Source organism: Accipiter gentilis, chromosome 30 (assembly GCF_929443795.1).
Source record: "Accipiter gentilis chromosome 30, bAccGen1.1, whole genome shotgun sequence".
Classification (NCBI taxonomy): Eukaryota; Metazoa; Chordata; class Aves; order Accipitriformes; family Accipitridae; genus Astur; species Astur gentilis.
This window is the reverse complement of record NC_064909.1, coordinates 12,805,488-12,877,576: the sequence shown is the minus strand read 5'-3', so window position 1 is coordinate 12,877,576 and position 72,089 is coordinate 12,805,488. Positions and strand designations below refer to the sequence as shown.

At 39.8% G+C, this 72,089-nt stretch overlaps 1 protein-coding gene across 1 annotated transcript; it reads right to left on the bottom strand.

The window, feature by feature from the left end:
* Positions 1 to 13,491: 13,491 nt before the first annotated feature.
* On the bottom strand, positions 13,492 to 47,248 carry LYPLAL1 (lysophospholipase like 1). Its single transcript, XM_049833834.1, has 5 exons — positions 47,091 to 47,248; positions 42,708 to 42,807; positions 26,004 to 26,173; positions 14,379 to 14,494; positions 13,492 to 13,749 (listed from the first exon to the last, which is right to left on the bottom strand). The coding sequence occupies exons 1-5, from the start codon at positions 47,173 to 47,175 to the stop codon at positions 13,510 to 13,512; spliced, it is 711 nt and encodes a 236-aa protein (XP_049689791.1). The 5' UTR covers positions 47,176 to 47,248; the 3' UTR covers positions 13,492 to 13,509.
* Positions 47,249 to 72,089: the final 24,841 nt, after the last annotated feature.

The window sequence follows — 72,089 nt, the reverse complement described above, 5'->3', positions numbered from 1 at the left end:
CTGAAGTAGCTAAACAGATCATTTGCACTGAAGTAATTTAGAAAATGGCTATAAATAACCCACATGTTGATCTTTGGCTTCCTGCAGCCTGCGCCAGTATGAGAAATGACTCCAGGAATAATTCCAGAAGAAAGCCCTGTCCACTTGCTGACTTCCATTCTGCCTTTTGCTTTCACATACACTCTCAGATAAAATTGCTCCTGTTGGAAAACCCTAGCATACTGCAGGGCTATGAAGAATCACATTGCTGCTGTATTTCTCCAGCCTTGGGAAAAGAAAACAATCTTTATATTCTCTTCTTAGAGTGCCTTTGCATCCTCTTTGTCAATGGGTTTGGATGGAGTCTGGAAGAACATTTCTATTCTGCAGAAGAACATTGTAGGGACCCTTATCATTTCACATGTTTTGCGAGTCCCATAACACTCATTCCAGCCCCATTTGCTGCAAATTTCTTCCATAAATCTGCACTGTAACTTTCCTCAAGCCAGCATTGCATTTTCTAGCACCCTCTGCCCCAGTAAACAACACTTTGTTTGAGTATCTCCATTGGTAAATCTACTGATTGAATGAAACGAACTGCCTAGTCAATAGGAAAAAGTCCAATGGCAACACAGGAAGTCAGGAAACACTGGACAGATCCAGCAGAAATTACTGGGGGGAAAATCAAATGCTTGTACGGAAAGTGTTGTAATTTAGTTTTATTCCAGGTCTAAAAGTGGAAAAACTTAAAGCTTCATACTACTTTACAGCGGCGCCGTTCAGGGTCTGCCAATGTTTCCATTATGAACTGCAATTTTCAGGGGTTTATAACTCAGCCATAAAAATTTGCTTTGGGATGAAACTAGAAATAAAAGCTCTCCACCCAAAAACTAATTCTCCCCCCCCCCCCCCTTTTTTTTTTTAGAAGGAGAGAGTTAAATTTAATTTGCTTACTTTTAAGTCAGGTCAGCTAAAATAAAGATAATTTTTTGTCGCTTTTTGTACTATTACAAAATATAGATTAACTTAGAAGGATTTGGGGTTGTAGTGGATGACAAACCAAATAAATGTCAATATCATTTGGCTGCAAGAGGGCAAAGCTCTTTTTGGTTTGCGTTAAAAATGTGAACACCGTTCCTAAGAGACAGGCAGTAGTTATTCTGTGCAACTTTGCAATGGCAAGGTCTTGTCTAGAGTACTCTACCCAATTTGAGCATCACGTGTTAAAAGAGAGTAAAACATAGAAGAACAATAAAAATTATACAGACCTACAAAACATGACATAAGGAAAGACTGGAGAACTTAGATTTCATCTAGGAACAGAATATCAAGGAATAAGTGGCAACAGTTTCCCAATACTAAAGAAAAAAAAAATTGCAACGAGGATAGCGATCAGATGCTTTCCAGGTTCACTTCATAAAGAGTAAGAAAAAAAATAAGTTTATCTGCAAGAATGAAGTTTCAAGTTACAGGTCTGTAAATTCACATGGCAGTGAAGTCATGCAGTGGAATCACCCTCATCTTGACCTGGTCATATTACTTAGCAAATATTTCTCTTGAGGCTGGATAATCATTTTGAAGTTGGTGGTGAAACATAGCACTCAAATACGGTTTACTCAAATACAGCACTCAGATATATACCCTGAAGTTGTATGACCAGCTTAAATGACCCCCCTCCTCATCTTTTTTACTAAAGATCATTTGGAAGGTTTTTTTGCCTTTGCTTTGTATTTCCACAGTTTTTAGAGCATATTTTCAGTTTCCCTGTAATTCAGACTAAACATTTCATAAGCTCATAAGCAAAAATTCTCACATAATCATGAGTCTATATAAGCTACAGCTTTATGAAATACATCAAAAAATCATGAGATTTGCAACAAAATGACAAGACTTTTTAGCTCTGCATTTATTCCATTATGCAGTTGGTTTACTGTCCACATTTTATTTGAGACAGAGAAACTAGAGTGCGCAGTTTCTCTTTTTTACAGTGTGACTTTTGTTTCATTTTGCTAAATTAACAGAATTTCAAGTGCCTTTTAACTAGCAGTCTTCTAACCTTTACCTAAAGAGTCATTCCCTATATAACCAAAGCACCAGTTATTGACACCAGCTTGAACAGAATTTGGGAATCAACTTTTTCAGCCTTTTGGGAAAGAATTAGGAGTTTTTTTCTGAGATTATTAGCAAGAAATATTTGCTGGCTTCTAGTCCTTTCTGTGGTAGCTTATCACAAAGGCTGGGAGTTTATGGTAGTTTCAATACAGTGTAAAAACATTGATTTATATTTTAAAAGATTAGGAAGCTTTTGAAAAGCTTTTGACTATGTTTTACATTTGGCTGAGGGATCAGCTGACACAGCATTTTATTTTATGCACATCACATAAATTTTAAATATTGCTGATTCGTTCCTAAAGAGAAACTTATCTCCAAGTGGTGGCTGGGGAACAGAACATAACCTTCTGCCTCTCTCAAAGGCTTCTGACATTTTCTACTCCCCCTTTGGCCCCTGTAAGTCTTCTCTGAACTGAGGTTATGGCTCCCAGGGTCTTTCCTCTGAAGGTTATTCACCATCTCAGCTGTCCTCCCTCAACCTCTCCAACCACGTCTCATTGGACTGCATCATCTTGTACCTCGGATATCTGCTTCCCAAGTATTGACTGTCAACTTCAAACACTATCCTGGCTCACCATATTATACATTGCTTTTGATCCTAAAAAACCCCAACCCAACCCACCTCCCCCCAAAACCCAAACAAAACGGTAGTGCACATCAGTTTTCTTCCTAGCAGGTCAAAGCCTCCGGGACCGTGTTTCTCATCCACGCGTGCTGCTATAACAGCACCTCACTCGCTACACCTCAGGTTGCAACACCATGTCCGAACACACGCACTGAAGACCTAGATGTCTTTTCTCTGCATCTGACTTGTGCAAGTAAAGCCCAGCTTACTCTAACTTAACGGGCAAGATGGTAACCTACTCGCAGCCAACAAACCTAACAGCATGTTGAGAGGCTCACGTTACTCTGATGCTGACCGGACACGATACCCTCATCACCCATATGCCAAGCACGCCCCTGCAGGCTGAGAAACTTCTTGAGCATCTGGCTCCTGCCCCTTCTACAGTTCTACTGTGAGTCCAAACCACCGCTCGCACCAAGCGGACGTGGAGAGAGCTGGGCTCCGGTCTGAAAACACCTTGGGAAGGGATGAGATATCTCTTCCCAGATAAAACCAAACAGAACACAGGGTGAGCACCTCAAAACTATTTCAGGGCAAAGGCAACCAAGCCAGCTTAAGCGATCTGTGACGGTACAGGCTACGCTGAAGGTTTGGGTTTGCCTTGAAACAGTTCGGGAGTCGACTGCCACTAGAGACGCCCTGAGACTCAAGCCAGTTTTCTTGCAGAAACATAGGCCTAAGCGTAGGTTGCACACAGACTTGATGCACTCACCCGGTAAAAAAAGTACACAAGGTCTGTGTGTCAGCAGACGTGTGATGACTGAGCCGGGACTGACACGGTGAAGTCACAGAACTGCGCAGATTCCCCTGTTCTTGGTCCTGCTCTGGATGGTGCCCCCCAGAGCACACTGCTCCCATGCACACGCTGCTCCACGCTGCACCGCGGGAGGACAACTCGCAAGGCTCAGTCCCCCCAGACCGCTTCCCCTCCTGCCAAGATTTTAACAAAATAGACAGCAGATCGTATTAGCTGCACAGAACTCTCATTTTTCAGTCTGGCACTTGAGGTTCCCTAGACCACATCTCACCTTCAGCTAAGAAATTTTCAAGAGGAATAACAACATGAAGCAATACTATTATAAGCAGTCCTTGGGTGGGTTACAAGTCAAGCTGCTGATGACTGAGTAAGTTTAATCACCTACAGAGCCCTGTAACCTCCCTGAAATAGCCCCAAATGTTATGAAATGGAATTTGTACGCAGAAAGCAAGGAAAATAGACCTTTTAATTTACTGGACTTACAACTATGATTATGACAATAATGGTGGGTCAGAATGTTCCCATTACATCAGTGGATCTATAATTAGCCCCTAACTTTGTTTTTGAGGGAGTAAGAACACCTTTCAGCTTGCCCCTGGCTGCTATATTAATTGCAACACAAGTGACCCCTCTCCAGCTGTCAGCATCGTGCCACCATTTCACCTACATTTTCTCGAGACTTAAAAAAAAATAAAAAAAAATATAAAGAAATCGTACTGCTGAACTGCCCCCTCGACATCCTCTTCTCCTTGATGTACTATCCAGGAGAAGCAGCTCCTCAGCTGGCACAAGGTCAAACCCCCAGTAACTCCACTCATGTCAGGTCCTCCGCTGATGTATATTGGCATGGTTTGACTGGTCCCAAAGGACTACACCAATTTACAGAAGGAACTGGCACAGACAACTCCGCTCTACTCCGGATAGCATTAACAGGTCCTCCTAATTATTTATTGAAAGAACATTTTATTTTCCTGCTGCTCTTTAAAGCCAAGTCCCTCCAAGGTGGTCTCAATCCAGTGCCTGGAGCTGGATTTTAAGCTATTTTTGAATGCCTGCAAGTTTTGTGTGCCACCGTCAGGTAACCTTACCAGGTTTGGCCAGTCAGCCAGAAGCTAAATGCATTCAGAGCTCCAAGCATGATGCCGGGCACAAATCTGGGAACCCAGTTTGTGCCATTTAATTGTCTCGGTAAGCCAAAACACAATTTTGACTACAAGAGACATCAGCACACGCAGATATTATACATGTAAATCATTATAGCACACTCACTCGTGGTTATAGCACTGGAGGGAATTTGACAAAGTAAAACGAGGCCCATCCTTCTTAGCACCACTTCAGCATTTGATTAAGTACAAAGGGAAGGTTTTAAAGAAATTGCAGTGAGTTAAATTTAAATGACTTGAGGTAATTACAGTACAGGCATTTTTAAAGCCCACCTTAAGGCACTGACAGCTATGGAGGAACACTGTATTAAACTTTCTGACACTGGTGTATGTTTCACTGCAAGAAGGGAATGACACCAATTTCAAATACTACTACACGCAGCAATCAATGTTAAGTATGCGCAGAAGCGTTTGGTAGACAAGGATCTATTCTATTACTTCTGCTGCAAGTGGAATGTAACCTATTGTGTCAGCCCATTGAAGTTCTGTGGTTAAAAATGTGATGGCTGAAGTAGCTTTCCCAATACTGCTTCCACAGTCTGCAAACACAGATTGTCACCAAAAAAAAAAAAATAGGCAGTGTTTTCTGAAAAACTATTTTTTCAGAAATATATATTCCTATAGTAATAATTTTAATATTGTAAAATGGCAAGGACAAAATTATTTACCTGTATTTCCCTGTCTTGCATTTATCTCCTCTTTTCCCCTTTTGTCAATTTCCCCTGGTAAAAAGGAAAGAAGTAGAAAAGAAGAGGAAAGAAAAATCCTCAAATGAACATTTATGGCTTTTGAAGATAAACCAAAACTCTTTTCCAGGCTGAATGGAGGGGGGTGGGGTGGGGGGTGGGGTGGAGGGGAGGTGTGTGAAAGTAGAAAAGCTTAAGTCAAGCAAAATTTTTTTTAAAAATAACTAACAAAACAGGAATTGTTGCACTGTATCCTCCCCCCCCCCAATACTATTTGTTGCATTTCAAAACCTCGTACAATAAGGGCAGCCAGCCTGCAAGTCTGGAAGGGAATTCAGCACGTGTTATTGGTGGATGATTTCAACATAGCCACAGGGGGAATGCATTTAAAGATCCGTATGTTTGGTTGGCACCAAATCAAGTTCCATTAAATAACACTGTATTCAGCTACACAACAAATTTACTTACCATACATTTCACATGAGAACTAATTTGTTTGATAGGAATATTGCTGATGTTTATACTGGTTTACTGTAATGAAAACAGTATTTTCCAAACTATGAACAAATGCATACCAGTAGTTTTACAGTGGCTTAACCAAAGTACTGGTAGTGCTTCAAGAAGGGAATTTATACAATACGTATGTTTCTCGGTGCTGCTCACGCCAAACATAGTAAGGGGGTTCTGCTATGAAGACGGAACTTGCTTGCAACACGGGGAGAGCAGACCCAAGTCTCCACACGGGCCATGGGGAGAGCTGCTGAGGCCAGCAGCACTACCGGCAATTCCAGGCTTGACAGCTTGCTGTGTCCGAAAATGCCTCCAGGAAAACCAAGCATGTATGTCCAGTTCTGGTGGAGTGGAGCACAACACGAGGCTTTCTCATGACACTCTACAGAAATTATGAAGGCAATAACTTACCCACTGTTTTAACTGAACGTCAAACCCCTGAATTTTAGATGTGAAACCAAGGGCCTTTATATAAAATGCAAAATTCACATACCATTGCCTATCTGGTCAACAAAGCTGCCAAATATTTTCACATACAGAAAAACACTGGCAACTGAGTTGTGCTATAAAAACAATAGAACATCTTGAGGATCTCACTTGTAATTCCATGTGGTCTGGCATTAATCAAGTGGACATCTTCAGAAAAAATGTATTTCCTTAGTGGGAAAAAACCAGTTCTTCCAAGAAAGTCACCTTCAGTGTTTCACATGTTTATATTTTTGCTTAGAGAAGCATCGTTTTAAAAAAACAATTGAGAAGAAGCCAAGGATGATTTAACGATGCACTTACTGAAACCTCTGCAAATTGTCTTTTTTGTCAGCTTTCGATATACAAAATCTGCCTTGGCACTTGTAATCTTAATATCCATTCTCTTCTTTTCACCAGGACAGTTCTGACTTCTGGTTATGAGTCATGCTAAATTATAAATACAAACGGAAGCATGGGCCACACTGTTTCCAAAAAATATGTCAACATATTATTAAAAATACTGGCAGCACCATCCTTCATTTTTGTTCCAGTTCATTACCAAGGAAATTATTTTAGATTAGCACATGGCACTCCACATCACCTTTGTACGTGCTGCAGGTGTCCACAGTACAAAAAAAATCAATTCCTGTAAAGACAAACCTGCGTGGTTCTAAGCGTAAATCTAATGCGATGTGTCATGAGATCAAACATTTCTGCACAGGCTGATTGCCAAACAGCAGAGGAAATCTACTTCTAAATGAGCATCCTCTCCCTTTCCAAACCAGTGGGGAAGGAAAGGTGGCAGTCAGACAGGCACCTGTAAGTCCTAACTGGAAAATACTCTAATGCATACCAAAGAAAGGGTTCATCCCATTTCCAAACCCTGAGCTCCTCACTGGGCATTTATTTAGCAGATTTAGACTGTAACCTGTTCAGTGGAACACTGAAAAACATTCATTTCTCTGAAAGGTGTAGGATCGAGGCTTAAGTCAAGATGGGTCTACGGATAAACTTGATTTAAGTTATTGCATCTTTGGAAAAATCCTATTGATGGTAATGCAATGGTTCTCGCCCAGAAGGTCATCAATCAGCCATTACTATTTCTGCAGTGCAAAGAGAACGAAGGGAAGCTCCATTTTAAGTATAAATGAACTCTCCTGCCAGAATGATGTATCACATTAACCTGCAAATTATTCTAACTTACACTTCATAAAAAAGTAAACCCCAAAGAGAGACCTCCCTCAGATACAAGCACACCTTAACAGGGCGAGAGATTAGCAATTAAAAATCACAGCCATGGAAGGGAAGGACGGTTGAGCATTCAACCATTCTTACTACTCTGGAAGTACTAAATCACTGCCTTTGCATTTTTGGCATACTACTGTGACTAAGGTTCATAATTATTTTGGCTGCCCCCGACAAGACCTTGGCTACATTAAGAACTTCGCCCCAAACCCTCCAAACTCAAACAAAACAAACTCCATCTTTGAAGCCAGACTTTCTATATAGATCCATCAGTGGGAACCATAGGCTCTAAGGTAGCAGAGGTTGTTCACATGCTTGAATATCAGTATTTGGCTGAAACATGCTCCAGAAAGGATTTTTTACAGCAAGATCAACTATGACAGCAGGTAAGTCTTGCAGTCCAATTTAGTTCTGCATATTTTAAAGGCCAAGAAGCAGCAGAAGTCATATTTTTATAAATTCTCTACCATATACATGACAGTAACATATCTTGATGGCTTTTTTAATCCAAACTACGATCTGATGTGCTTGACATCTACCAGTATACATTCTGACAAACACCTTTAATTACACCAAGAGAGCACAAGCAACTAATTAATTCTTCTACGGTTTTATTCTAAGCTTCAGAGTATTAGATTATTACTCCTTCACGTTGCACTTAATTTAAAACAATAAGCACTTCAAAGAACCCTGAGCAACATATCCGCCAACCACAAAAATACCGGCCCTGGGAAGTAGTAGAAAAGTTGTAAGTATACTCTCTAGTCTATTTTGACTGTCTTCAGTATGTTTTAAGGCCCAGGTTACAAAGTCTCATTGGCTTTATTCTCAGCAATCTAACTTCCTTGTCACTAGCAATTAATGATCCAAGAATAATGTTTAACACTCATTACACAGCTGTTTTTGAGAACTTAATAAGGAGCGACCAACTTTTGCTTGCATTTTCAAAGGAGCCTATAGATCTACACAATGAACCCACAAAAGATCTCAGGTGCCTCCTCACCAAATCAGTGTCTACAGCCCTCCCATGCTTAACAAAAGCGTGGAATGTCTGTACTGCAAATCCCACTCACAAAGCCTATCTCGATGACAGCAGGTTAGCTAAGATAGTTGGGCTCACCACTGTGCCCTGGGGAATAAGGGACCTTACTAGATCTACGTCGCTGGCTCTTCTAATTTTTTTTTTTTTTTTAATCTAGCTGTTCAGTAAACACAGTGCTCACCCAGGACAGAGGCAACAATCTCATTTCTCACTTCTGCCTGAGAGGGTCAGGTCGGTATCCCACACTCACAGGAAATTACTCAAACCAGTGATGAGGAGACTGATGCAGGATGTTCTCTCTTCTCAACTGCAACAGTTCATCTCTCTCTTAAGGAGCGTCTGAGAACAAGCATAACTCTTTTGCAGGTACTCACCTAAGCAAAGGAGAATGTAGAATACCTTCTCTTTTCTAGTGAATGATGATGCAGTCTATACTGAAAAGATATTAGATAAATTGACTAATAGGTAATGTTTTAAGGCCTGGCACACAGGTGAATATGCTCAGAGGAATTAAATCCAGGTGTCTCACATCTTTAGCTAACACTAGCCACTGAAGTACAGAATAGGGGTGGAGAAACCATGGCCTTTTCCTTCTAGCTCTCTTTGTAGAGACAAATATTCTCTCTCTCTCTCAGCTCTGTACAGGAATAGCACTTGTCTCCCACATGGTGGGCGAGTGCTGCTGATCAGTTGGTAACTAAGACACGAATGGGATGCTCTATACCCATTGCAGGGTATAGAGAAACATTTGAGCAGACCATCTGATATTGAAAATAGAATTGCCAGCTGCTGTTTCTTCTGAGGAGCAATATCAGATTCCCACAATGGAAGGAGGGTTGGAAAACAAACCAAGTAGAAAACTACATTAATTCATAATTGCGTTATTTCCCTTCTCTAGAGCACCTTTAACCAGCCGCATCACAAATGAAGGTTGACTCAAGTTGGAAAACTCACAAAATAGGTTTTTCTTCTAAGATCTCCCAGACAACCTTCTCAGCGGTCCTAGAACGTGTCTCTAACTGGAAAGTAAACTCCTATTGCTTTCCTCCATCTATGTCTTAACAAATTTCATTCTAACATCATCTGCTAGGTTCCCATTTCCGTGTTTTGCCATCTGGATCTCATCTTTATAAATACAACTTACATTCACCCACTTGGCTCACTTAATCTGTAGAGACTTGTTAAATGGCTTTAAAGATGATTTACTAAAAAAGCTAGAGTTAAAGATTTAACATGAGAAGAGATTAATTTAAGTAGAGAACTTCTCACTTTAATGTCAAAATTATGTTACCAATGACTTCTGGCTTCCCACATTGATCAGCTGATTCCTGCCTTATTCACATTTGTTCTCTGGCTCTGTATGGCTGTACTAGCACATTAATTACTCAGAAGTCACCCAAGTTCATAGCAATGATCTAGTCACTAATTTCAAACATCTGAAATAAAAATGTGTAATGTCAGAAAATTAGAAAGAAAAAGAGTCCAAACACTAGTGCTTTGTTTCTGAAGCAGTATGGAACACTAACCAAGCCCAAGAGAGTTAAAGTTTAAATTAAACTAGTTTTCTTTTGCTTACTGAATTGTGCTTTTCACCAAAACAGTACCAAGCTCCAAAAAAGTAACATCAATCTGAATGGAGTTTGTACTTAAATGCCAAAGTCTCTTCTACGTTTGAAAAAGAAAAAAAAAAAAAAGAAAAAAAAAAAAAAAAAAAAAAGAGAGACCTTGAAAGAGTTACAGTAGGGACACGAACAGCATGCCAACTAATTGCTCCTGCCTGCTCTGGATCAGCACAGCACAGAGCCACCTTCTTTGTAGTTTATGTTCTCATATCTTCAGTAGCTCAAGTGATACAGATCCATGGTTGGCACAGAAATTTTGCAATTTATTCCTCAAAATGCTGTACAGGACTGTATCTTTAGACATGTTTTTCTCCTACAATCTGTAAGAGAGATGGGAGAAAGCCCATGTACAAGGGGGAAAAAAAAAGAAGAAAAAGAAGAGACAGAGCCCTGAGTTTGCTCCTCCTAGGAGTACCTGGAATCTACCTCCTTAACATCTTCATATGATATGTAAACACTCCTAAAGATATCAAGAGCGAAAGATTAGGGATGAATGAAAACAGTTGCATTCTTTCCCATTCCCTTCATCTAAATCTAGATACAACTGATAAGACATACCAGCTCAGGGCTCTGTATGCCCTGGCACCTGCTAGTGTAACTATCGCAACAACACACGACCATTTAGTCAAAAGGGAACTCTTCTTGATCCTTGAAGATTCTATGAAGTACTTCAAACTCCACCCAGCAACCAACAGGTAGATCCTAGAACTGTAGTGCCATAAGCATTATTGAGATGCCCTTTCAGCAAATGAACCCCTGCCCTGTGCTCCAGTATCAATCTGAAAATTAATTTAAATGTAGTAGGAAGCGGCCAGTCAGTCAAAAACCTATCTGGATTACTTCTGAAACATGCTGTCAAGCAACTGGGCTAATTTTGACTATTAAAGTTTTCATTTGACTAGAGATCTAACAGCAGGCTCACTGTCTTCAAGGACTAATATTGCCTCTGGCTGCTTCTCAATACCAACGAGCAGTCCAGCTTTTTCTGCGCTAAACTTCACTGTCCAACCTGAGCTAGGCACCATCTGGGATATAGAGCCACACCATCCTCAGCAAAGGAGCTAGGTGAGTCACACTGTCCTCACTGTAGCTACCTGCAGACTGAAGGAAAACTCTATTGAGAAGTTCTCTAACATCCTAAAAGTGACCTTAAAATTCTGAGATTTGGGAGCCCTTTACAGCATATACCTGACAGATTTCCATTCTTAAGTCACAACGCATCTCCTGATTAGCTGGCATTTCACTCACGAGCTGAGAAAGATGGAAGAAAACAGATGCAAACTGGGGACTTCACTGTTTTCTAAGAAAGTCATGAAATGCAGACCTTTGTAATTGCTTTTCAGCCTGTATCAGGGGAACAAAACCAAACTCTGTATTCACTGTATTTGCAATTATTGAGACTGCAAAAACAATCCGAAGAACTGGGTTTGGCTTAGTAATAATTTCTATTCCCTCCATGATCTTATTTCAACTGTTTACGTTATTCTCTGACCTTGTTAAAAGCCACCTTGCCAGCAGCCCGCCACTTTCCCATCTGACTGCACTTGTCATCAAAAGGAGTTACCACCTTGCATTAGCGGTTCAAATAGCCTCCTGATAGGAGCTGCAGGAAGAAAAAGCAGTGCAAAACTCAAAATGATGCATTATCCCTAAAATGCTACAACTCCACTTGTCAAGGATTGTAATTAGAGTTGGGCCAAGGCAATGTTAGCTCAGCTGCCTCTGAACACACCTGTTTCAATTTAATTTGTAGTAATTAGGAAGCCTAGGGCACCAGGAAAAAATGCTGTTCAGTTACTGTTTCAAATAGCTGAGTTTTCATGTGCCATTTAAAATCCTGTTTTTCAGAACAGACTGCTGACTTGCTAATGCTAGCAAAATGAAATAAAGCAAAATATTTTTAGCAGCAGGAAGTTGTTACTTGCTACTGCCAATTACATGCCTTGTACTTGAACAGTGACATTTTTTCCCCTTTGCTTATTCTTCAAGATAGGTAAAAACTGGCTTAGGTCTCAGTGCATGAGGATTCGAACAAAACTCTTAGTCCCTGGAGTTGGCCGACACTTCTGGAGTCATAGCCAATACTGGCAGCAATCTGCTGTGACAGAGCAAACAACAGTGTCCTAGATCCACTCTTCAGAAAAGGGGGAAGGAGAAGATTAAGCAAGAGACTTGGATCTATTGGCTTTGGCAAAAGGCCGAATACCTTGTCATGCTAATAAAATTACTGAATTTGGGGAGGAAACAAAGGAGTGGGGGTGGGGGGGGTGGGGATAAAAAAAAGCATTAAAATTACATAAGAATAGATATTTATACTCCGAGTTAATTTATCAAACTGACAGAGAGATGAATCATCCACCATTAAAATAACGGGATACAAGTTTTCTTTATATCACAATCATTATTTACAACTCTTAAATATTCACGGAGGAGTCAAGTATCCTGATCTTTTAATTTAAAATGTGCTCTTGCAGGCCAAAATAAAACTGTTGGCAAAAATAAGTTTCTGCAGGAACACTGCCCAAAGAATGATTTCTTCAAAAACAGGATAGATCTTAACAATGATAGCACTTTTAAATTTTTTTAAACCTACACTATAAACAACACAGGGCTCAAGCAACTCACATAAAGCTAGATCTCCAAGTAACAAATCAATGAGAATGGGTAATAACAAGAGCCTGTGGTGTAGCTAGCTAGACACAGCTACTTATGACTTTAAAAAATATAACACAAACCTCAGTTATTTTTTTGAGGTGACATACAACTCTGATTTGATGCAGGTTCATTCCTACATGCTGAAAATCCAACTGAAGCCAATATGGTTCCCCTCAGTGAACTAACTTGAATATATGCATGTATTTCCACAAGTAAAAGTCCATTATTTTAATAACTGGCCTTTTTCTGCTGTAATGCCATTAGAAAGACAACCATACCACTGTATGTTTTTCCATCTTAGAACACACACACACAGAAAAAAAGTATCTGGGAAATTCAGAGCAACGCTTCCTGAATACTGTTTTGATTATTTAGGAATGGTTTTAATATTATCATTCATTATTTTCCTTAGACTGACATGGATGTGTATTTAAAAACTGGACAAGAAAACAGAAAAAGAAACCCATATGATAAAACGAGTGTTAACAGTCAGCACCATCATTTCACCACTTAAGTGAATTTTATGGAATATAACAGTGTCTATGTGAAGCTTGCTTGTATAACGTATATGGGACACCCATATACATGCCATGCATGATCTTAAAATCACAAAAATCAGAAAGCATATGAAAGCTGCATCTTCTTTTATTCGTTTGTCTTTGCTGCTTCAACAGGTAATTTCTTTACAATCCAGGTTTTTAGTTTTTCTATTTCAGTTCTGCTTAACTCATGATTAAGGTTTGGAAAAGTATGAAGTGATGCTGATACTCCCAGTGACTTTAACATCTTGTTGGTCTCTTCACCCCATGAGTAGAGAACTAGTTCATCAGCAGTTCCATGACACTGGAATAATTCTGGAAGAACACTTTGATTTCTTTTCAAAGCCTGGATGGAGAAGGAACACTGTCAGACACATCACTACAAATTTTAGAAGAATAGTTACAATTACATGGTGACAGTTTACATAGCATTTCATTTATTAACCTGCGTTTTAGTGGTCATATTGTACTATCTCTGCAAAAGGAAACAAGGAAATATTGGAAAAAAAACCCCCTGCACTTCAGATTCCAATGTGCTAACTTGACAAATGATAGGGTTTACTTTAAGGTCTATATCCCTCTCCAAATAAGAGAAATAGAAAAAATTCATGACAGCAGATGGAGCCCATGAGTATTGTAATTCATCACAAATTTTCAAAGAATAGTTACAGTTACATGGAGTTCAAACAACTAAGGACAACATGCAAAGCATTTAATATGTTAATCTGCCTTCTAATCTGACTTACTTTGAATAAAATAATTGTACTGCCTGTGCAAAAAAGCAACAAAATATAATGTAAAGACAGCTTTAAAGTCTCACTTCCCTAATAGTCTGCTTACCTATTTCCAGGAAACGTCATAAGTTTAGAATATTAATCAATTGCCTCAGATGAATAAACGTGCTATACTCAATTTTAATTATCATGTTTTTCTTTTAGCTAACAAGTTTTTCTGTAAAGTCTACCACACACTCACCTGGTAAACAGAAGAGTCTTTATTGAGAAAACTAGACAAAGCAAAGACTCCTGCCAGATCTTGATGAAACCTGTATGCTAAATGCATTGCCATTCCACCTCCCATCGAAAAGCCTCCTAGGATGCAACAAAAGAAACAAAGACTGGATTTTGCTATATGTCTTTGTAACCGAGCATGCAATTTATTTTTATCTTCAGACTTGTTTCTTTTATACACAATGCAATCAAAAAACATCTTGAGTAACATAAAGGTTACAATCACCTTAAATCAAAGCATGATTCAATTAAGAAGTTGGATAGCTAAAGTACTGCTGAAGATTCATTAATGACAGAGAAGAAAAAAAAAAATCAGCCAAAATGCCATTACTTTAGAAGCCATTCATGCATGGTCCCTACCAGGTAGTTGAACACTGTGGCCATATATTCTCTGACATTAACAAAGCAAAACTCTATGAACAGATAATTCTTACTGCTTTTTTATTCAACTTATTTTCCTCCTAGGCTAGTAGCATTCACACATGAAAGATCTGTATCACAACTGCACATAATCAATGCACATTCACCACATTAGACTAGTACATAGAGGTTGAGGGGTTTTTTTTTTGTTGTTTCACCTTAGGATATAAAATAAGTAGGGTACGATTGCAATGTACACTACCTGAGCTCTAACAGGATCTCTGAATTAATGGCCTTCTGTATTCCGTATGTCTCTTCAGCTACACTAATTCCTTACGCGAGATAATTCCTCAGTGATGATTTTTACATGACAAATGTTTATTCATTAGGAAAGAAATCCAGACTACTGCATTACTTCACAAGGACACAGTACGCAGGCTATTATATTGACTGTATCCAGATAACGACTAGGGTGAAGAATGACTTGCTGCTGAAATCTCTTCTAGCACAGATGGCAACCAGCAGAAAGGTTATGACTGCAGCTCTACTTAGAGCAACATTTGTATCCAGGGTACTGGTGATACAATTGGTTTGTGCCAGATGTTAATTGGTGTTAATTAACTGGTGTTAATTAGTTGCAAAATTCTGAGCCCAGACCTTTTCACACACAAGAGATGAATTAGGGATTGAAGAAGAAATGCAAAAATAGTAGACAAAATACCAAACCATTTCAGCATGTTATCTTTTTGAAGCTATTACAATAAGACTCCAGAACGGGAATGGCTCTTTTGCAAGGGCTACGTAAGCCCTCTGGGGTTGACTTCTGTGCTATGCAGAAGTTTGACATGGGTGCTGAACAAAACCCAGCCAGGAAGCAGTGTCAGTGCAGCACCAAAACTGAGCCTAGTGACACCCTGCAACTTTGGTACTTGACAGGATCCTTGGACCACACAGGAAATCTCTGGTGCGCACAAGCTCAGAAGCAGAAAACACTGCACTTTGTAAATATTAGTTGGGTCATGGACTGACTGTTCCTAATGGGGAATCCTCTTCCAGCATGTTTATCTGCAAGTCCCAGCAGGGCCGAGGCCCTTCTAGCTCACGCTCCGTCCCATGTTATGACTGGAAGATTTGGCTGGATTTGTGTAGGAGATTTTCCTGAAAACACTAGAATAATCCAGATATGAAGTGTTTTCTTTCACATACACAACATTATTTTTTTATTTCTGATGAATTTCTGATCAGAATTTCTGATGAATTTCTGATTCTTCTTTCTACTTACTGTCACTTTGTAGTCTTAAGAGACGATTATGGCCAAAAGCAGTAACTGCAGGTTCCTGACTTACAGAACTTGAATCTTAGGGAGAAGGAGCAAGACCACACAATGTCGAAGGCTGGAGCCTTGCTTTCCTTTTTCAAACAGAGTCCTTAACTGAATTATGAGAGCTGTATCCTCAAAACCAGGAGATATACCTGGGATCCCATAGCTATGCACCCAAGGGCCTGATAATACCCTGATATTTATCTTTGGTAAATAAAGCCAGGACCTGCTATTTATCCTATGAATCAATCTTTAACCAGTTCAAAGTTAATGTAGCATGTCTAAGTGCCTAGTGGCAGTTCAGAAACAAAGGCAGTTGAAGAAAAGTAGGAATGAATGTGGTAAACAAGTTCAGAGCACACCTTAAAAACTCACAGAGCTCACATCACCTGTAATTTTGAATAAATGTATCTTCACAAAAATAAAAATATTGAAAATACTACTGCAAGCCTTTCATCTGCATCACTATTTCCTATCAGAGATGTTCTCATCACATGTAAAAGAATGCTACAATGAAAAAGAAAAATTGCATGTCATAGTAATCACAAAAATTCAACACTGTTGACCCCACATTCAAGAGAGAAAATACAGCATTCTGAGAAAGTATATAGAATACAACAGCTACGCAAAGTTACTATGTAAAAAACAGTATCTTGTGCTGAAGATACTCTTCTGTGGAATCTGATCATTTACTTCTTCATTTCCTTTTGATCATCCTGAATGACGCTAGCATCCCCAAACCCCAAAAGTAGCACTTGCACTTTAAGAGACCATTTTGCATTTGCTTACAAATAAATACATATATACTTTATCAACATATAAAATGAAGTCCATTTTAAGTATTTTAGAATACAGGGGAAAAAGCTGCATTGAAAACTCATTACTAGTTTGTAAATGATTTAATCTAAAATTTTGTACCCAGTTAGTCACCATCTGGCAACACTATCTGCAATTACTCACCAGCAGTCTTTGACAATGCAGTCACCTTCTGTTTAGAAGAATATTAGGTAATGGTTCTTTTATGTGGCTCATACTACTATGAGCAAATGTAATACAAAGGAGTAGTTCTTTTAATTTAGTTTTCCAGGGGAAAACCTGAAGTTTATCACTTGATACCACAACAATCTCTGAGTAAATGCCATATAGTAAATGCTTCTGAAACAACAATTAGAATAAGCACTTGTAGTTGGAGACAATTTTTTTTGATTACAAGTATTTCAGTATAAGCGTAAATTTGACATAACACATAGAAGACATGCTCAGTCAAGACCTTTTATAAGAATTCAAAAATTTTGGATTAAAGAAAAATAAGAGGCAGGTATAGATATTACACAAAACACATATGAAGTGACAGAATGTAAGCAAAACACAAAAGTACAAGTATGCTTATGTACACCAATCTCAGCATATAGAATATGTAAACCTCAGAGGATTGCTAAGCAGATTGTGTCATGAGTGTTAATCAATATCAAAAATGACACAGCAACATTTCAACCTTAGATGGGCGGAACATAGCAAGCCATTCACTTGAGACCAATCTACTTCCAAGAAGTACAAAGGGCGTGTACAGAAGTTCAGAATTTGCCACTAGGTTTCACATAAAAAGTATGTTCATTTTCCATTTTCCCCCTTTTATCTATTTTTAAAGGGATCTGTGATTAATGCTTCAAAACAGTTAAAAAGGGTTGGTTCTACAATGTTCAGGATACCAGGAAAGCATCTAACTATCTGCATTAACTTTCCTCCCTTAAAAAGGAGGTTTATGCACAGGCAAAAATGTAAGCACATACAAACCAGACTCAATTAAGTAAAGCACTTTTCTTTCAGTTGCAAAGAAACTTAAGTACACATTTATGACCTCAAATCTGCATCTGTGTAGTGCTGGTTTCTAGGCAATACCCCCTTTGCAGTGAGAATAAAGCTCCTTGTAACTTGCTTTGCTAGTTGAGAAAGATCTGCTGAAATCACAGGATCATCACACTTCCAAATTAAAGAATTTGAATCAGAAGGAAACTGCCATGCAATACTTTACTAAAAAAAAACAAAACAAAAACAACCACCAAACCCCCACCATTCTCTGCTGGAATATCATTTCTAACTATGTTAAGGTGACCCCAGCCATACAATGATGTAACACAGAATGAACAGAGACTGAATTTCTCATATGTAATTTATTTCTGCTTGAATAAAACAGAAACCCTCATCTCAGCTGCCATTTTTCAGTGATAAAAGCTTCTTTCCAGAGCTTGTAAATGGCCTTAGGAGCCTTTTAAACATCAAAGTGTTTGTATAAACCCTTGAGCTCACTTCTGCTAAAGATCTTGATTTATATTAATTTGCTCCTCATTTGTATCTGTCTGAAATGATAATCTGGTCCATGATGACACTTCAACATTATATCGAGTTCAGGAAACCAAATATTTACCTACTGTCAAACTTCAGCTTTATTCATTTCTATGTATTTGGTCTAACAATGTTTGGGTTTGTATCTCAGAAAATGACCATCTTTATTATCTGGCACAAAGATTTCTTTATTTAGTCTCTCCCTCTTATGTCCTGTATGCATGAGAGAATGCTAAAAACCCTGCCTTCTCCCCCATGCTCCTGTTTAGTGCCTGCAATGACCTATTCCTGAGTTCAGAAAGCTCTTTAGGTTTTCATTCTCCTTTATGGAAAACACACTTCTCTAACACACACAGGTTTGACATAGCCAATTGCTGCCCAAGTCATATAGATCTGACTGTGAAGTGCCTTAGTCAATTTTTTTCTAGATAGTGATTATGGATTTGGGAAACAACAAACCAGATAACTTTTTCGGTCTTTCCAGTATAATTTTAAAACGTGATCAAAGCTGTTTTCCACACTAGAAATCACAGCCATAGGAAACAAATTTTAGTTATTAATCACATTTAACACATGAATTCTGCCATCTGCATTGAGTACAGATCTTCTGCTAGTTAGAGACAGACCTTGAGCTCTTCTCGCATGAATTTGAGTGGTGGAGGCAGAAACTGCTTCATTACAGCACAGAACCAAAGGAGGAAGAGGAGAAGCTAAGCCCCAGACTTTGATGAGATAAGGATTTGGACTTGGGTGTAGGGGTGGGTTTGGGGGTGTTTATTTTAAGCACTATTTCTTCACTAGTTTCTCTCTAGTAGTTGTTCATCTTCCCTGTATTTCTTCAAATTTGTCAGTACAGCTTTGGTAACAAAGTGGCAAGAGATGAATGCTACAGCTTAGAATGCCTGTGCACAGACACACACTCTTCCACTGTATAAGGCTACATCAGCACAGTTAGAAATTGTCTTTGCCCATTCTGTTATCATCACAATACATTACATACTCTTGCCTCATTTTCTGTCCATTCTCCCAGCATTTTTCATTCTCAATTTCTCTGTTCTTTAGATATTTAAACTTAAGAGTTACTTTAATCAGTTTGTCATCAAGAATTTTTTCCCTAAAGCTACATTTCAGTTTACTTTCTGCTCTCCCTAGGGACTTTCTGTGATTTACCTTCTATTAATGGTAACAGCAGAACCTTGTTCTACACATCATCTGCAAAGAAGCTGACTTTCTGTTTTTGTTTCTTCCTTTTTCATCCATGAATGGAAGTATTATATACATTTAACAGCATTCATATATGAGTATCAGCGAAGAGTACAAATGCCAGTGGAACAGCAAACTCCCTTCTCCACAGAACTCCCTGAACGCTGCTCCTGTGTAAGTGCTCAAACATGTACTTTGTCTCCAGTGAATTTCTTCACAGCAGCCGTTTTCTCTTTTTAATCTATCCACGAAACTTCACTAAACACTAACCTTACACACTAGCAGAACTGCAATGATTCATTTCCACCCTTGATAGCCTTTTTATTCTGTTTGTTACTCAGTAACTGAGGTCTTTACAAGAACAAAGCCAACTTCCCTTGGGTGGCTCAGTCACTTCCTCTCATTAGGAACATGAATGGAATTGCTACCCAACTTTCTCCCCAGCCAAAACACATTTTGAAATGCATATTTAAGTGGTACAGGTTTTACCACTTTCTTGTAAAAACAAGTATACAATAGTTTCTAACTTATCCAGTTATGGGTTTATTTTCAACTGATATAGGTAGTAAGAGGGGAACTCAATGTGTGTACCTAAGGAATTGTAATTTTTAGCACTAAAAGGAAAATAAAATCCATGAAAAGTCTCAAATCAATTTTTACTATGATGTTACTCTATCAAATCTATGGCTTGCTTTATTTATCTAGCGTGTTTTCTCAGTTGTTTCTGAGGATAACAGCACAACACTTACCTTTCATTTTTACAGTCAGCATAACCGCATAACATGGAAAAAGGAAGAGAATAACCTATTCTTTATGCTCATGGTATTCATGATTTTAAACTGAATCACAGAAAAGAAACTAGAAAATAGGCTCTCTAAATTGAAGAATAGTGAACCACAGGAATGGGTTGCCTTGGAAAGCTGTGAACCTTCCATTAATGGAGATCTTTTAGAAGTCAGAAAAGCAATGGTAAGGATTTGCCTAAAGAGCTGAACCTCCACTAACACATGAAGATGGATTAGCAAATGTTGTTAAGCCTCAGTCTTCTGTGGTCCTGTAGGCACAACTGTGAAGAAAGCATAGGTTAGAGTGCACCCTGTGGCATGTCTACACATGACTCTCAAAGCATTCTAAAAGCCCATCCATCCGTTTAATTTTGCACTGAATTCAGACATTTATTAAAGATGAGTAAGCATATGTTTTCAACAGAGTTTCTGCTAAGGCTAAAAAGATCAGAATTTGATTCACTCTATGATTCTTTTCTTCCCAAAGCTATTAGCTGATGATTATATGTGATGACAATATCAAGATTGAATTGGTTTTGGTTTTACTGCTGTGAGCCTTATTTACTCCTAATCTTCACTGTTATTTGCTAAGCCTGTCATTCACCATGCAGATCAAAACTGAGAATGTCACCTTTCAAAGACCCTCATTTCTAGATACATTAATATGGGCACCCTCAAGAGCTAGGAAACAAAGTGACAAGTGGTGGATCCTACTCTCTGGTCAAAATTATTAGCATTTGTACCTCCTACTGAATGATTTATGAAGGAAACAGATACATTCATATGTTACTGTCTCTTGCTTGTGCATCAGGAAGTATAATAGTAGTAGAGATTCAAAAGATACATAAATGGCCAGTTCAGGTACAAATGAACAAGAGGAGCAAACATTTGTCCCCAAGTACAAATGCAATGCAAATCTACACTGACGCACTGAAAATTAATGAAATGTTTGCTGGTATTATGGGGGAGATGGACTAACAGGACTGCTTTGAGCCCAGCATCTCACAGGCATAATTTAGATAAACCACAAAGCCACATAATGGGTGATAAAGAAAGATAAATCGCATTTGAATTGCGGTGACAAACAGCAATATAAAACCATGAATTTACTTTGTGAGAGCAAGATAGTAAGTGCCTCTAAATGAAAGACAACATTTCCTAATAAAGACAGAAGATACAAGATAGGATGAGTGACAGCAAAAGGCTTAGAAGCCAAAGACATAAAATACCAAGACTGTAGGTGAAATAGTTTGCCCAACGTTTTAACGATTTATTGTTGATTTTTTTATCTTCCCATATTTACAGAATCGTCTTTCTCTGCAATGCCAAAGCTAAGATATTTCCTTCCCATCCCATTCTCACACACACTGAGAGAGATGGAAATGCTAATATTTACAAGAAACACAGAGCTTTCATGTTACTTCCACCATGGTTCAGTAGCTATGTAAGAAGTCTAGCAATAAACAAAAAGTGGTTGTGTGTCTTGTGTTATTGTTACAGTACAAGGGGTCAGGAATCATGCATGTGTTTTTTGGCATAGAGTCAAATCTACAGGACTGTTATGGAAAGTTTATTTTCACTGGCTGCTTACACAAGTGACTACAGGTGGCAGAGACCAACAAGCTTGGATCAGCATTTCTGTACTACACAAAAAGTGACCTGTAAAAGTAGGAAAGCAGTGCTAAATTAAGAACAAAAAAGAGAACAAAAAGACTGCCTGTCACTGAAGTGTAGTTGACTGAAGAGAGCACTATTGGAAAGCTCCAAATGTGAAGTGGCCATTTCTTTCAAGAGCTTCTTACATATTCTTGAATAAGATAGGTGGAAATTGTCAAAGATTTCAACAAAGTGGAGTATTTTATAGTGCACTATCACTACGGAAGCAGTTAAAAAAACCCCAACAAAACAAAAAACGAAAACCAAACCAAAACCCCCCAAAAACCAAAAACCCCAAACACAAGAAAACAAAACAAAACAAAACCACCACCACCTGAAAACTCAGCTTTAAATAGAAAAAGAAATGATTGTCCCACATTTCAAACTGTGGTTATTTGCTTATTTAGCTAATTTAGCAATGAATTCAGGCATTTATAAAGAAGGAATACATCCAGTTTTTAAGAAGGGATACTATCAAAGCTCCAAGTGACAGAATTTGACTAATTTTATCATCCTCTTCTATCTCCAAAGTCAATATAAATCTACTTGCAGGATTATTTGTAAGCAGCGCTTTAGCCAGGACGACCAGTAAGAGTAACTCAAGAAGAATGTTTGGCTAAAGAGTGACTTGCATTATCAAATTCTGGGGATGATATAATTATCTTTGAATAATTATATATTGCAGTCAGTCTCCCTTTCTTCCTCCTCTAAGGTCAGGGGAAATAGACTTCTGTCTCATTAAGGTTTACTTCCTTCAAAAGACTTCTGTATTAATAGGAAAGCAACTCATGAAACTGTCAGGAAATAGGAATAGGTAGATGAGCCGTGTACTACTGCGTGCTGGTTGTTACGCTAAATTGATATGGAGGTTTTAATAACAAGACTTCATTTACCTACAGTAAATAAAGTAATTTAGTTCTTTAGAATTAGATTCATAGAGCAGCTATTGAAAACAAGGCTGCACCAATGTTTTTCTTGATATAGAAAAAGAGGAGTGGCATTGCACAACCTGGACTCCATCCTCAGCTTTAGAGTTCTGCCCTACAAGCAGCCACTTGTGGATTTCGGAGCCAACTGCACTACCTAAACAAACAACGCAGGCTGTAATTTCTTTCAGAACAAATGATCTTACTGTACCCACAATCTTGAGCCTTGTGGAAAGTCTGAATGGCTCCAGAAGGAGAATCATCCCCCAGAACACCAGGTGTTGGGCTTCTCATTTTCCACTGCTTGAGAGCCTGCTCCTGCTTCCCCTCTCTTCCCACTCGTTCTCCTTTGCACAGTGCTCCCTCAGATCTTGCCTTCTTATCCCACACCTCTGAGCTGTCAGCAGCTACCCACCTTCCTGCTTGCCTAACACCTCGCTTGCCCTCATCTAACAATATCTGACACTCATCCTCAGCCTGTAATTTCGAGGCCGCTATTCCATATAAAACCATAACCTTCAATCTTGTTACCTTCCTCATACTCATTTTGTTTTCTTTCCACTCATTAAAACTCCCACTCATTACAAAACAGACAGTCCCACAACCCAGTTCTCCTTAACCCTTTAACATCCTTTTAATTCCCTGTAACAACCTCTTCACGCAACTGCTCTGCTCTCTTGGCTTCTGTGACCCACCTGAAAAGGCCCCCACCACTCCTCATACTCCCAAGTCCTCCAGTCTCTTCTCCCAACTATTTTGTCTCCACTTTCCATAATAAGATATGTACCAGTATTCCCATTATGATCTCCAACATGACTCAACATCACTGAATGCACTGAGGAAATATTCATAGCAAAATTTCACTATGCTTTCCTCTGCTATAATTGTCTTATTTTTCCCTTCACCTCAAGAAGGCTGCCTCCTGCAACTCTACGGTACCAGCAGTCACAAATCCACTGTCTGCTCCCCACCTGTTACCTCAAGCCTCTTCTTGTACCAGATGGATATTCCTGACTTTTTCAAAAAGAAATCTGAAAAGATCTGACAACACTTAGTTCTTTGACATTCTAAGCAAGTGACCATATCTTCCATTATCTCCTGTACACCAATCTTTCCCAAACTCGGAAAAATTTCAGGCCACTCATTTCTCCTTTTCTAGTGGACATTACAGTGTGGTGTAGACATACTGACTACATCTTCATAACCAAACCTTGATTTCGTATTTTCTTTTGATCAAAAATTTTATAAAGCTGCCAGGTGCCTTTAAAGAATTCTTCATTTCTTGTAAGAAAGAATGCTAGAAGACGGGCAATTATTTATACCAAGTCCCATCTAAAACAACTAAGAATGTCACATTAGACTGACTTAGACTGATAATACACCCAACCTTTATGCACAGAAACCTTACACGATCTCTAAGCTTCCTTCTCCACTGTATCACACACTGGTTAATCATCAAAACCAGTGCAGAGAAGGCACAAAGTTCTTGGGGAAGAACACTTAATCTTGTGCAGCCACAAGTGACATGGTTCATTTTCCACTAGCAAATTTCTTCTGCATCCACGTGGGTCCCCTTCTGCACTTTGGATGGAGCTAATTCAGGGCTGCCTTATTTTGCTTGTTGCACTAATATTAGATTCAACTGAGGATGTATGCATGTAGTGTCTGTCACAGAGGCAAGGAAACCGTGCCTTATTCTAGAAGCCTGAAACCACAGCTCTCAAGAGTGAGAAAATAAGTATAATTATTTCTGATTTACAGATGAGGAATGCAAACACAAAGAGATGGGGACTTCCAAAGAATCTACAGGCTGAAACAATTGGTGCATACCAACTTCCTTACTCTGCTTATGACTTGTAAAAGAACTTTCATACTACGCAGTCTTACTAATTAGAACTCTCAGTTCTAATTTTGAAGGCTACAGAAAAAGGAGAAAAGCCTAGTAGCAAGTTGGATCTGTACACAGAACATCTCCCAGCTCACTCTACAGAGAAGCACCTGCATTTCTTCAGCCGTTTCCAAGCCAGCAGGTATAACACAGGAAAGACAGATCAAAGAGACTGTGCTGACAACCATCCAAAACAATGCATTCTGCAGCCAGGGCAATGAGCCAGAAAGGGAAAGTAAACAGAGGCCTTCAAAGAGCAACATGGGGCTGGACCAAGAAAACACGTAGGCTGAATGGTAGTGGCTCCGCCATGCAGGATTTTGACGGCATGACTCAGTTGGCCATAAATTTCTAAGTTCCCACACTAAGAGTTTTTTCCCCCAACCTGAAATAGTTTGTGGTCTACAGATGGGACAGGGAGCCAAGGACTCCTGAATTCTCATTCCCTCTCTGACACAGGCTACTCCATTGCTCTCAAGTCCTGTGCCTCAATATCCCACTATCTATTTCACAGCAGTACTGTAAAAGTTACTGGAAATTCGTGGAAATTAGGAGGGACAGGAATATAGACACATATGAACTATGACAGCTAATACTTCACTTGTTATCAAGTGTTAATCTTTAGTGATGTGTAACATGCAAATTTTTTCCCCCATGAATTAACTTGACCCAAAATGATCAGAGCAGTAAGGAAAAGCTCATGACTATTTATATGCTACATCTCCACTCTCCAAAATACAAGTCATTTTGGGAAAGCATACTTTTCCATCCTTAAAAAAAGGGCTAAAAGGAAATAGTAAAAATAAGTACTTTTTGAAGTAAATAACTGCCCACTCTGCATTTTAAATAACTATTACAAATTACCATTTACAATAAAAACAGTTTAAAGTTACATTTTTGAGGACACTGCTTGCATTTAGCCACATTCCCCATGTTATAACAGGTTTAAATAATGATTCAATATTCTTGAGGATTGGCTGCTGAAGAGACTGTTCAGCAGTTTTAAGGCATGCTTACAAGCTTTCAGAATGGAGTAAATTCAAAGTAGATGATCCCTTAACAATTAAAAACCATTAAAATAAACACATTAAAAGTAAGTCTCTCTTACCTATTAGTATCCTATTCTTTGCAATGCCATTTTTAATCTCATCGTTGATCAGGTCTGTAAGTCTCTGGCACATAGAATCAATACTTTCAATGTGTTCTGGACAGTCATTAGAGATCTTATACCTGTCAAACCACACAGTGGAAAAGGCTCCTTTCATAGGCGTATATGGCCTGGAGTGGTGGAAGGAAAGAAAACAAATGATTAACCAAGCATAAGATCAAAAGCCTTCAGCATATGTGTTAAAACAATTCAGTATCTCTCCAGCAAAGGAGAAGAAGGAACCTCTTCCAGGTCTAACTCAATTTACATCCAGTCACATTGCATTTCCTTGCATTCAAAACATGGTCCTTCAAGAATGAAGGCAGCATTTGGATGTTACGTAAAATGCAAGTTTCAGTCAGTTCAATGTCAAGGCTGATCAGGTCAGCTAAACGTTTGTCGTGGTTTTAGCCCGGCCGGTAACAAAGGACCACGCAGCCGCTCGCTCACTCCTCCGCCCCCCTCCGGTGGGATGGGGAGGAGACGGAGGAGAGAAAAGGAAAAGAAACTGGAACCTCGAGGGTTGAGATAAAGGCAGTTTACTGGGACAAACACAAAAGAGATTACAACAACAACAACGGCACTAATGAAAAAAAGGTATACAAAAAAGAGTGATGCACAGTGCAACTGCTCACCACCCGGGACCCGACGCTCCGCCACTTCCCCCACCGAAAAAAACAGAGAGCACCCCCCGGCCCGCTCCCCATTTATATACTGGGCAGGATGTCACATGGTATGGAATAGCTCCTTGGCTAGTTCAGGTCAGCTGCCCCGGCTATGCCCCCACCTCCCAGGTTCCTGTAAAAATTAACTCTATCCCAGCTGAACCCAGGACATTATCCACCCCTTATTCTATACCATCTACATCATGCCCAGATCTTACTTTTTTTTTATTTTTTTTTTTTTCCAATCAACCACTACAACTTTCCTTGTCTTATATATAAGTATATGGACTCCACCCCCTGACCTCGCACACACACACACGGTGTTCCTTTAGCCTATGGGCTATCCCTCTAATGTGTCCATCAATTTTGGGGCTCTATCTGTTGTAACAGTTCTTCAGGATAAGAGAGAGATGGTGTGAGATGTTGGGTTGTTGTACGCTGCCTCTGGAACTTGTGGCTAGTACATTTGGTGCAACTCATGCCCCTGGTCTGCAGGTCGAAGATGTTGATCTTGAGGAAATTGGTGGGTGCCAGTTCAAGTTCTATCGCTGTTGTACTTGGCTCAGTTTCAAAAGTCCATCCTGTAGTCATTTGGATAATTCTCACAATAATACCCTTGATATGGCATATAGACACTATAGATACAATGACATGCATTGGCAGGTTATTTAGCAGTTAAATATCATACAGCCCAATTCACTGGCTATTCTCTCTCAAAATCAAATCTCCCTGAGGTACACATCGAACCTCCCCATCCTTCTGCATCACCCACCAGGTGTACCCAGGTCCTTGAGCAAAAACAACCCCTTGAATGGGTTTGCTTCTGCTTGAGGGAGGACTAACCCAGACTGTCTTTCCTAACATACTCCTCATGCGCACTACAGGGACTTTATCCCCTTCTACAGTATGTGGATCTCTTGGTTGGGCGGGGCCAGCCCGATTGGCGGATCTTCTAGTATTAACTAACCAGGTGGCTTTTGTTAAATGTGTATCCCAATGCTTGAAAGTTCCACCCCCCATCGCTCTCAATGTAGTTTTCAGCAGTCCATTGTACCGTTCAATTTTTCCGGAGGCTGGTGCGTGATAAGGGATGTGATACACCCACTCAATGCCATGTTCTTTGGCCCAGGTGTCTACGAGGTTGTTTCGGAAGTGAGTCCCGTTGTTCGACTCGATTCTTTCTGGGGTGCCGTGTTGTCATAAAATTTTCTCTTCAAGGCCCAGGATAGTGTTCTGGGCAGTGGCATGGGACACAGGGTATGTTTCCAGCCACCCAGTGGTTGCTTCCACCATTGTAAGCACATGGCACTTGCCTTGGCGTGTTCGTGGGAGTGTGATATAGTCAATCTGCCAGGCCTCCCACTGTTTATATTTCAGCCATCGTCCTCCATGTGACAGGGGTTTTTGCCGCTTGGCTTGCTTAATTGCAGCACATGTTTCACATTCATGGATGACCTGTGAGATAGTGTCCATGGTCAAGTCCACCTCTCGATCTCGAGCCCATCTATATGTTGCATCTCTTCCCTGATGGCCTGAGGTATCGTGGGCCCACTGAGCCATAAATAGCTCACCTCTACGTTGCCAGTCCAGGTCCACCTGAGACACTTCAATCTTGGCGGCCTGATCTGCCTGGTGGTTGTTTTGATGTTCTTCAGTGGCTCGACTCTTGGGTACGTGAGCATCTACGTGACGTACTTTTACCACTAGCTTCTCTATCCGAACAGCGATATCTTGCCATTTTACTCCTAAGAACTGGATCTCCTGCGCAGGTCCCTTGACCTTACTTTCTTTTATGGCAAAACCAGCCTTCAAAAGGATTTGGATTATTTTCTTCCCTTTCTCAAAAACTTCTTCTGCCGTGTTGCCCCATACGATGATGTCATCAATATATTGCAGGTGCTCTGGAGCTTCACCTTTTTCTAGTGCAGCCTGGATCAGTCCATGACAAATGGTGGGGCTGTGTTTCCACCCCTGGGGCAGTCGATTCCAGGTGTACTGGACGCCCCTCCAAGTGAAAGCAAACTGAGGCCTGCACTCCGCTGCCAAGGGAATGGAGAAAAATGCATTAGCAATGTCAATTGTGGCATACCACTTAGCTGCCTTTGATTCCAGTTCATATTGAAGCTCTAACATATTTGGCACAGCAGCGCTTAGCGGTGGCGTGACTTCATTCAGCCCACGATAATCTACTGTTAGTCGCCATTCCCCATTGGATTTCTGCACGGGCTATATGGGACTATTAAAGGGTGAGTGAGTCTTGCTGATCACTCCTTGGCTCTCCAGTTGGCAAATCAGCTTATGGATTGGGATCAGGGAGTCTCGGTTGGTGCGATATTGTCGCCGGTGCACCGTCGTGGTAGCAATTGGCACCTGTTGTTCTTCAACCTTCAGCAACCCCACAACCGAAGGGTCTTGGGAGAGACCCGGCAGGGTAGACAGCTGTTCAATCTCCTCCGTCTCCAATGCAGCTATACCAAAGGCCCAACGGTACCCTTTTGGGTCCTTGAAATACCCCCTCCTGAGATAATCTATACCAAGGATGCACGGGGCCTCTGGGCCAGTCGCAATGGGGTGTTTATGCCACTCATTCCCGGTTAGACTCATTTCAGCTTCCAATACGGTTAGCTCTTGGGATCCCCCTGTCACACCAGAGATACAGATGGGTTCTGCCCCTTTATAACTAGATGGCATTAGGGTACATTGTGCACCAGTGTCCACTAGAGCCTTATATTCCTGTGGGTCTGATGTGCCAGGCCATCGAATCCACACTGTCCAGTAGACTCGGTTGTCCCTCTCCTCCACCTGGCTGGAGGCAGGGCCCCTCTAATCCTGGTTAGAACATCCGTTACTCACTTTCTGCACACGTAAATCGGAAGTCCCTTCAAGGGGATCGGAAATGAGATCAGCCCATCTACTGCGTCTGGGGGACTGCTCACGGGAAACTGGAGCAGCAGTTTTCCAAGAATTCTCTTTTCTGGTTGCTTTTTCTCGCAACTCCTGTACCCGTGCATCCAAGACTGAAGTGGGTTTTCCATCCCACTTCCTCATGTCCTCTCCATGGTCACGCAGGTAAAACCACAGGTTAGCCCGTCGAGTGTACTTTCTCTCTCCTCTCTCTTGGGCAGAGGAACGCTTACTCCCAATAACTGCGATGCGGGCCTGTACAGGTGAGGAGGAGGACAGATCCACTTTGAATTGCTGGAACTCTCGGGACAACTCCTCCACAGCTGAGACACAGGCCCGTAGGGAGGAAGAGAGACTCCCTTCGTATTGCCGGAGTTGGACAGCCAATTCATCCACCGTTTGTCCATAGCCTTCTCTCCAGGACATTACTGCCAATGAGTTGGCATAGGTTGGTGGTGCACTTCGTAGAAACTTCCGCCACATGGGTTGTGTGCATTGGACTTCATCTGGATCTGTGGGTGACTGCGCATTTTCTGGATCATTGTAAATCACCTCCAGCACGGCTAATTCTCTCAGGTACTGAATACCTCTCTCCATGGTGGTCCACTTGCCTTGGTGACATGTAACTTCATCCCTGAAGGGGTATCTTTCCTTTACACCTAACAAAAGTCGCCTCCAGAGGCTGAGGACTTGTGTTTTTCTCCCAATCGCCTTGTCGATGCCCCCTTCCCTAGACAGAGATCCCAGCTGCTTGGCTTCCTTACCCTCTAATTCCACACTACTAGCCCCGCTATCCCAGCATCGGAGCAGCCAGGTAACAATGTGCTCACCTGGGTGGCGGCTAAAATCTTTTCGCATGTCACGCAACTCACTCATGGATAGAGATCGGGTAATTATTTCAGGTTCTGCCTCTACCTCCTGTTCTCGCGATGACCCTGGTTCATCTTCATCTCTCGCTAAGCGAACTGATTTCTTTGTGTGTTTCTTTTTCTGTACAGGGGCGACTGATACTGGCACAGGCTGGTTCTCTGGTTCAGCTGCAGTGTCTGTCACCGGGGTAGGGGTAGTCATGGTACCTGTTGTCGTGGTAGGGGCAGCCACGGTGTCTGTTGTCAGGGTTTGGGTAGCCACGGTACATGTTGTCCTGTTTTCCATCTTTTCCCCCTTTTCCCCCCGAGGGTGCTGCATAATATCAAGCAGTGTTTGGTAGATATTGGCCAGAGCCCAGCACAGTGCAGCGAGTTGTATGTCTTTGGAATAGCCACAGCATTTTTCTTTCAAATATTCTGTCACTTCATAAGGGTTCTGTAGTTGTTCGGGAGTGAACTTCCAAGTCACTGGCGGTGAGAAGTTCTCTAGATACTTGCCCATATGCTCCCACATGCCGTGCCACCCATGAGTCTCCAGCTTTGGGGGAGATCTCTGAGTGGTACTCTTAAAGAGCCTTTTTGTAGCCCTAAACAAGACCTGAAACATATTCAGGAGGCATAGCACTAACAGCACATTGGCTTGCGCATCCCAAGGATATTCAAAATTCTCAAAAGCTGTTGTAATTAGTCGGAAGGAGAAGAGGGAGGTGAACGGACGGGGGGAGGTATCCCCCCCTAATTTCCCCATGGATTGGGTGTAATTACCAATAAAATCCGACAGAAGGCGCCCAAAGTATGGAAATGATATCACTGCCTCATACAGATACCAGCTTAACCTCATGACCAGTGATGTAATCATTTCATAAGTCGACATTGCCCAGTACAGCAAAATGATAATCCCAATCACTCTCCCAGAGATGAGATACGCAACTACAGGCAATACATAGAGCATATAAGAGCTTACAAAACGCCACCATGTAAACAAATGAAACAACATTGTGACTAACATCTATATATCTAAGAAATGCGTTTGGCAAATTTGTTTCAACACGCTCTGGCCAGATCTGTCGTTATCTCAACCCTTCTGCCCCACGTTGGGCGCCAAAAAGGACTGTCGTGGTTTCAGCCCGGCCGGTAACAAAGGACCACGCAGCCGCTCGCTCACTCCTCCGCCCCCCTCCGGTGGGATGGGGAGGAGACGGAGGAGAGAAAAGGAAAAGAAACTGGAACCTCGAGGGTTGAGATAAAGGCAGTTTACTGGGACAAACACAAAAGAGATTACAACAACAACAACGGCACTAATGAAAAAAAGGTATACAAAAAAGAGTGATGCACAGTGCAACTGCTCACCACCCGGGACCCGACGCTCCGCCACTTCCCCCACCGAAAAAAACAGAGAGCACCCCCCGGCCCGCTCCCCATTTATATACTGGGCAGGATGTCACATGGTATGGAATAGCTCCTTGGCTAGTTCAGGTCAGCTGCCCCGGCTATGCCCCCACCTCCCAGGTTCCTGTAAAAATTAACTCTATCCCAGCTGAACCCAGGACAACGTTTTAAATCTAAACTCTACTGAGAGATTCTTAATCTTAAACAAAGTTAGGGTTGAAATCAACTTTGGAATAAGACAAACTGAAGTAACTGCTAAACAAGAAAGCTTTGCAGGAGCTAACTTTATGGGATTCAGTTGTCTTATTCTTGCTGAATTTGACAGGAGATAGGTATTATGAACCTCTAGGTCTTTACAAAAACTTTTTCCTTCTGTCAATTTTTCTTTTTCTTAAATAAATACAGCGATCCTCACCTTAATGGGGCAGGTATCTCATAAAAAATAACTGAAAGAAATGCCATTTGCTTACTGTATTGGTACACAGACACAAATTAGAGACATGATGCTCCCCCCCCCCCACATAATACTGTGTTGTCAGATTAGTATTTTAAGTGCTTTAACATGCTGCCCAAACCTCAAATAATCAAGGAAGCTACAATTCCAGGAGCCTTTTCTTTGTTTTTTTTAAATAAAGAAGATGAATAGAGCCCTGAAATCCCAAGAAAGGTGATCTAATTGCTTTGCAATTGCTCTACAATTTAATACCAAACATACTGCTATGAGATTGATGCTTCATCTCAAAACCAAGACCCCTAAAATCCTTAATTGCAATGCTTAATCAGGGGGCACATTTTTCATTTTTACTTAAGCTCAGATGAGCTCAGATCAGATTACAATCATGGCCTACTAACAGACAGCCTTTGATAAATTTGTCTGGATGGGAACCCACTGAAAATGCTAACACTGACTTCTGTGTGCTGTCTGGATTTTTTTCAGTACTATGATTAAACAAAAACTAACCTAAAATGAGAAAGCCACTATTTCAATTATTCTTAATGAATGAACAAATTCTGCCTTCATCAATACCAGAGAGGCTTCACATATGTAAATGGCTATTTCTAAACCAGAAATACTGCCACTAGTATGAGTGTACGAGAGGCAGTAAACTATTTGCATTACTTGGTCACACATGTCAAAAGTGCGAGAATACAGATTTTCTTCTGTCCAGTGCCATGAACATGAAATAAAAAAGTCCATGACTTAAAACCTGGTGAGCCAAATATAAAGAAAAGGGCAAACAACTGCAACAGATAGGTACAGAGAGACAGACTACATTGTTTCATCTTCTTGAGCACAGCTTCAGGAACAAGTTATCTAAAATCTACTGTTACTCAGAATGGCATACTACTATGTGGTCAAGTTTAGCACAGCGTGTGTCTTAAGCAGCCCTTCATTTGCATAGTTCAAAACAGATCATATACTTCAGCACAAGAACTAACAAATTGTTTTGTACACTCCAAGCTAAAGCCAAGTTTAAAAAATGTTATTAAAATGCTTTTGCTTTCTTTGGGGTTTTTTGTTTGTTTTTTTTTCCAACTTCTCTTTAGCATTACCACTGTCTCCAGGATTCTTCCCAAATGAATTGATCAACACCTAAGAAACAAGATTACAAATCTCTAATTCACAAAAGTCAACTTCTAAGAGGAGACATTCCAGTCAAAAATACCAACAACCAACAGCAGAATCAGTGGAGTTTCTGGAAGTCACTTGGATGATATGACGTACAACAGACTAAGTGCTTGGGCAAGCAGCATTTAATTCATGGGTTTAGCTTCTTTCTCACACAATTCTACATCAATCCTGGTTAAAATGCTTAGCAGCCAGAATGCTTGATTTTCTAGCAAAACCAGAGTTCCTTATATTTCTGTGAGAAAAGATGTGTAAGGTTTTAGTATTATTACAGCAGGTTGACCCAGGATTTCCAGGGAATGAAGATACATATTTGTACTACATTACGGAAGTTTCTATTTACATTACAGAGATATTAAAACAGCTTTCCCCACAACTGAAAGACGGAATCATACAATTTATAAACAGATCCTGTTTATAGAGATGAGATTATAATACTTGATCAGATGTCAAAATTCAGGACTTTCACCTGCTATCTTTGCAAATTCTTCAATAGGATAGATGAAAGACTAATGTGTCTTAAGCCCTTCTTTTTATGTAAAAAGAACTCCCAAGCAGACAAGATGCTTTCAGTTGTCTCAAAAACATCCTTGCAACCGCTCTTGATTTCTCAGAAATGCATTAAAAATAACCTTTACATAAAGCTGAGAAGTAAGATTCTTTTAATGGTTCACCCAACTGGCACATCTGTTTTAGTCATTCACCTTGTTCCTTAAATAAATCCCTTTATTAGCTGGCATACTACAACTCAGACATTACCACGGTAAACAAATATGTTTGGCATGGAACCATCTGCACAGCTCCAAGAATACAGCATAAAATTTTTTCATACAATTAAACCACAAAAGAAAAAAATAAAAAAATCCCCTATGTTACAGTGACACAAGAGGCTGGACTGAAACACACAAAAGTAAAGAAATACAGAGTGGAGTGAAAAGTCCATCCGGTAAGATCAGCATGGTCAGTTAAGGACAGTGTCAGACAAAATGGTCAGCTTTAAGTTTAGATTTTTTGCTTTCTTAAGTTCAATTAAAACTCATATCTGTAGTCCCAATGATTTTTTCCTCGGTGCCTCACTTTATCTCTTTTTAAAATGATACTAAAAATAAAGCTCCATGTCTCCAAAATGTGTGCTGTTGAAACTCAGAATCAAAATATATGTAGCCCCCCAAGTTGTGTGGGATTTTTTTGTTGTTGTTTGTTTAGTTTTAAAGGGTGTGTGTGTTTTTGTTTTTCTTGCTCTGGAGCACGTGAAAGATTCAAATCCATACAAGAAAACAAAAATCAAGAACCCTCTCTCTGAGTATATCCAACATCCAAACTTGCACCCATTTTTAAGAGACATTTTAAACACAATTTCCTACAAATTGAACTAATTCTTAACATTTAAAAAGAAAGAGAAAAGAAGATGTAAGAGATACATGGCTAATATCAAACAGCATTTAAGAAACTGCAGGCACCCCAAGGAAAAGAATCTTTAAAATGCTTCCGAACATCCTCAAATCAGTCTAGACCATGTTTTCCAATTACTTTATAGGTCTTATTTTTTAAGGGAGTGCATTGATCTACAATTGTTTTCTCACACATACACTTCTTGCGCGAGACTGCAGTTTCAGGAAGATCCTACACACCTAGTATTTGAATGTCTTAAAATCCTGCAATACCTCTGTAAGTATTTATCATCCTTTCAACCTTTAAAACATGTATTCAAATAGAAGTAATTTTCACTGTTGATTTCACTGCAAAATTTCAAAGTAATACAGATGATTCAAGTTTTCACAAACTGAAAATAGGTTAGCTTCTGCTAATGTGAATTATGTACTAACAATGAAAAAATAATGAAAGCAGGAAGAAATAACACCATCTTCTTCCACCTTCCTGGAGCATAGGTAACATACTCTACACTTTCTTAATCATGTTTAGAATTGTGCTAAATAGCTTGAGATTATCTGAAGTTAACAGAAGTGGAGAGCAACCGAATGATGCTACACAAAGTTCAAGTTCAGATCCAAAACCATGCCAAATTCTATCTCCAAAATGATGCTATTAGCATAGCGATTCACATAGAACTACAGGTATTTTTGTTCTTTATCTAATAAATTACTGTCCCTGTCCAATGTTTTAAGTTAAAAGAAAAGCCACCACTGCTAGCTGCCTTAAATAACAAACATAAGAGTAGCAGACTGCAAACCGATAAATAGGAAATATTCTTCCCCAAAACTTTCTACTGATGCACAATTATATCACTGCCTTCACGTTCAGCGCTATGATCACCCTGCTAATGCAGTCACATAAAACCCAGACCACTGGTGCTGGCTTACAGCTTTCTTGAAGTTCCAGACAGAACTTCCTGAGATGTCAGACAGAACTGGGAATTTGTAGTGAAGTTAGGCTTCAAGATTCAAGTAAAGAAAGATCCAAATTTTTTTTTTAAATCCTCACTTTTGCTTCCTTCCCAAACCCATCTCCTCTCAGTTAGGAGGCAGAGTCGAATGAGATATTGTAATGGTCTCTTCTGGAAGACTGTGCATCCCTTTGAGAAAATCTACAGAGCACACTGCCAGACTGCTTAAGTTCTGCTTTGCTCTGGTGAGTCCCTGCCTGCTTTCCCTCAGCACAGGGAAGACATGGACCTATTGCAGCAGGTCCAGAGATGGGCCACAAAAACAATCAGAGGGATGGAACACCTCTCCTATGAAGAAAAGCTAAGACAGTTGGGGTTGTTCAGCCTGGAGAAGAGAAGGCTCCAGGGAGACCTTACTGCAGCCTTATAGGGGGCCTATAAGAAAGATGGGGACAAACTTTCCAGCAGGGCCTGTTGCGACAGGACAAGGGGTAATGGTTTTAAACAAAAAAACCAGTAGATTTAGACTACATATAAGGAAGAAATGTATTATGCTGAGGGTGGTGAGACACTGGATCAGGTTGCCCGGAGAGATGGTAGATGCCCCATCCCTGGAAACATTCAAGGTCAGGTTGGACAGGGCTCCGAGCAACCTGATCTGGTTGAAGATATCCCTTCTTGCTGCAGGGGGGTTGGGCCTTTAAAGGTCCCTTCCAACCCGAACTATTCTATGATTCTAGAAGCAAGTTTTCACTCTCTTAAAGCTGATGGCAGGCTTTTCTAATGAAAGCAAAGTTACTCCCCAGTCCCAAATTCTCTCCGAGGATATCCTCAATTCTGATACTAGTACAGCGCAATAGAAAATCTAGTTCATAATTCTACTTTTTAAATCCCACTGTCTGCTTGAAGTGGAAAGAGAATTTTAAAAGAAAAGGCGGGGGAAGGCAGAGAATCCACCTATTCAAATCAGAAGTGTAATTCAAAGCTCTAGTCCAAGGCATATTCAAAGTTAAAACTGAGGTTTGACATATCTTAATAATGAAGCTTTGTGGTACAGTAACAGAGCATATGATGTGTCAAATTCAAACAGCTTAAAACTTGGAAGTATACTTAGAAAAAGGAAGGCAAGAGTCATCTCCATGAGGAGTAATTTTCACTGTTCCTCAGAAAAGGCTGTGCCTGTTCACTCAACCACATGCAAATACTTTTGAAAGTTGTTCTGAATCTATATTGCCTGAAATGAGAGCTAACCGAACCAGTAGTGAATATTTACCTGAAGAAATACTATGTTGATAGGTTCTGTTACTTGGGACAAATCTTATTCATTCAAGACAAAAGAAGCCTCAGGAGAAGCTGACACAAAACTCAGCAGGACAAATTTTGAGTTTGTTTCTGTTTCTTGGTTTCTGTTGGCTTGTTGGATTGGTTTTCGACTGGTTTTGGGGGAGGGTAGCAGGGGGTGGGGAGGGTGTAATTTGTGGGGATTTGTACTAATCAGAGACACGGCAGTAATGTTATGGTTGAGAAGGCCATAAATTACCTTTCCTACACACTGCCAGTTCCTCAGCAACCAGCTAATAGTGGCTGCTTTAAGAATTCACTTGAAGAAAGTGGCAAGAGGCAAACCAGGGTCCAATCTGAATCAGTTCTCCATTACAGGGTTTGAAAGACACTCTGGGATACAAAGTGGTATCTTTCACAAGCTGGTTGCAAACAACACTGAGGGTGGATGGATGAATGACACTAGCGAAGCAGACACCTCTGAAAAGACTGTAAAGCAAGAGCACAGAACAACACATAACTTAGAACACCACAACTGCTTTCTGGAGGGGCCATATAAATACCACTGTGTCCGATTCTTCTGTATTGAAGACGGTTGAGAGAATAAAAACAAGAGGAAGGATGTATAAGAATACAATGTTGTTAAAGGGATTAGAAATCCAAGATCATTGCCATCATGTTCTACTTTGTTTTCGCCAAGCATGACTAAAGTATCTCTGACAAGCATTTATTGCATTCCACGTAGTATTTAGTATATGATGTAAGCATTACATGTATGCATAGCCATGTTTTCCTCACCTAATGCAAGAGGAGAAATAAAAGGAAAATATGAAGTTTATCCAAGCATGCTTCTATCATTATTATGCAGAATATGTTAAATTTCTACTTACAGAAGGAGATGAAAGAACCACCCCATGATATCAACCAAAACCCTTTCCATTTGTCCCTCAGATTTCCTCTAAAAAGACTTCTTTGTGTTAAATTTATGAATGAGGTTAGGGCTCACCAAAGTGAAGGATTAATAACACTTCCTTGAGCCAAAAATAGTATGATAGGCATTGTGCATGCTCCCCTACACCGCTCTGCCAATCCATCTCAAGTCTGACCTGCAGTACCCCTGCTGCTTTTCCAATCCTAGGCCTCTCATAAGCAGAGACTGCCAATGTAGCTGAATGGTGCCAAACTGTCTGGTGGTTTTGCGATATAGCCAAATGGGGACTACGATGAGATGAAACTCATTTCCACCCGTGAGCTGAGAAAAGATGTAAACTTAGGTGAAAGGATGGAGTACCAGTCCATATAATGCTGAGCAGTCCTTACCAGCCCCATACTTAAGAGATGAGGGAAATTAGAATAAATGGGGGGGGGGGGGGGGGGAGACAACAAACTCTGTGTAGACACTTATTGGGCACAGAAAGGTACGTTGAGTGGATGTCAAAATGATCCACAAAACAGCCCAAAAAGTATTTATAGTTTACTTTGACTTGCAAAAGACGACTGTCAGAATGGAATGCTAGACAACGCAAAGAATCTTTGACCTAGATTTTTTAAGGGAATTATAGAAGGTAAGGTATACTTATTAAAACAAGGAGCCTAAATGGTTTTAACTTTACCACGTTAGCTCCTGCAATGCCAATTTAAACTATCACTTTCTATTAAAAAAAAAAAATAGAGAGAGAGAAGGTTATATTGGGTGGTATTCAGTTCTGATTTAGAAACTCAATAGAAACCTAATGTTTAAGTCACAGTTGTAGCAGCTGAAACAGTATTTAAAGCTGTAGCCATCCTGACCCAAATAAAAAAGGAAAAAGGAAACCCTTTCCTTTAAAACTATTACTGTAGACGTGGCTTTTGGGATTGCATCAGCTGCTAGGGCTGCAATTTGAGCTTCTTTTTTTTAATTAAAGATATGCATTAGCATTACAAGGGAGAAGAAATAGAACTCTGTGGTGTTTAACAAGTTTAATCTATGTACAGAAGCACTGACCTTGAAATAAGGCTAGATAAAACTTAATAGAAGAAAAGTTCTATACTCATTTTTAAGTATGCCCGTTGCCTACATTGCAGAGAAAAAACCCCACCTCGCTAAGCAATGTCTAAAAATTTTCATTTGTAAAGCAAAATTTGCATGCCCCAGCTACATGCATTTAATTTCCAAACATACTCCAAGTAATTCAGGTGCCACTACTCCCACTACATCCCACTGAGAATTCAAATCCACGTATTTTACTTAGAGATTTTGCAAGTTTTTCTTTTGTAATAGTAAATTGTACTATCTATGTTCTGTTATTTTTGCTCAGGAAAAAAACAAATATGACATTTGCAGGACTTTCCAAAAGTGACAGGGGATGAGTGTGACAAAGTGCTGCAAACACTTTACCTGGCCAGGGGAACATCTGGCAATCATTCTCTACACAGACCCTGCACATTACAAAAATGATTAAAGAAAGGTAAATCTTTTTTAAAAAAGTGTAATGTGTTAGAGACACCTATAGAGAATAGTAAAAAACAGTTTTATAAAATATAGTTCAGTAATGTTCTATTGCTTTTACCTGTAAAATGAAGTATCCTCTCTAGCCTTTGCTGAAATCAATGCTGATGAAGCCAGAGAACATGTTTTTAGAATTCTTCCAGATTATATGCTGGGCTACTTTTCCAAAATAATTTTCAAACATATTGACTCTTGAATCAAAACACGTCTGAACCTCTGATGTTGTAGTAAATGAAAAATATGTATATTGCAGTGATTGGGATAAAAATCTAAACAAAATGTAAATATAAACCCCATCCATCCTCCACAAAGAAAAAAAAAATTCAATGTTTTGTTAAAAAGTGTGAATTCCACTGCCTTTCAGACATCCATTTAATAGAGGCAAAGAATGTACAAGACTAGTCTATAGACCTTTCAGCAGAATTATATCCATCAAAAACGTGAAGAGGTATTCCTGACCTGCAGTTTATCCTGCCAAAGCCTCTTGCATTGCAGTTATATCGTCAAACCTGCTTTTACTGGCATAGCTACTTTGACAAAGAGCATTCAATGTGTATGTGGTAAGTTATGCTGGAAAAGACAGGAGTTTATAGAGTATGAACTACCTCCACATTAACAGTATTTTGCCAGAAGAGCGTATTAGCCAAGCAATCCTAGTATGGTCTTGCCTAGCTTCAAGCTTTTATATGATTTCATCATCAGTGTAAAAACCTGCCGGCAAGCTTTGCACTCTGCTCCTATAATTGACAATGCAGTGGCAGGTTTTGCCACCCACAGAGGCTCTACTCTCACTCACATCAGTGTAGCTTTCCACCAGCATATCACTCTGTCTCTACACAATCAAAGACTGGATCAGAACCTTCTTCAGCATATCTGCACACCCATAACCATCTACCTATAGGTCTCATTATCAAGGATGCTGAATTCCCCCGCTGGTGCCAGAAGCATCTGGAATTCTTATCAAAACATATATACATACACACACACATGAAATCAGACCATATATTCAAGTTCATAATGCAGATGCAAGTATTTTAATGTCTGCCATGCAAGTTTGGATGTTCTAGGCCTTGTTTTTCCTTTCTGTGGAAGAAAGGAGAGAAACCATTACAAATGTTTCAAAAAGCGTAGCGAGTTTTGGACTTTAATACCAAAACAACATGAAATGGGTCTGTAAAGGCTTCTGTTATTTCGGTTTCAACCACTAATACGTATGTTCACAAACTTCACTTCAGCATTGCTGCAGTGGCAAACATGATTGTACTTAAGGGCATCTGTTTTATTTCACCACATCAGCTAATGGTGCTTATCAGCAACACTAATATTCCCAAGCGTACTTCATATTGCCAGTCAAAGACAAACACTGTGGTAGTTTTTATTCTTTGAATATACAACTGTTCACAGTTTTGCTAAAAATCACTTCTGAATCAACTCATTCATGACATCTATCTGCTCTAGAGAAGAAAAAAGAGTAACCTCAATTTAAAAAAGCAAAAGAGTGGAATTAACTGTTTATTCACATCCTTTAATTACAACAGTATCTTCCCATCTGTTTACCAAAGTACTGAAATCCAAAGACTTAAGATAAAAACAAATTCCCCACAAATGCAACTCATTTGAGTCAGGAGATCTTGCTGGTTAATCATTTATGCATAGTTTACAGCTGTAATTATCCAAATAAACTAAAACTAACAGGAAAAGGCTTGGACCCCAGAAGTGCAGTGGGATGGAAAAGTGAAGCACTGGCATAACAGATGTGGTCTGAAGTGTTCCGGCTGCATATAACATGTGAAGATAGATCATTTCATACGGAAGCAAAACCTCCTGCATTTTCCTGCTGTGTTGATAGGGAAGAAATAGAGCCCATCAGTATGTGTGATGTGCCACTGATAACTCTAGCATCACTTTAGCCTGTCATCAATGAAGTGATAAGCACATTATTTACAGAAAATCACATTCACTACCTACTAACCCAAAACACACTGCTTCAAAGACTTCCACTCACAGGCTTGAGTTTTCGGTAACACAGTGAGTACATTCACACTGCAATCTCTCAATTGCTTTTCCTGCCTAAGTAGATCATAAAAATACATAGTCAAGGAAAGGGTTTTTTCCACATATTAGCGAGTGCCAGACAAAATCTGCTATTATACTTGTTTATACCCTCCAAGAAAATTTTTTTCAAACCTCTGTACCTCGAAAGTCCATGTAGAATGTCACAATTTCCCTTTCCTTTCAGCATTCATCCACACTTACACACAAATTCAGAAAGAAACTTAAGCCCCATTAACTTTCAAGGAAACATTTTCCTAACTGAGAGCCACAGACAGCTTAAAAATGATTTTGTATTAAGAAAAATTAAACATCTCTGAAATATAAGGCCATGTCTTTACATAGCTAAATATGGAGGTAGGTGTCCAACTTTTAGCCTTTAGGTTTGACCTCATTAACTTAATTTGCTTTCAAATTCCCAGGGGTAAATATTTTTAATCTATATTTCTGGTCTACCACTGAACACGCAGTGTCATTTAATAACAAGAATTGTGCCTACAGCAAATGTTGAACTCAATTCTCTTTGAAACAGTTGGGTCAGGATTCAAACTAGAAGAAATATGTAAATTTAAACTCCCAGTCCTTTCTCCAGCAGCTGAAGATCTTTCACATCCTACTTGCCAAAAAGACTGACCACCTTCAGAACTGAAACCTGGCATTAAATACAACAGAATATTTTAGTGGTTAATTTATGAGAGTTAATATAGGTAGGATGGTGATCCAGAATATGGCTCTATATTGTCATTACAACACACACTGGAGTATCTTCTATTTATATCAAAGAGATGGAAGGTACTGTGATGACAATACCTGAATTTGAATTAGCGACTATGACTTCTGTGAAGTTTTAACCATTTAGAGTCTTAACCACTTAAAATCACAGTCCCTGGGCAGCAATGCACTGTTGAGCTCCAGTTTTGCCAAAAAGAATACACATGAGAAAGTAGTGTTATGACAGTCTGTACCAACATTCACAAGCGTATTTTACGGTAGTGGAACAGAGTAATTTAATCCTAGAGTTAAAATATATTAAACAATACCTGGCAGGAGCTGTTGGATAAATTACTTTTATATGTTGGAAAGCCATGTCTTGATTCAAAATTTGTTTTATCCATGTTCTTGCTCCTTGGCCAGTGTCACCTGTATCACACAGAAGTGTACAACAAGAATTATTCTATACATTTAGAAAGAAAACTATACAATGCCAAATATATTTATACCAGATTGACCTAATTTCTAAATCGCAAAGTTAATGATCAAAAATGCTAAAAAAGAACTTTCTAGAATAACCTCAATCCCCTTTCCAATGAAGATGGACTCAAAACTTCTAGTCCCACAGCATAAATTTCATAAATACTTACTACATCCAACAGCTTAAGTACCTCCTAATCAGGCACAAGGCCTTACCTCTTACTTGCAACTTACCTTATTTGCTGATAACAGCAATAAACAAAAAATACTGATGAACTTCTTAAGAAGTGTGATAAAATACCTGCTGTTCCCCTTAGAAAAGACAATTACTTTTACTACAAAGTTTTATGTTAACTCACTTCAAAACCTAGTCGAAAGCAATAAAAGGGATCTTCACATTTAATTATGCTAATATTACACACAGGCTTTAAGGGAAGTATCAAATACTCCCAAGGTTTTGTAAAAGTGCTCGAGATAAGTTGAGGTTAAAATCTCTGGCAGGCTCCTAAACCTTAATGCCACAGTTCCATTTGAAAGTTAGTTGAGATCTGACTCTCAATGTGTTTTTTCCTAGTCTTACCAACTCAGCCTATAGCCAAAACCCCTGCAGATTGAAGTGCTATGAACAGATATACAGGGTGAATTCTTATGCAGGCAGCACGTGTTCCTTTCAAAGATACATATAAACACCAGACAGTTTCTAGAGCTTGTCTTTGCAGCACTGTTATCTTCCACTGTAACTTCACTGGCACTCCTCTGAACAGCATGCACACACAAGTTAACTATATTGTTAACAAGTTAACAATAACAGTTAAACAATGCTTCAACCTTGAGGAAACTGACCCATCAAAGAATATGGTTTATAGTTAGCAGTAATACAACATGTGCAACCCAAACAGTTGGTGGGGATGCAGCAAACCGGAATTTCAGTACTGCCACTCATGCCATAGGACTTCAGTCTCATCTGAAGTCAAGGCTCCCACATATTATCAACTCAAACTGCTAAATTGAGTTAACAATATTCTCTATTACTTTATCTCAAGTTGGTCAGTTTGACTTTAGAACTCACCCTATTCTTTTCAATAAAATAGCCAAACCACAAGGGAGGAAAAGAAAAAAAAAAAAAAAAATCACTTCCCTAAATCAGGCTTACTGCCACGTTACATGGGCTCATCTGAACAATGTCACAGGAATATACCAATTTATTGTTACAATGTTGATAATTCCCCAATGGAGATTTACTCTTGCTTTCGCATTCAAACTGAATTCAGTGATCTTTATTTACACATACAATTAATGCATCTTCAGAATTAAAGCAGAAGGCAAGAAGGAGTCAAACCCAGCATTATTTTTTTTTCTGTTGAGCACAAATTGCATAACCACAAAGTTTTCTGTTTGACCTAAACACTCCAAGCAACAAATAAACAATAGGGTTGCAAAACTGACACAAAACCTTATTCTGTGCTACGTTAAACATTAAAATCAAAGTTACATCTTTAACTCGATGCTTCAGAACACATTCCCAGAAGCACTTTGCTTACATGAGTAGTATGGTCTGAAGTCCAAACACACCTCTGGTTGACATGCTTTCCTCATGGTTGCTGTCACCTAAGTTATGAACAACGTATCTTAAGGAGGCTTGAATAAACATTTTTTTCCTATACGCTCCTCTTTTTTCAGTTAGAAAGCAGAAGTCTAGGCTTTGCAAATACTTGCACAGGACCAACCCTCAGGCATGTCAACCTAAGCAGCTATCTGAATGCTTACAGAATTGGGACTTACTGAGGTCTTAATGGTGCAGGACACATCTTTTATTATTTATTCACATTTCTTAAGCTTTACCAAGATCAGCAGAAACATTTACAGTTAAGGAAGCTAGCTGGTCCATGAAAAGTTCACAGAAAACTCATTAAGAGAAAATTTAACCATGACCTTCTGTGTGCCAAGGGTCCCCATGGTCCAAATGCTCTGCAACTGCTGTGAATACTTGCATGCAGAGGTATTGCATTTTGATTTGGTAAGAATAGAATTCAGAGAGGAGGGAGAAAGAGAGTAGACTGTGATGCCACAAACAAAACCGAACAACCTTCTGAAAGGTTTGTCTTTCAGGCTGTTCTTCGATCTTAGCATTATACGTTCTTCTGAACACTATTAAAAAGAAGCAAACAATGCACAGACAGTTCTGCTTCGAGTCTGTTTATGAACCTGAAACAGACCGATGGCAGCAATATTATCTTTCTCCCCCTCAAGTAAAATATGAATTATTTTCCTTTCAAATATAGCTTGAATTTTGAAATTTTCTTTCTGTGCAAAGCTTGAACTTAACAACACGTAACATGTAGACTGGATATTAGGAAAAATTTCTTCACTGAAAGGGTTGTCAAGCCTTGGAACAGGCTGCCCAGGGAAGTGGTTGAGTCACCATCCCCGGAGATATTTAAAAGACGTGTAGATGTGGTGTTTAGGGACATGGTTTAGTGGTGGACTTGGCAGTGCTAGGTTAATGACTGGACTTGATGATCTTAAAGGTCTTTTCCAACCTAAACAATTCTATGGTTCTATGCATGTTATAACATGCAAAGTAGTAAACCTATGTCTAAAAATTTATTATACATTTGTTATGTCCGTTTGCCTTCCCTGCTCAGCTACCAGATGGATCCTCTACCTAAATTTGATGTACCGTACCGGGAATTTTCTAATATTTTTCTATACCATTTTGTATTTACATTCTCCACTTGTTATAATTTGTCTGGAGCAAGCATTATGAACAAAATGGGATTCATGCCATTTACTGCCACTTTCCATCACAAGCACTGTAGAAGGTTTACAATTCAGGTTTACAGGCCAGCCCACAGCAACGGCACTGTGGCTACTTCTGTTTTAAATTCTATTCTGTGGAACTGCTAAACAAAACCAAATAAAAGCACCCTTGTACTTCGCCATTGCAAACATTACGGATGAAATCATATCAAAAATGAAAAAATTGTGGAGTACTTTAACCACATGTGGAATCAACCTCTAACCATAATCTTCCCTTACTCCTCCAACATGAGAGAAAATTATTTCCTCAAGCATTAAAGCATTAGCGTTAACAAGAGGGCTGAATGCATCTCGTGAACTCTCTTTCATTCTTTAACTCCCAGAACTTGAGAAAAGCAAAATTAAACTAGATATAAAAATGAAACTAATTTAATAAGCACATACATCTTTGTTAAACTAAGTAGCAGCATCAGCTAAAAGTAAAACTAATAGAAAGACACTGAAAGAGTTGAGCACACTGCCATGCGCACATGGACATCTCAAAAGAATTAATTCCCAAGAACTTGATCTAATAAAGACCTACAAGTACTGTGGGTTTTTGCTGTTGGGTTGGTTTTTTTTGTTCTGGGGTGGGGTTTTTTTGTTTGTTTTTGTTTTATTTAAGTCATGTGGACTTTGTTGTTGTTATTTAGCAGGTTAGAAATAACCTTTAACAAAAAAACCCAACACAACACACACTGCCCTCCTTCCCTCAGACCGGTTGCTGATGAAGGTAACTACCTTCTTCAGACGGTGGCCATGAAGCCAGTCTGGACGTGGCTAGCACCCTTCTGAACAGACAGAAGTCAGTCTATTAACACTGGCTTTTAAAAGGCAACAATACTCTCGGTCTGATCCTCAAAACACCAAGAGCCATTTTAATTATGAAAATCATTCTTCGCATGTGGCCACCCTCAGAGGGAACAAGTTAAGAAAGTATCTTCTGGAACACATTTGTTCTCATGGCAAAGCAAGCCAGGCTGGTGGCACCGTCCCTGAAACGCACCCCACGGACCCACCTCAGGCCCGGGGAGGCCCAAACGCTACACCCAGTCCACCCGCAGGCACGCCGCTTTGCCCACGGCGCCTCCTCCTTTGCCGGCCCCACGTCCCGCACTGTCCCCGGGGTAGGCGAGAGCCGCCGGGAGGACGCGGGCACCTGACACCCCTTCTCCTCGCCCTTCTCCAGCCGCGGCGGGCCGGCCCCGCGGGCTCCCTCACGCAGCACCGGGACGCCGCCGCCGCCGCTGCTCCCGCCCCGCGCACCGCCGCGCTCCCGGCAGGGCCCCACCGCGCAGGAGGCGGCGGCGGCCACCCCGGCCCCGCGGGCGGAGGGCGGCCTCCCGCCGGCGGCAGCCCACCGAGCCCCGGCCCCGCCGCGGGGTAGCAGGGGAGGGAAGGGCCGGGGAGGGGGGTGGGGGGGAAGCAGCCACCTGAGCCGTGCAGGAAGATGAGGGAGGCGGTGTGCCTGCCCGCAGGGGACACCACGCTCCTCTGCAGCGCAGCGGGCGCCGCCATGGCCGCCGCTCTCGCTCTCCTCCTCCTCTTCCTCCTCCTCCCGGCCCGGCCGGTAGCGCGGCCCACGGCGCCGGCGCAGAGGCGGCCCCGCCGCCGGGCCGAGAGGGAGCCCTCGGCCTTTCCCGGCCCTTCCTACCGCGGCCGCGGGGCCATGTCGGCGTCGTAGTCCGCCCCGTTCTCCTCAGGCGCTGCTGCCTCAAGGAACAGCTCTCCCGCCCCCAAGCCAGAAAAGTTCCGTCTGCTTATAGAAAGTCCTGTCTCTGTAGAGGCTTAGAAATGCCATGGGGTAGGCAAACTGGGGATCAAACGGAGAGGGTGTCGTCCCTTTCAGGTCGTAGTACGTGTTTGGAAAGGCAGTTAGGCTTCGGCCTCACCAGGTGCGCGCTCTCAGGAGTAAAGGCCCGGCGGAGGGGAGGCAGGTAGCGGGGGTCTGAGGGCTCCTTCGAGGGGCTTCAGAAAGCAAAGGGCCTCCAAGGACCGACCTTCCAAAGGTCCAGTAGAAGCTTGAAAGGTTGTCTGACCTTAATCCACCTCTGAGCACAACTAAGCTGATGCTCTTGGTAGTTTCTACTGAACTGCTGTAGGGGGATAAGGAGTAGGAGCTTTCTTGTGCGCTTTTAGGTAACCTACACACATTCAAGGTCGTAAGACTTTTTTTTCCTCTTTTTCTTCCTAGTGATGTGTCAATTAACCACCTGCCTTGGTGCTTTGAGGGCTGCAGCAGTGGAACAAGGATGACCAAGCATGAACTCCGCTATTGCCATTTCACTAGCCAGGTGCAGTGCAAGCCAGGGGGTGAGCAGCAAGTTTACGGATTAGTTTTGCAGTTCATCTTGAAGTATTTTGGCAAGCCATAGGGGCACACCTGTTAGTCCTTAAAAATGTAATGAAACCTTAGCCTCTTGAGGTAGCATGTTATTACCTTCAGAATGGCCTGTGGGTTAAGTAGATGAAACATCAGCGTGTGTGTAATATGAAGAGCATGCTGTGCTTGTATTTCTGTTCAAATTACTGTCCTGACTACTATTTTCCTATATATTTAGTCAGGGCACCAGTTAAATGCAGGCTGACAAATGGCATGTTATGATGCCCCTTCAAAATATATGCAGCTGTCTTTTTAATATATCTAAGAAGCATTCTACAGCAGGTCCAAGAAGTAAATAGAAGGAAAAAAACCCGATAGTTGGGGAAATGAGAAAATTGAATGGTGGGGAGGGGTGAAAGAGATAGCTAAAATTTTCTGCAGTCTCAGTTGCCCAGTTCAAGAATACAAAATCTCAGTAAAGTAGTGCCACCATGAACAAGTCAGTATTGCCAGTGGCTAGTACTCGACACACGCCTTGCTCTTCATTTGACTTGGAGTATTCAAAAATAATTGTGGTATTGGAGAGATCAATGCTCGCTTTTTAAAAAAAATTAGCTTAGCAGGAACTTTTAATCATTATTATAGGATATAGTCACTCAATTATTTGCAATATTTTAATTTATCTTGCCATCTTTCATGAGCATTGTAATTTTTGAGGGCTATTATATGTGAAGGATCACTGAACAAACGTGATGTGTGGCTTTGGACAAACACTTCTGCACAGTTACGACAACGAACCACGATCAAGCCTTTTTAACGCTTACGGTTTTTCATTCCCTGCTTCTGAGTTACAAGCTTGGAGGTACCAGATTTCTTTGTGCCAACAAATAAAGCTTGATGCCAGGAACAAAACAGAGGATAAAATAGCAAACTGTGCAAAAATAGTACTCTAGGTTTGGAGGATTTTGTGTGTTGTTTTTTTTTGTGTGTGTTTTGGGTTTTTTTAAGAGAAATAGTCAAGGCATAAGATATATTCTTTCTTTTCCATTAGAAAACAAGCAAAGGGCTATCTTTATCTTTCCGTGAAGGGAGAGGTCTCCAGGTCTTCAGGGGAAAGACCAATATTTTTCAAAAATTAAAGACAAAATAGCCAACTGCATAGAAACTTGTAAGAGAATAGGAGTTGTGAACAAACATAAATGGAAAAGAGCGGAGTTATAATTCTGATGACAACCAATTTACTGTGAGAACTTGTTATTTATACCAGAGGAAAAGCCCTTCTTGGGATGTTTTTGAGTATATTAATGATCTTATATATTAATTATATTAAAATGTATTTTAATGGTATTAAAAAAAACCCCAACACTGCAAAACCCCCTTCTAACAGTGATAGATCTGAATCAAGTGCTCAGAAATGGTCAGGAGATGATTCTTTCATTTCTTGGAGTTTTCTGTTAGAGGGATGATAGAGTCCCCTCCCCTGCCACTTCTGCCTGAAGAAGGAGGGGAAGGAGGGAACATGGTTGGAGTAAGAACTAGAAAAGGGCTGTAACTATTTCCCTGGGGCAAACCTGTGAAGCCTATGAAGCAGACAGATGAATCTCATGAAAATCATGGCTGCTGCTAAAACCTAGCCTTACTAACTGAAAGGACTATCCTGAATGAATTAACAGTATGTTAATAACTGTAGAAAATTATAGGCATTATGAAAATAGCTAGCAAATTTTGTTAAACTAACATATGCTTAAGTTCTGATGTTTATGGGTTTTTTTATAAGTCTTGCACTGCTGACATGAAACATCTCCAAAAGGAATTTATTACATTTCACAGCATCAATAAAATGTCCTCCCACACCCTTAAAAACATATTCTGTTGTAATTGCTTCTCTTTTTGATTTTTTTTTCTGGGCTTAATGAAATAAATAGATTAAATTTTGATTTAAATGCTAAATAAATATTGAAATGTAAATATGTGGCCATTTTAAGTTTTCTAAAGAAAGTAAATGTTAAGTGTGAGCTGCGTTTTGTTCCTTAGGATAGGCTGTTGCTCACAGTGCTCTCTGTTCCAACTCTGTTCTCTCACACTGATTCTATTCAGAAGAAACCAGAAGAGTTTAATTTACTTGCAACCATTTTGATATTTTTCTCATATAAAATGGCTTTGCACTTTAAAATTAACTTTAGCTGAAAACAGTATGTTACAGAGTAATTTTTATGTCCAGCATGTGTACATATATAACATCCAGAAACACTATTATAACTGTATATGCAGAACTAAGGCTCTTGCACCCCACATTGAAAAATAGTTTGTAGGTATCGTACAGTTGCTGTTGGGGTTTTTTTAGTAGTTGAGTTAGTCCACAGATGCTTCATTGATGATTACAAAGAAGTTTATCTGATTGCTAGTTGATTATATTTACATTTAGGTGATTTTGACAGAAGCAGTGATTTTGGTATGGCAATAAAAATATTAAGTATTTGGATCTTTATACACACCCCCTCTATTTCTTTCTCAGTATCGTGACATTATCATTGCCATATCAGAAGATCAAATCATTAATTCTAGTCTTTGTTGCTTGAGTGTTAGCTAACCTATACTTGCTTTCTTCATTATTAAGGCATTAAAATTAAGTGCTGAATTTCTTTGATTTTTTTGTACATTCCTTCCCTCTCCTGTCTTTCTCCAAGTTTTTACAGACTGAAGGGTTGTCCCGGTTTCAGCTGGGATAGAGTTAATTTTCTTTCTAGTAGCTGGTATAGTGTTGTGTTTTGGATTTACCATGAGAAGAACGTTGATAACACACTGATGTTTTCAGTTGTTGCTAAGTAGTGTTTATACCAAGTCAAGGATTTTTCAGCTTCTCATGCCCAGCCAGCAAGAAGGCTGGAGGGGCACAAGAAGTTGGGAGGGGACACAGCCAGGACAGCTGACCCAAACTGGACAAAGGGGTATTCCATACCATGTGATGTCATGCCCAGTATATAAATTGGGGGGAGTTGGCCTGGGGAGCGGATAGCTGCTCCCAAACTAACTGGGCATCGGTCAGCAAGTGGTGAGCAATTGCGTTGTGCATCACTTGTTTTATATATTCTAATCCTTTTATTATTGTAATTTTATTATTATCATTGTAATTTTCCTCCTTTTTGTCCTATTAAACTGTTCTTATCTCAACCCACGAGTTTTACTTTTTTTTCCTGATTCTCTCCCCCATCCCACTGTGTGTGTGGGGGGTGACCAAGCGGCCGCGTGGTGCTTAGTTGCTGGCTGGGGTTAAACCATGACAAGGGTCTGTCCACTGTTTTTAAGACCATCATGCCAGTTACCGTGATCTGATAAAAATAAGCAACTATCCTCAAATTTGCAGGTGGTTTCATCCATTGGAAATCAATGGCTGTGCTTTGATATAGAATTTATATGGCATGGGGTTTTTTTTAGGTCTTCTCTTTCAGTGTACATCTTGGCATAATTTATTCTAAAAAGTTCTTATAAACAGTACAACTGCCGCAGTAGAGGTAGGAAGTGCCATAAGGGTTGCTACTCAGGCACACAGCCCAGTGGTCCATTTATCGTGCCAAACTATTCATACCCTCACCAAGCCAAATGAAAAATGTATTTCCATTCATATTTTTTAATTGCAAATTTGAGGTTCTTAGCAAACAATCAACATTCAAAATAGGTAGATTTTGAAAAGTTGTTTTCCTGTCCAGTGAGAAGTATATTTTGATGCTGAGTTCTCCTGTTCTTTACTAGAAAAAAAGCTCCCTGGCTAGGCTGCGTCCTTAATATTGTGCATCAGAGGTATGATTTACCATGGAGTTTTGTGGGGGAAATCAGTCCACAAAGAGAAAAGCAAGTTGTGTTCTGCATCTGAATACTGTCTGGCACAATGGGATCTTGACCCAATGTTTCTAGTTACCACAGCAAGGTAAACAAGTAATAAATAAACAAATCATGTTCTTTTTGGCCCAAGAGGTAATTGGTATTTAGGGTCTTGTGAGATAATTTTGCTAGCAGGAGCCAGATATTTACTGCATGCCATCCAATTTGTTTAAAAACAAATGAGGGCACGGTCCCAGGGACAACAGGAGGCAGTTCCCTTCTTCACAAATCTGAGCCTGCAGCTAGCCAACACCCTGCCAAAACAAATCCAGTCTTGGCTACATTACTGGTGTCTGTGTGTTTCTTCTGCTTGTTCTTTGCAGCGGGTTTGCTGCTTCTGAGTCATTTGGACGTCCACTCAGCTGCTGCATCTGCAGGCATCTCCCAGGCAAGCTCCTTGGCCCATCTTGTTCAGCTTATAGCCTGCTGGAGCCTGGAGGGATGTTCCTCAACCAGAATTCCCCAAGGGATCTCGCAGACATGCTTGGGGCTTACCAAAAACACATTAACAGTATTCTCAGCAAATAGCGAAGCTGCTTTCTATTAATATGTGGACTGGTGCTGGCTGCCTTTTATTTAATACGTTGATTAGAGCTACGGCTGCTAACTGGTATGACTGGTTTTACATTGACTTGACAGTTACTGGCAGAGCTGCTTTATATATCAGACAGTATTTCAAAGACGCTCACCCTGGGTAGTGAACTCACCTTGGCCATGGGAGATTGAGTTCAGGACTTTTGGGGGAAGTTTGAAGTGCCATGGGAGGGTTTGGCTCCAGTGGAGCTTTGCCTGTGGGAAGATGTTGGTCCTGGGACCACAATATTATTACAGTCTCCAGTAAAATTTCTGGACTCAGAATGAAGGATCCTTAGTCGATTTAAACTGTGTATCTGGCAAGTTTGTTACACCTTGTAATTTCGTTGTGTGTCTTGGTATTTCTTTTGAGGACCAGTGTTCTTGCATATATGTTACTGAATACGAATCTCAGGTTCTTGTTGCTTTAAAAGGATATAAGCTCTCTGAATTGAGCAAAAAGCTGTGAAAACGTGAACCTTAAAATCCAGACATACAAGAAAAAAATCCCCAATATTCTTATTTTAAATGTCTCATAATTTTGACTCATTTTCTAAAGTTCTGATTTATGAATTAGGAACTCTTGAAATTAGCAGGAGCGCTCTAGTGAGATTACTGCACTGGAGTTAATAAATGAGTGTGCCCAGATCTGTGCTGCCCCATTCCACATTCACGTGTATGTGAATTGGGAGTGTTAAACATATCACACTCTCAAATAACATGGCTGTGCTAGCAAGCTTTCTCGTTTTCTCCATAGAAATGCAATCTATCAAACCAAAGTATCTCGTGTCAATGTGGAGTACTTTTGCCAGTATAAATTGGAAGTCTGAAAGAGGGCTTTGCTCATATAAATATATTGGCAAGACTTTATACAGTCACAACAAAATCTAAATTTGCTTTCTTAATGCTAAAATCTGGTTTTGGTTACTTTACTGTCAGTCAGGAGTAACTCCCTCTGGTTGACCCAAAGATAAGTTGAACCCAACAAAAGAATCTTTTGGACTCACAACCCTGTACTGGCATTAGGACATGGAAATGGTAGAAACTGCTTTTTTAATCTGCAAGTAGAAAGTAACTGTGTTCACATTGGTTTTGCTTAATTTACCCCTTCTGAGCCTGAGCAGGTAAAATGTCGACATTTATATCAACAATGGAAACGTATACTACAGAACTCTCTGACAGACCTATTTGTTGCTTTCCTCCTGCTTCATATCAGTGGGACTTTGTTGGTATGGCTTCCACATTTCGGCATTTATTTGTCAAAACCGGGGCGTAGGTGCAAGCATTTTTTTTGGTGCCAATTTATGTGATGCCATAAAGCAGCGTTTTTCATTTTTCAACACTTATTAGCTCAGTTCCTCAGCTGTGCGGCACCACACCCTGATGTGAAACTTACAGAGGGATAATTCTGACAGGTTTATATTGGCCTAAATTTATAGCTTTTCATTTGGGAAAATGAGTATCTTGTTCACATCTCCAGTACAATGTTGTGACTATTTGACAAGATCAACCACCAAGACCTTTGGAAGTCTGGAAATCAGAGGATGTCCTAAAGGTATATGCAGTTCCACTTTCAGACAGTGGATTAATGGAAACCCCATTTCTTTAAATTGAATGGGCTATGCTTTAAAGTATTTTAGTGTCAGTGCACCAAATTCTTCCAAAGCAGAGCATCCAACACGTATATACAAACATATATATATAAAATATTAATATTGAGGTAAACTGAACAGTACAATAATGTACTCCAAGCTTTTAAGATAACATTTGTGATGCCTTAAGATAAAACACTGTGGTGTATATTTTTCATCATAGACAAGATATGGTATAAGGACAACAATATACATCAGTACATTTTTCCTACATATAAATTTATGACTGAATCTAAAACTAATATGCAGAGTGGCTATCATATATATATTTATTATGTTTTATTTATTTTTCTAAAATGAAATATGTCGCAAAAGAGTTGTTCTGTAATCTCTGCTAATAAGTTCTGGATGTACTATTTTTCCTATGTGCTAAGGATAAAATCTATGGTTGGTCCTTGCCCTTTCATTTAATTGCATTTTAAGGGTGCAGGTATCTTTTTTTGGCTCTGTAAGATCGCCCCTTTTCTGTAGTCAACAGAGGCAGCGGGTCTTTGGTCTGTAAAGGGTGCTTATGGGCATGAGCTCAGCTATGTCCATCTGAAGTCTGGACACCTCAAGTTAGGTGAGATTAAGCACAGCCTAAGCTTCTACTTTTGTTTTGTGTTGTTGGATTCCAGGTCATGGCCATGCTGTTATTAGCAGGCCACAGAAAATTATGTCTGTCAGTAGTCTAATCGGGTCCAGTTTGGATCTGTAAACTCTAGTAGCTTGAGTGTGGTGGCTGAGTGAACAAAATAGTTATGACCCAGTTCTGTCATATCTGAAATGTACCTATGTTTTTAAAATCGGCACCATCAAGCTAGCAATAACGAGGATTTGTTTTGTTTCCTGCAGCAGAGGAGCTATGGAATTAGAGTATGAAAAATATGAACAGGTCACTGTAGAAAGGTTACCCACCGGGGTGTTGGATCGGCTCTAAGCCTAGCTGTAGAGCAGTTTTTCCATTACGTATCTGAATAAATTCTCACGCATGTGAAAACTGCAAAACCAGGCCACCTGTGGTTAAATGGATGACTCCATTCTGAGTCAATTAACACAGAGAGTATTATGTAGAAAATGAAATAATTAGATTTTCAGACAATGTGAAACATATAAGTTACATTTGTGTAACATAATCAGTGTTTTCAGAAACAATTGCAAAGAGACCTAGGCATGCAGTATGTGAACAAATCCAGCATGAAGCATTATGTAGGTGCAGATTGCTCACTGTTGCCTTGAAATGTGGCCTTTATTAGATACCTGTGAATTACAATAAAATTTGATACATTAAAGACATTAGAACCATATTGCTTTAAAAGAACTGACAATAACATACTAAAGTGTTTGAATTAAGAAGATGCTTGTCTGGGTTTCTATGTTTTCTGTTACGCAAAAATTAGCAATATTTTCAAATGGACTGTGTATTCTTTTAGATACAAAACAAATTACTCAGTTGAATAAACCCTGCTGTAACGTCACCCTGCCCAAATGAAAGCCAGTATTACGTGAGAGCAATTACTTTTCATGGTCCTTAGCATAAACCATGTGATGTTGGGAAGTTCTGAATGTTTGAATATGCTAATTATTCTTCCCTTTGCTCTGTGGTAGATGCTGTTTTGCTATATAAATTGGCTCAGGAATCTGCATGTTTTTGTGATGTGCTAGTTGCCATCTGCTTTGGAGATATTCCCATGCACTTTTGTTGATGCAACAGCTATAGTGTTTTAAAATGTTGATACTATGAAAATGTAATGTGATTGGGCTTGGACAGGTGCCTTAAACAGACCACCCATCATATTTATTTTGCTGCCAGTCAGAACAGGCAAACTCTTGGGTAAAATGTTGAAATGCTTTGAACTTTCCAGATAGATAGTGAATAATTTGCAGTTAATTTTAAAAGAGATTTCGACAGTCCTGAAAAAAGTCCTGCATAACTAAAAGCCACCATTATGATCCAAATTTTCAAAGCTTACTATTTAATTTGATTTTATTTTTCAGTTTCGTAATTATTTTCACAGAACAATTTAGTTCAAATGCCTTATTTTTTGTAGTAGAGAAAAAAATGTTAAAGAGTAAACTGGAACAGTATAAATTTATTAATATTATTACTCTGCGTCAAATGCAGAGCAAGCAGCTATATATGCTTATGTTTATAAAATGACTGGATTTGGTATACAGGGTACATCAAAGATTCTGTACATACATATAAACAAGCATGTTTAACGCGGACACAGTTGCTTGGATGTGGTGTGGACACTGAAGATTATATATGCTTATGTCACGAACATACTTGAAAATCACTGGTTTTAAATCCAATAGGAATGGTTTATCGCTGCCAGTTCTAGAAAAATAGCCGTCAGGGTTCAAACCACTAATACAAAATATATACACAATAATATACACTCATGCACGTGTCGTAAACCTGTTTGATGTCTTGGTTTTACTTTAATGGTAAGCAGAGGTAAAAACTTTGACTTGAATGAAGTCTTAACCTTTTCAAGCATTAAGGACTGGAGGTGACTGATACAAAATTCCTGGGTAGAAAACTGGTGGTTAAAATAGATTGAAATATAAGTGATTACAGTGAAACAGAGTGTTACCATCACAGATCCGGAAAATTATCTAATATTGGATCAAAAAAAATATTTCAGAACAGGAATGCTTCTTGTGGTAACTGATATCACAGTTACCAGAAACAGAATAGCACAGAGGGAAAAAAAGGATCGAGTGAAAAATAACAAAGCAGACAGTCAGGATCTTGTTCTCTGAAAGGTTAGATGCAATTAAGAGTAATTCACTTAAATTATGGCACTGGAAGATTGGCGTAAATGAGAAGAGAATTTTGCATATGGTCACTCCAGCAAAAATACGGGACGTGGAGTTTGATTTTGAGGTGACCTTAAAAAAAAAAAGCAGCTTGTTTTCATATAAATGTTCAATAATCATTCTTAAAAAGAAAAAGTGTGCTATAGAAAAGGGATTGTCTATGAGGATTTTCATAAGGAGCAAGTGAATCTTGAAGGATCTTGAGAATGATAGCCACATTTTGGACTTAATATTGGCTGGTGTTGTGCCAGAAAGGAAGAGAAGACTTAGGTGTGGTTGGTTGTTTCTGAAAAAGAGATAGTGTTGACAATTATTAATAAGAAAAATGAAGTCTCAAGAGAGGATGGCCTAATGGCACAGCTATTAGCCACATCCAAAAAGATGGTCTCACATCCTTGCTGAAACATTCAAATTACATGAGAACACTGTGTTTTCCCAGATGGGTGAAAGATAAACATAATCATCTCTGCCTTTAAAAATTATTGCAGAAATAGCTGAGAAAATTGTACCTCAATTATCTTGATCGATCTCGTAATAAACTCTGCACACAATCTATCTGTCTTTGCTAGGTAAGAGGTCAAGAAGAAAAAATACACCTTTTTTTTTAAGAAGAGGACCGAGATGAACTTGGGGTGAAGATTTTTTCAAATAAGTGTATTTATTTAGTAGAGATACTGTGGAAGCAAAAGTGACTGCTATCTAAGTTTTGTTTAAGTTAAGCAAAAGTTCAGCACAGGGTCAGGTAAGAGATTTCTGTCATGGTCTGGTTTTATAATGAATAAAATCAGTATTTTTTACTGAAGAGTCTCATCCAAAATACTGCAGCAAGATCTTGAACAAGCAAATACTAATTTACAAGTACTCAAACAGCAGTTTGAATGTGTAAGGATTTGAGCTTAGCTTCAGTTACTAATCATGATATGGCTTTTATATCACGTTTTGCTGTTCATATGGCATTTATCATCTATACATGTAGGTACAATTGTTTCGTCAAGACTGGTGCAACTCAGATTCTGGTGTATTTTATATGTACATATAACACCTTTGGGTATGCTGTCACAGTGACTGTAAGCACAAATTGGTCTTCTACTTCAGTTAATGAAACACTGTGGGTTTTGAACCCTTGTATTTTTATCAAAGGTGGTTGGTCCTAATTAATTTATGAGTGTAGAGAAACGGTCTAGAGGCTATTGGTATGAAGAAGATGCTCTTCTCATCACACCAGTGAATTGAAAAAAATGGCTCAGAAAAGTAAGGACTTGTAAGTACTGAAAGGATTTTGCAAGCCAGGTGAAAGCAGAATGAGGATGAGTTGTCCTGTTATTTGAATTGATGTTATAGGCAGTGAGCTTGACAAGATAGGACTTCATAGCAATGGAACATGGAAAATAAATACCTTTGTCACATCATCACATTCCCTTTCTTCTGTTCCATGAGGTCATATATGAACTTAGCTCTACTGACTGAATACAGAAATTATAGATGTAAAAGGATAACACTTTTTTTAATAGAATGGGCCATGGGAGATTTCCACAGAAAACTATGAGAAACAGTTGCCCCTCTCACCCCAGTTTGATTAGCTCAGAGTACTGAAATCAGATTGTATTGTCCTCAAAGGGGTAACTGAGAGATACATAGCAGGAATATCAGAGTACATGCAATTGTTACGTATCCAGTGCCAATGCTTAGGAATGCAGCTCCAAAAAACTGGGCCACTATGTCACTTTTGAATCAGCTGAAGTGGTTTAATATTAGAGCTTTTGTGGTAATGACGTGGAAGAGTTACTGGTTTAGACATGCTGACTTTTGAGTTTTACCAGTACCTTTCAGCCTTTTGATACATGAGGTTGGGGGTGTGTGGATTTACTAAAACTTTCAATTTTACTATATTTTATTAGGGGAGAAGCAAGAAAACTGAGTGATGCTCAAATTCTCCAGTGCCTTGTCTTGTCAAAAAGCTGGGGGAGGAAGGAGGAGGGAGGCATTACTGACTCTGAGTCAAAATTGTAGATTTTGATCTAATTTATGGGGCATACGACTATAACTCCTTCTGATATGGTTTTGTTTCATAGTGGCATAGAAAACACTTACCAAAGTTTTTAATATTAAAACAAAACCTTCAGTGAATGAAGTCCTGCCCTAATATTTCAACAGAACGGGAAACCTGCAGTTTGCATGCCATCCGCGTACCAGAGCGTTTGGTAACACTACAAAAGGATCTGTTTTACCAAGCTGGTTCTGATACATAAAAGCTGTGACTTTAAATTATTTCCCCCTTTTAAAATTCCTAGTGATCTTTTTTCTCAATACTAGTGTTGTTATATTTGTTTCCTAAGGGTATCCAGGTGTTTTCACTGGAATAATGCAATTTTGAAACATTTCTTTTCTGCATGCCAAATTCATTGAATTAATCACTGTGCGCGAATGCGGCTCAGCACTGTCCAGCAGCAGTAATGAGATGCAGCTTCTCAGTGGCTGGTTTCCAAGCTGGCAGAGGGCAATGGGGAGTGACAGTCATTACCATCTTCTGCTGGCTTGGCTGTGGGACGTGGTGCGAGAGCTGCAGCGCGCTTGGGCCAAAACACGGCACAAACCCCCACATCCATAGTGGGTGGTAATCAGCGATCATCCAAGCAAAGCAATAACGAAACCGTGTTGCTTCTTGCCCTGAGACACAGTCTGTTGAGAACAACATGAAAACATCTTCTGAAGGCTACGAAGAGAAACTCAAACTGAGAGTTGTCCTGTGTGTAAAGAGACGCATTGTCCAGCATGTTTGGGCAGTATCTGAATACGTGAGCGTTGTGCCTCAGGGACAAAAGTTAGCAGAGCTGAGAGAGAGTAGAGCTGCTGAAGAAGAAATGGAATGTACTTCTATATTTTTAATGATATTAAGGATTTAACACTACTTTCAAAGGCTGTGTCAGAACATACATATTTTGGGCACTGCGTGCATGTACCTTTTCAGCTCATCTTTAGGGAATAAACATAGGGAACCATGCACTCGGCAAGTTTAAATCAATATGGCACCAATAAAGTAATTGAGAACCAGGCCCAGAGAAGGGTCTAAGTTTCAAATTTAGGAACAGAACCATACATTTAAGGTTTTGGATTTGGGGTTCAGGTTCAGGGTTAACTTTAAATAGAGCAAATCACTTTGAGAGGTCAGGTGGGTTTTTCAAAGCAGGAAATATTCTTGGTAACGGCTTAATGTCCTTCATGAGTGGTGAGGCACAATGTCAATTCAAATGTCTTCAACAGTGATAGCCGAAAATAAGAAATCAGGGTTTATTGTTGCAAACCTTGTAAGCACGTATGTACTTATAATTCTGCTGTTGTAAGTATCTGGCTTTGGCTTCATACACATTTGGTGTCAGAATAATGAATAAAGCAATGAAAACTCTAATAATAATAACCAGTTGCTCTGTTACAGTTGCTTTTATTCCATATGCAGCCTGCACATGGACATGTCCAAGTGTCTTCTTTTTATTTTCATGTTACATTTATCTCATTCCTGCTTTCCAGTGTTTTCTATTTTTATTTGCAGTATGAAAATACTTAAATCACTGTTGCAATTGGTTTTTATTGCCCAGTGCAACCACTTATTCCAGGTGCTTATTTGTCTTTGTGAAAAAGGTTCTTACTGGATTTTTTTTTGTGTTTATGTTTAGAGTGCTTCTGCCATATTTCATGACTGTTGGGCCTCTTGGATGGGAGGATGTTTTACCATGTGCATCATTATCACTTCCTTCATTATTTTGTACACATCTATTAGGTCATCCTAAATGTTTTTCATCGTCACTGGAAATAAGCTTAACACATAACAGGTGTGGAGCCAGATGGGGAGAGAGAGCTTGAAAGAAAAATACTAGTTTATCCACTGCAGTGCAGTGCCTCTCTCCATCAAACAGCATGAGCATGTGTTGATGCAGAGGAGAGGTATAGCCTTCCCAGCCCACTCCCTCTGTAAATCCTCCTCTACTTAAGTGCCTTGCTTTGAAGCTCCATGTGACAGAAGAGACCCATATAGAGCAAATCTTCCAGGTCCAAAAATTGTAGGTCGCTGACTATCTGACTGTCATTCATAGCTCTTCACAGCCTGTTATGTTATACTGAGATTTAATATTGGTTTTATGCTTAGCATCCATTTTTCTTGTCATGGACACAAGGTATAAACAAAATAGGTAGGGAGTTACCTAAGTGTTGCTGAGCTGCCTTGGGATTTCTCTGGAGTAAAGGGTGTTAAAGCATTGTTATAACGGCTTTATGGTGCCCTGCTATCTGGCATCAGGTTGGGCTGAATTTAGTCAGTGATCAGAAAACAGCTGACTCCCAGTGATTCAGAAATACCAGAAAGCTGCCTTTAGGATCACTGCAGCTAGGCAAAATTTGCAGGAGTTTCATGCCTCCTCTTACAAGCACAGCAGCCCGAACCAGCCCCATAGTCACAACTGGGGGAAAAGGTGGACAAAGTGGCCTCCACCTGGTGCGCATGAAGATCTGCCCCTAAAAGTGTGAAGAGATGCATTTCAATTCCTGTAGGACTGGGCTCTAAGTCAGGAACAGTAATATAATCCTTGTTTTTTCCCTTCCTTCTCTATACTATTATTAGACCATTTCCTTTGTCCCTGTTTCTCATTTTTTTGTGCATTTTTAGGAGACCACTATTGTATTTTCCTTTTTCTTTAATGTGAATATGTTTAAAGAGCCCATTGTTGTCAGTTGAAATATTTATGTAGTTTAGCATTCAGTAATTCCATTTGCTCCTTTAATTTGATCCTTTAACTTACTTCTGCTTATTTTTACATACAGTGCCTCCAAATCCTCTGCACCAGATTTGTTTATCTTTTTTAAAAGCTTTCAGCTCTCTGCTTGTAAAACTCTTTGCATTTCATTCCTTACCTAACCACAATGGCCTATGTTGCACTTTTCCCTGTTTAGATTGAAGTGGGAAGAATTTCAACTGCACTCTTTCCAACAGTTGCTTAAACATTTCCCACTTTTCTCCTAGTAGCTTTCCCACAGTTAGTAGAAATCCAATCAAAAGTACTTTCCACTCTTTTCAAAGTCAGCTACTTTATTTCTCTTATGCTTTCTGGTAATATTCTGTGCTGACCCTTGAAACTTCTCGGCCATCTTAGGTATTTTGAGAGAATGTATTTACTCACACACACACACTATATATATATATATAGTGAGTAAATACCCGCATGCATGGACACACACAACTATATTTAGCCTTTTTTTTTCTTTCTCCTCTCCCCTTGGCTTATATCCCAGTGTTGTGTTTTGGGGTGGTTTGTTGTTTTTTTGATTTTTAAACCATTGCACTATTTTCTTGGTGTAGCAAAACTATTAGTGGGATGGAGGTACATCTGATACGAGGCATTCGTCCTGTCCTTGTGGACATCTGACCAGTTGGACAACTTGGTGTGGGTTCTGGCACAGGCTACCAGCCCAGATGTTTTGGTGGTATGTAGGACAGTGAGAAAGGAGTGATGTTAGGCTAAGGAGGCAGAGACTGTAAACAGAAAAAGTTGGAGTTGTTTTTCCTAAACTGATGAGTGCAGGACTGAAGCTGCCTTTCAGAGCAGAAGTCTAGGAGACTTACAGAAGGCTACCTGGTGGATGGACTATCTCAAAACCCATTCCCTGATTACCTGTCACTGTCACAGTGCTGCTGTCCCCCAGCCCCACGTCCTAAGTTTCTGGAAGTCAAAAAAGTCTCTGCAAGCAAAACACATTTGGTGCTTTGTACTAACAAGAGCTGAAAAAGCATTAGCTAATCAACCCTTTCAAAATCCTTGGGCTTAATTGAGCCCTGTGTGGCTCCAGTTTTATGCTGGTTTGGATCCAACAATTTCACTGGCATAAAAGAGGATGAATCAGGCACTTGAAGTACTGTTTAATGAACTGGTTGTAGAGAAAGGCCAACTGGGGCAGAGGCATGGGGTGGCTCGAGTCAAGATTTTCTGCTCTTGTGCTCATTCTTCAAGGCCGTGCTTCCACATCAAGGGCATGTAGTGGGATGTGCAGTTTGGTCAAAGCCAAAAGCTGTGGGCTAGCTCTTCAGCTGGTTTTAACTGGCACAGCTCCCATGAAACCAAGTTTTAATTCATGGCGCAATTCCAGTTTTATACTCGCTGCAGGAAACCTGCCCACTGGTTGTAGCTCCCAAACTCATATAACATTTGTTTATTTTCTCCACCCAGATAGCGCCTCCAAACCAGTTTTATTTCCACATGACTACTTTGTGGAAACTGCACGTTTCTCTTTGAAATCCAGCCTCCAATGATACTTCTCTACAATGAGTTCGTCCTTGCTCATTTTGAAGTGTTGACCTGAGAACTAGCTGGGTGTAAGTGCAGCACCTCCAAACACCCTGTGAAAACCTGAGCACAACTGCAGCAAGTGAATATGTCTGCATTAGTAACTGGAGTGAAACACTATATTAAAAGTGGAATAGAAAGATGCTAGGACCGAGTAAATAAAAGAACATGCCCCAGTATATGAACTTGGTGGAGGGAGCAGAGGCAGGATTCATTGAGTGTGAATTAATTCACCTGCTGGCATAAAACCAAATGATGCATATTTTATTGTGGAACTTTTCTATTAAAGCAAATAATCAAAATATGGTGGTGAAATAGTGTACGTCTAAAGAGTAAACGTGTGTGCACCACATTTTATTTCTCGTATAGCCTTTATCGCTAAGTGTTAAATGAGTTGTCCTGCAACTAGATAGGGACTAGAGCTTTCTGAGCAAGAGACATCTTGAAAGAGCTACTTTGTGAAATGTACAATAATAACTACAGCGTCCAGGCTGATCAGTGTTGTCTTGTAATATAAGCAGATATTTAAACACCCCAATGATTTGTTTGTTTATTTGAAGTTCTGAGGTTTATTTTTCCTTTCTTAAAAAGTAGCGTGGCAATAACACTTCTTTTATAAGAGAAATAATGTCAACAGAAGGCTAAAGAGCACGTGCCTGTAGAACATCTGCTCTGAGAAGCCACTTGAAAAATAACCGCTCAGTAGCATGATAAGAAAACATCTGTGAAGCGCTGGGAGGAATATCAGCACTGGGAGGAGGCGAGGAAGGACAAGTGAGGCTGGACCTAGATCAGGGACAGACATCTACCAACTGCCAGTGGCAGCACCTCTGTTATTTGTTTCACGATTATGTCTATATTTAATGTTAAGATTCTGTTAGAAGCGGGGAGGGACGTGGCAAGGGGAAAACCGCGTAGGGTGGCCATCATCCTGCCAGGTGCGAGGCCGAAGGCCGAGCTCCCCACCCTCATCCAGGCAGCCCGGGCAGCGGAGGGGAGGGCGGGCAGGAGCGCACCGCTGGCCAGGCGCAGGGCAGGCGCTGGAGCGCTTCGCCTAATCGGAACCGGGTATGTGTGTGTGTGTAGCCCGCTCCTTGTTTTCCTTTGTTGTGCTTTACATGTTGGATGAATCACACAAGATTTTATTAGAGAAACACTGTTCTTATTAAAATCGTATATAAACAAGCCATCTGCCTTCATACATCTATTTGAAGATTTTTTTTTTTAACATTGGCAATTTGATTTCAAGGCACTTATGGAACACTTTGCTGAATATTGGGAGGATGACACATAGCAGTGTCTTAACCATTAAGCAGACATTTGGCTTTAATTGATGTGCAGATTACTCTCCCTTTTAAAAGTGGGATAGTTAGTGTTTATTCAATTACACCAAGGCAGCTCCTCAGCAACTTTTAACAAAGAACACATACTACTGAGACATTTCCCACAACATACCGTGGCCTCAAAATCCCATTGGTTTGCTATAGAATAAACAGTCATGAATTCCTGGAAATTAAAAAACAAAAACCACATGGACGGTAGGAGAAAATTAAATTAGTGACCCTAGGTAGAAACAAGTAAGATTTTCAGGCATCCACTCTGTTTCCAATCTTATTTATTCCTTTTCTGGTATTAATCAACCTCTTAGATTTCCTCTTGGATCTGGCTTTTTCCATTACAAATTTAAGGATGCTGTAGAATGACAACTGCAATATACTATAGGCTGTATATTATTCTTCTGCATAATGCATGCAGAAATTGATATATATTTGTAAAGAGTACACATATGAGAAAGAGCTAAGTATAGATAGATGGAAGCGTATGTCTCAGTATTTAAAGAGGAGGTGAGATGCTGGCAAACGGGTGCATCAGTTCACTATGAGATGCTCGGTATACAGAAAAAAACAAACGAAATCTTTTATTGCTGGTTATGTATCCTATTTCATGTAATAGATCATGAAATGGAAAAAAGGAGAAACTGTGACTAAGAGCCAGGCATAGGAGTCAGGATGTTTTGTCACCCTGAACAAATCAAATTTGCTCATATTCCAAAAAATGGAGCAAATAATTGTAGTTTATTCAAGGTGCTCTGAATTTAACTGGTCAGAAATCCCTGCCAGGAGAATGTTAAACATATCTTAATGAGGATAACGTTTGAACACCTCCTTCTTTCAGTGGACTTAAGCATGGTCCATCCTAACAAGGGACAGTTTTGTGAATCACAACCTGAGTGCTGCAGTGTAATCTGGAAGGGTGACGATTGCAGCATTTTAAAAAGAAGGGCAAGTACTCACCGTTTATTGAAAATCAGACCTCTTTCAGGTGTCTCCAGCTGGGTGAGCAAGTGGTAAGACAATAAAATGAGACCCTTTGGGAAAAAATGTTGTCTTTCTATGAAAAGCAAGTTATATTGATCATTTGTTGTTTTGATAGGTTGAAGTTCACAATGTTGTTCCTAAATTTTCTGGCTCTGACATACACAACATAGCAAGTACATATTTAAGCCTCAGTTTGCAACCTGATCTGCCCAGGCAGCCCTCTCTGTTCCTGGGAACCACTGACGCATTTGGCCATATGATGGGAGGAGGCTACCAGCAAGGAGGAGAACTAGCCTTCATCTAAACTGAAGATGTAAATTCCCATCATCTTCCATGTAGAGAGGTTTTCCATCTTCAGATGTTTCCCTTGTCTGCCTCCAGATGTTTTTATCTCTCTGATCTGCTGGTGAATGATGAAGATGGTGTTTTGGAGGTGGGCTGTTAACTGTTTTGGAGGTACAACTTGGCTAGAATAATACGTGCCTTTACAGTCTTAAAGCAGTGCCAGTTTAACTTAAGTTTTGAATTGACAAAACTGACCCCTTGCAAAGCTCTGTTTAAACTCTTAGCTTGCTTCATACCTTTTTGTCAATTCAGTCTCTTGTGCAATTTAAATAAGATTTAGAAGTATCCAAACAATGATCTGTGCCAGTTTAAATAAGTTGTTTTTAAAAAATATATATAGCTCATCTGAGTAAGGTTTTGTTTAGAGTTAGGAACATGAACAGTAAAATACAGTATGGATTTCATGACCTTATCCCTACTTTCAACATTTCCAGTGCTTCTTTCCATTCATTCATCTAAAATGTTGAGTGTATAGGAGTGTGTACAGCTCCTGACACAGTGAGGAACAGATGTTCATTCAGCTTCTTGGTATGACCAGAATGTATATATTTGAGGTAGTAAAGGGGGGGGGGGGGGGGGGGAGGAATAAATCTAAAAAAATAGCATTTTTGTGGCATTTTGACCTTAACTGTTAGAAAAGAGTTATTCAGAAATGAAAACTATCCCAAAATTTGCCAAACTTTTTGAAATTTAAAGAACACTTGATCAGGTTTGATTTTCTCCAGACTCATTGCCTGTCCTGTGTTGATGATGAAAATTGTCTTCATCACCTGCAACATTCTGCATTCTTCCCAGGGATACAGAGGGGAGAAAAAAGACTCTAATGCTAATAAACATGCAAGCCATTTATTTCAATAGTTAGTAATCGCTGTATAACGATTTACAAAAATTGCACATCCTCTGTTTAACTAAGGTTTTGCCTGTGATCATCATAATCAGTTCTGCCTGTTTGAAGAAACGCATGCTTGCACAGCTTGAAACATTTAAAACCTTTCAAGTTGGGCTTTGGCACCTCTGATGGTATGTACTGTGCTTATGACAGTTAATCATGTGAACTGAACTTTTCTTCTCTTCCCTTTAAACTTGGTAGATTTAAGATTATCTTTTTTTTTTCCTCATATTATTTCTTCAAAGTTAAATTTCCAGTGCGTGAAACTACTTGACCTGGAAAATAAACACAGCACCACATATAGCACTGTGGGATAGCAAAAGAAATCTGACCTGTGTAACTAACCAAAAAGACATGTAAAACAATGAGGGCCTAATTTTCTGTGGTGCTTTAAGAGTTTTAGGGTACCTAAACGGAGAGATGTGTCTGCAATTGTCCTCAATGTTCAGGACCTTTCATAAAGGAGTTTTAAAAATCTCATCCTTGAATCTTCAGTGACCTACCTTTGATTTCCTCAGAGGCTTACAAGTATTACAGACTTTAGCAGAAACAGCTCGTGTTTACTCCCTCTGAGAAGAAAATCAGGCCCTGAAGACCAGAATCTCTGCTGGTGAACTATGACTAGGCTCCTCTCACAACAGTGAAGGTGTCTAATTTTACATCTGTGGACTCTTCTAGTGCTGCACTACCTTCACTGTGATTTTTCTTTTTCTAATGTCCAGACAGAATTTTGTTTCCTATGACCTGTAACTGTTGCCTCTTTTCCTATTGCTGGGTGCCTTGAGAAGAGTGTGCGTCTGTCTCTTCTGTGATCACCCCTTCATAAGGGAGTGCTAGGTGGGTGTTCAGTCCCACCCTTAGCCTCCTTTTCTCTAGGCTGAAAAAACCTGCCCCCCTCAGTTTCTTCTTTTACTTCATCTGCTCCAGTCTGTCTTGGTGGCTTTCCATTGCACTCACTCCAGTGTGTCAATGTCTTTCTTGAATGGAGGAAGGGACAAAATTAGACAAAATTAGACTAAATACTCCAAATGCCCCCCCCAAGAAAGCAAAATAGAGGGAAATGATTAGCAAAACTATATTCACTTTGTGTTACGATACTTACAAAATTATTCCGTGTTTCCTGGCACGGGATATTTGGCTGATGTTCTCAAACAACTCTAGACATCCCCGCTTGATGCAGAGGAACATAGCAGAGATGCAGATTTTAGCATTACTGATAAACCCTGTGTCCTGTGTTTGAGCAAGTGAACCTGATACATGGAAACAGATCTCCTGAAGGAATTACCTTGAAGCCAATGTTACATTTGTGATCAGTATTGCTACTATCAGTTCTTTGAAGATCATATGTCAGACCCTCCACTGGCATTATGCTCTCAAATATCAGTCAGGATCTGCCTGGACTAGCTATGAACCTCAGGGAGGAGGTTTCCATGAGCTCTGGACAATACGGTCCCGGTCAGTTCGTCTCAGTTACATAGAATAACCATTTCAGGGATGGAGTAGCCATTAGTCATATTAAGATAGTGCAAAGATGGTTGCCTTGTCTTAGTAACATAATAGATCATGATACTCTCACATTGAAGGCTGGAGAGTACGACAGAAACTAAAGAACAAATGGGCCCTTTGTAAATGTTTGGATAAAGTTTGCTTATGGCTTCTCAGTGCAATTGCAGGGCATAATTCTATGGAGTAATTCAAGTTCTGTGGAACAGACAAGTTATGCAAGAGATAATCAGTGATTTAAGCTCGACATTAGTTTTTTAAAGGGCTACAGGGCAATCTTCTGTTCCTTAGACTGTCTCAAAGTGTACTCTACCATTCTGATTCACAATATAAACGCCCATAGAATTTTTGCATCGTCAATATACCTTATTTTGTCAGAGGCAAAAAGTTAATGTAGTGGAATACAGAAGTCACTGCTTTTCCCCCAAAAAAGGAACTTCCTTTAAAAAACCAACTGTCTATCCCCCTTTCTAGACATCAGGCTCCAGTACAAAGCTGTAGCAGCACAGGATGGTATAGATTGCCCCTCTTTACCTGTAGACATTCAGTGATTCCATGAAAGCAGATTCTCAAACTGCTTCTTTCATCTTGGCTGCACCATTCTCTTCACACTCTTACGGCATCTTGTCTTAGTTTGATAATACTTTTTTCTGTCTTCTTTGAACAGTGCCTTGTAAGGGGTCTGACTTTGATGGGCACTTCCAGGCAGCGAACATACCAGGGTGTTGCTAATACATGAGTACATTATATATTTGTGAAGTATAACAGTGTTTCAACAGAGAAGGCAAGTCAGAAATGCTGAGTGTTTAAGCAAGTGGATTGTGCTGCTCAAGAAAATGATTGCCTCTGACACTACTAGATGCAATTTTGGTTTTTTTATTCTGTTTATATTGGGCATATCTGTCACTTCAAAGCAGCATCAAAAGGTAACACTAAGTATTGAATACATGCTTATTTATAGTTATTCCTTGACTTATGCAGGATCTTCAAAGATTATGCTGAAGTGATCTCTGTACATAGGGCTTGTCACTGCATTTTTATATGGAGAATATGGGTTTTTTTCAATTTATTTTGGAGTGGTAAATAGGGATCACAAATAGCTTTTCTTTGCCTGAAAGGGTTGTATCTTTTACAATATTGGTTTTACATTCAAACATATTATGTATACTGGATTTCTGTCCTTAAATATGCTTTACAGTACAACTTGTGATGCTGCAATCCCAGAATTTTGGCTATAAGCTGTAAGAATAGGAAGGAAGGACAGGAAGCTCATATTTTTTGGAAGTTTAAGGCTCCTCCTGATAAGGTAATTTTGGCAAGCTAAAGGTCTTTCACTTCTAATTATCCTGGAGGCATCAATAGTCACATTTTCCTTTATCACCTTAAGCATAAGGGATTTGGAGTTCTGTTTTGTTTATGCCATTAAAATAGCAGATTTTATCTATTAAAGTTGTTACATGGGTTGTAGGAATTTTAGTGAGATACTTGGAGTTACAGTAGAAACAACCCAATCAAGTTGATGGGTTGATGTGCATAAAAGAGGGCCACATTGCAACAGAATGTTCATGTGACCAAAATAATGACAGCATATTAATCACAATCAGGTTTGGCTTAGCCCTTTCTGATGGTGAGTCGTGTTTCCAGATGATCAGAATAATGTTTTTTGCAACCAAGATTAAGTGCTTGCAAAAGTCCTTACTAGCAGTTCGCCAGCAGAGTTATCATAAAGCAGACTTGTCAGCTTAGGTGAAATATTTTTACATTCTCTTTTGAAAAATTAAGGGGAGCAGAAAGATCATCACAATTACTTTTCAGTGAGATGTCATCATGGATGAGAATTTGGAAAAGAAGCACGGGTGTGCTTTCAGAAGGCTGCTTACAGAACAGTGACTTGTTTCCCAGTCTGTACACTGTCATAGTGACTAACTACTGTGGCACATCGAGGGCATTTGTGAATTTCTAAAGGTAAATTAACATGATTTATGGGAATTTATAAGGAACCGGATAAACAAAGATATGTTTCATCTTGTCTTGTACCAACTTTGTGATTTTACCTCATTTAGCTTTTCATTTTGGTAAATATCTCACAAAACATTTCAAAAAGAAATCTGTTGTAAAGGTGTTTGATGTTTCTTGATAGGAGCTGAAGAACAGCAATGTGCTCTCTATCATACCTTTACAGTGTTGCCTGGAACCCTGCAACTTTGTTTATTATAACATTATTCCACATTATTTGTCACATATACTTGGACACAAATAGACCACTTTCATTCAAGAGAGATTAATGATAGAGCTAACTTGCTGATTTAATAATCTCTGGGACCTAAAAGGGTGTATTCCAGAGACCAAATTTCCCTCTTTAGTTTTGTTTACAGTTTATGTTGTTCACACACATTAAGTAACTTCTAGAAGTTTTGGCTGAAAATTTAGTTAAAAGGCTGACCTCATATGTAGTCAGCATTTCTTCATCACACAGACATGCACTATTCATAATGCAAGTGACATTTGACTCACACTTAACAACCTAATTATTTTCTTGCAAAGATGTGTATTAAACTAGACCCAGAGTTGGAAGATGTTTACTGCCTATGTACACCAAAACAAGGCCTCCTTAGTTTTCCATGGTCAACATTAGCCTACATTTTGAAGGGAAGTCTTTATTTTACAATGCTTTAGAAACCCGTGAACTCAAGAAAGTTCTTAGCATTTTTTTTAATGCATGCCTGTAAGTAAATAGTGGGCCACCTCAGTGCCAGCTAGCAATGGCTTTGGGGTCTGAGCTGGTTTCTGTTCTGAAAAATGGGTAGCCTTTGCTGGTGAAAAAATCCTAACTTATTGCAGGAGGCCAGGGTGTACCTGTGGTGGAGCACTCACCTGTGGAACGTTCATTTCTCCCACAGTCTCCCAGCTGGAGTCTTGGTCAGTATCTATGATTTTTCAGATAACCAGTGATTCCAATAGTCTCGAGCTCAAAAACCCTAGCCCAGGATGTATTGTCCAGTGCAAAGTTCCACAAACCACCTCTTCCTCTTAAGCACCTTTTTACTATTACCTAGACCTGAATAAATGGCCAGGCTATCTATTTAGTTTTCAGTCTTCTGCAAGGAATCTTCTTGGTGATGGGATTTTTCCTAGTGAGTGAGGTAGAATCCTTCTGCATGCAAAGATCTATGGCAGTGTTTTATACCTGAAAAATATTTCAGTTGGGAAGTATCCTTAAACCTTCTGCTTTTGGCTAAATGTGTTATTAATCCTCAGTTTGGCTACGCAGCAATGATAGTTGGCCATTGTCAGGATTTTCTTGGCTAATGCTGCTTCAGAAATAAAGCAAACACTAGGGCATATCTGAAAGGAAAAAATCTCAGCCCAAGCAAGGTACTTGATATTTTTTTGTACATGTTATTGCTAGATATGACAGATAGGTGTTTGTGTAGGAACTGGATTCATCCCTTTCAAAGTCTGGCATATCTCGCTCCCATAGTTCACATACAGTTTAGATTTAGAGACGACTGGTAATGTATACAGCAATGGGTTACTCTCAAAGTAGTATTAAATGAATATAAATCTGAATGATCACTCTGGAAGGTGATCTGAGACTCTGGAGCACCGAGGATGAAGGATTCTCATCTGTTACCTGTTAGTATGTAAATGACACCATCCTAAAGCTACTCAGAATGCCAAAGTATCCCTTCCTTGTTTACATGGAGTTACTTGGAAATACATAGAGAATATTGCCTGCTACTTTTTAACAGGAGACATCATGGCTCCTCAGCCCTTAACAATCATCTGGCCTTGCTGGCATGAGTCCTGGCTCTC

What these genes read in the sequence shown, in the direction of transcription:
- LYPLAL1 (XM_049833834.1), bottom strand. Translation starts at nt 47,175, where the DNA reads ATGGCGGCGCCCGCTGCGCTGCAGAGGAGCGTGGTGTCCCCTGCGGGC. An exon ending in TATCCAACAGCTCCTGCCAG is followed by an intron (nt 26,174 to 42,707) that starts GTATTGTTTAAT and finishes CCACCACTCCAG; the next exon opens with GCCATATACGCCTATGAAAG. An exon ending in AAAGAATAGGATACTAATAG is followed by an intron (nt 14,495 to 26,003) that starts GTAAGAGAGACT and finishes GTTGCATCCTAG; the next exon opens with GAGGCTTTTCGATGGGAGGT.